Here is a 72,089-nt window from a genome sequence, read left to right on the forward strand (position 1 = left end):
TGAACTGCAAATGAAAGCTGCGCATGGAGCAGAATGTGAAATGCTGGGGTGTTTGTGCTCAGACTGAGGCCTCCAAGGAGCCACCAGCAACGGTAAACCTGCACTCCTCACTCTGCACTACTCAGAGTCATCAAACAGCACAGCGGGAGCCTCAGCAGCACAAATCACAGCTACAGGTGTCTACTTCCAGCACAAAGCAAAGTGTCCTCAGCAATCCCTTCAACATCAATGCGACGAGCGGGAACCTGAGGGGTCTATTGATGCATCTTCAGAGCACTAGCAGGACTGTTGCAAAGTGCAGCACTAAACTGCTTGTTCGGTTTTCTGATGGCTGTGAAAAAAAACTGAACAGCAGCTAAACAATCCATTAAACATTAAAAGATGTTAGTACATATGGAAAACCATCTGCTCCTCTTCATTTCTGTCCTCCATTCCTCCACAGCTGAGCCGTTGGTAGTCCGCTTCAACATCTACCGCCACCTCAGGTGGTGACCCCTGTTCTCAGGCCTCAGCTTCAAGTTTCCCCACATTAAAAAATTATTTGATTTGAACTGTGGAGGAGCTGCAAAGATTAGAAGCTCAGGTGGGAGAATCTATTGACAGGACCTTAATTAGTTGTGCTGGTCAGAAATGACCTGGAACAGGAAATGTTTTGTTTAATTTATAGTAAAACAGCAAAAAACAAAAACAAACCAGTTTGTATGGCTTTATAAAGTGCAAGTAAAACAAATCTAGCATCAACAATTAGTTTCCCCCACAGGCACATCACAGTAAAACATGACCACCTACCTGTGCGTTCATTACAGACGGCATCTAAATAACATGATATGCTGAAAATCAGAATTCAGGAGCCAAGCTGCCGAGCAAAGGAACACAAGTCAATATCTGTAATATTTCAAAACCACAGCGAATGGGTAAAAAAAAAAAAAAAGGGGGGGGGGGCCTCAACACAAACCAAATAAAAATAAGTAAGGCCATGGTCCAGTGACAACTTTTATTGAAAACTCTAAACACAGTACAGCATGTATAAAGTACCCTGTGCAGATAGATACCAGTGTATGCCTAGTATTTCTTCTTGAAAAATGCACATGTCCAAACTTTAGCGTTTCCAGTACATCAGGTTTCCAAACTATTTTACAAACAAACCAAATGCAGAAACATTTAATATGAGTGAAATGAGTCTTATGGACAGGCTTAAGAACAAAAACATAAAAGAAATGGATGTTTTATAAAAAAAAAAAAAAAAAAAAAAACTTAAAACTTTCTTTAGAGTACGATCTTAAAATGGATGAACGGTGATATTTTTCGTTTTGCCCGACAACATTTTGCTCCCTAAAATACGCAAAAGTCTTCAATGGATTTCTAGTTTGATGCCTGAGTAAAAATGTATGTCAGTATTGCACATTGGCAGGGCGCTAATGGTTTCCTCATTTTAAAAAAACAAACAAAAAAGTAAAACAAACTGCATGATTACCAGGATCTATATTTATCAAGCATCCAAAAAAAGGGCGGAGATTTGTCATGCCACACCCAAAAGGTTTGAAATGAACGTGTGGGGTTGGTTTCAGTTTTTTTTTTTTTTTCCCTTCCTTTTTGGTCCTGCTTTTAGCTGTAGAAACAAGAGCGCCTTTTCTCCGCGAGGAGTTTCCTGAAGGTGGTGAGCGATGGGATCAGGATCGTTTAAAATCACTGTTGTAGCCAAGGCACATTCATATTTAGTCTGTACGACCGTCTCACTGAAAAAAACATTTCAGCGGCTGAGTGCCAAGTTGAACTGAAGTGATTATAAAAAGATTTTTTTCTTCTTTATTTGCCTTAAAATATACTTTTCCTGCACGATTAAAGCTGCATCACCAAACGATGCAACTGTGAGTCCAAAGGTGTTTTTTTTTTCTTCTTCTTTTGAACTTTATAGCGCCACAGATCTAAAAAGAGAACCAGTCTGCGCTGAAAGACGGATGCGGGAGGCGTACCTCCCCGTCCTCCAGCTGGACTCTGAGTGAGATGCTTGTTAAGTACAGGCCCAGACGCTTTCTAAAAATCCCTTTAAAAAAAAAACAAAAAAAAAAACAACGAACCTTTTAACACGTGGACATCCTCAAACACAACAAAATGAATGAAAAGAGAATCCAGACCATCTTGTGCACATGAAAACTATTAAAGAAATGGAAGAATATTTATAGTGATGATAGTGGGGGAGAGGCCGTCATCGTCGTCCCAGCTGCGCCTCCTGTGAAAAACACCTCGTAACCCTTGGACCTCTTTTTTCTATACAAGCCTTTATGTTCATCGGTTTGGCTAGAAGGTTCTATATCAACAAATATATAACAAAACTTGCAGGCAAAAATAGTTAAGTTTCAATAGAAACACCCTTTTTTTTTTTCCTGAAAATACAGCAGTATCTGAAATAATCCTCTCAATAATGTTTATACTGTCCCAGTTTTCTGGATTATACATCAGGAAGCTCTTTTGCCTACAAACAGAAAAAAAAAAAAAAAAAAAAAACTATCTACAAACTTTGTAAACAGACCTGTTTTTTTCCCAAAAACATAAATAACTCAATATTAACAGCCGATAAAGCAGAAATAGGTTCTGAATGAGAAGGGCCAGAGAAATAAATATACAACACCCTTCAGACAAAAAAAAAAAAAAAAGAGAAGCTAAAAGTCCTTTCATAATCTTACAAGACGGTCTTCGCGGCCGGAGGAGGACCTCGCCTTCTCGATTCAAATAACAGCAATAATATTAGAGCAATAAAAACAGGTCACTTTCAATCTGAGTTCATGATCGCCGCTTGCAACCCAGACAAAAAAAAATAAAAATAAAAAAAATAAAGAGGTTACCGAGGAGGGTGGGACGAAGACCGAGTCCTTGTGTTGCAGCAGGGTATTAACAGGAACCAACAGAGAAAAGTTAAATCAAAGAATCCACATCAAGCCGTACATTCCTCTGAATGTTTGCTGTTCTTTCAGTCCCGCCCGAGCCGAGCTCACACAAGACTCCACGCTCCGTTCAGACCGCCGTCTCTCTCCTCTCAAAGCGCCGCGGCCGCTCGTCTGAGCGGAGCGCCCTCTGGTGGTGGCTAAGAAAAACAGGTGCAGCCGTGTGGAGCCGGGTCAGATCAAAGGGACGTCTCCAGGCTGTGCAGGGGGCTCCCCGGGGCCGACAGGGTTCCTGATTTGGGGCCCTCCGGGAAGAGGTGGTTGCTGCTCTCTACAGCGTTATTGTTCTGGTTGGGGGAGGGGGAGACGGGCGTGCTGGGGGCCGCGGTGGGGGCAGGCGAGGGCGAAGGCGAAGGCGGAGTGGGTGTGGCGTTGCGCGGGCTGGCAGAGTTGCGCTTGGTGGGAGCGTCGTCCTCCGCGTCGGTGTCGTCGATGAGGGGGATGTGGGGCTCCGAGTCCTCTATCCGGAACTCGGGGTGGGTCATGAAGTTGTGGATCGACGACCGCGACTCGGGCTTCTCCAGGCCCTCATAGAGGGAGATGGAGCTGCGGAATGCCTTCACAACTCGGATCTGGAGGGAGGGACGGGGAAGAAGCAGAGCTTTAGTCGCGCTGCGCAATGACACGTTAGTCCAGCTCACGCCTGGATCAACACTAGGGATTCGAGCAAACTTGTAAAAGGGTTTAATATCTCAGTGACACGGCAAGTTTTAAGGGCTTCAAAACGAAAAATCTGTGAAGGGGGAGCTTCTCAGACACGTGCATGTGAGATTTTAATGTCGTTATACAAAAGACTGATTGTTCTCACTCAGGTTAGTGAAAGAACTCCTGACTGTTAGAGCTCTTAAGATTTAGTGACAGTCTCAGTGTTACTAGTGTTTCTCTAAGGCCAGCTTTCCATTGCACGGTACGACTGAAACCTTATTCCGTTTCTTTTACAGCCACGCGCCACAGAACCAGTCGGTGATCTGAAACGCATCATTTTCACCTTGTTGGGCCAATCAGAAACATCTAAACTCCTGTCTTTTCCTCAAGTCAGTGAATGGACCATTCTGCGGTGCTGATTCGTGCCAGCAACCCTCTTCAGTGTAGAAGTTCTTACTGAAAGAAAACTCAAGGTTCGCCATCATCGGCATGAGAGAAGTTTCTATGGAGGAACGAGTCTGCTGGTCAACCCGGCTGCTGCTGCTGAAAGCCAGCGACACCTCAGCAGATTAACAGAAAGCCTGAAGCTATTGCAGTCCCTTGTTTTGAGCTTTTTTTTTTTCCACCTGTTGGGGAAAATGATACAGCTCAGAGTCAAGGTAAGGCTCTGTATACTCTAAGGAATACACACGGCACAGTTAGCAACACCAACGGCGAGCTAACCGATAAAATGAAGATGCTTTAAAATATCGGCCTCTCAGTCGTGTCGCATTTGTTTTAAAATGCCAGTAAAATGCTGTTCAGGTGCAGAATTGTGCCAAATTCTTACTCAGTCGAGCTAGAAGCAGTCGATTCTTTTTATACATGTCTGGAAAAAGAATGATCTATTAATAGGGTAAAAATCTGGTATGCAAAAAAAAAAAAAAAAAAAAAAAAACTGTTTCTTGGGAGCTAAAATGAGACTCTAAAAAGAGTGAAGGAGGGAAACTGCGTTCAGTTGGATTTTGTCGGTAAAAATGAGAAGCCAGAATCCGTTCAAATCAGCCAGAGGAAAATAAATCTCTGAACTGTTCAACAAACTGAAGGTTTTGTAGCAACATGTGACGGAGAGCTGGGTCTCTTTAGTACTCTTGTACCTTTTGTGATTGGCACCAATAAGGATCGGCCATCTACAGCGCTTTACAAAAGTATTCACACCCAGTAAACTTTTCCACTTCTGCTCCCATTCCAGAATCTGTTGCGCGTTTCATTTTATGCGACACACCAACACAGAGTTCCGCTTAATTGGAGGAAAATGAACATAGGGCTGGACGATACAGGAAAAAAAAAATCATATCGATAACATAGAAATCTTATAATAATCAAAACATATTTTAAGTGTGGCCCTGGCCGTTTTGTGTTGTTGCTTAATCACCTAATTTTAGATACAGAACACACAAACACTGAATTCAAACTCAACCTTTTTTTTTTTTTTTAAACCTAGTTTTATCAAAACTGCAAGTTTTTAACAAAGAAAAAAGACCGCATGCTCTCTGAACTCTTTGACGGGGGCGGAGCTTGGTTCCCTGGTCTGTGTTTGTGATTGGTTGATAGGATGTAGTGACTGCAGTATTAACCTACATGATGGGCTAGAATGCAAAAGGAAGGAAAACTGTCCTATTGCACTTTTTGACCTTTTTTTTTTTTATCATCGAAACACGTCCATCAATCGATATATATCGTTACGAGTTATTGTCCAGCCCTAAATGAACACATTGTTTACTAGTAAAAACAATCTTCCCTGCTCCTGCTTTAGGAAAGCCTCCCCACAGCATCATGCTGCCACCACCACGTGTAACTAGAGGAATGCGGTTTTGGTGACTTCTGGTGACAACTGATTGGCCCGTATCTAATTTTAGGGGTATTCATGTAAAAAGGAGCTGAGGACACATGTATGCAAACATATTCGTTATACCATATATAGCTTCATTCAGCTTCAACGTTATATGTATTTTGCGTTGGTCTAGCGCATAAAATCCCAGAATAAAACATTGACGTTCGTGGTCGTAACAGGAAAGACGGAAAAGTTCAGCAGCAACACTTTTGGCAGGCTCTGCAGGTAGGACAGGGAAAACGGTGGCAACAGTCAAGTACCGTGCAGTGGAAAAATAGGTGTCGGGTCTGTTGATTAAACTGCAGTAACAAACTTGTGTCTGAAGAAAATAAATATGCTAAGTGCACAACAAAATGCAGAGACTGCTATAGTAGCGGATAAAACTAACCGTGATCCTCTACTTATTTTCAGAGAAACGTAACCTGATGCTCACTTAAGATACGTTTAAAACACATTTTACAGAAATCTATTGCTAGGAGGTTGCGTTTGGTTTGACCAAGAAGGGAGAGGACTGTTCATCACTGTCGGACATGCTTATTAAAGAGCAAAGAGTGGGACAGGGTCAGAGCTAAAGGACAGCGAGAGAGAGGCCAAGGGCAGAGAGAAAGACAGAAAAGAAACAAACAGAAAAAAAAAAAAACAAGTGGTGGTCAGTTGTAGCTTATGTTTGTGGAGGAAAAAACAAAGAAGCTGCAGCAGCCAAGCATGTCTACAAGCTCGTGTACAAGTCAAGAAAACAGCACAAGTAGGAGAAAACTCACAAACGAGACCAGAGACTTTGAACCCATGCAGAGCACGGTGCTACCTTTTGTTCAATGGTAGTAAACCTTTGAGTATAGCCCATGACACATTTCACAGTATCTAAGGAAGAATATGTGGGAAGTCAGTGGGGTTCACACATCATTTTGGCCAAACTTTGCCATATTGGACACATTTATTCTATCAGCAAGTAACAGAAATGAAGGCACGAGAGAAGATCTGTGGGGAGGAGTGTGTCGATCTGATGGAGCTCAGCCTATAAAACCAGGGAAAAACAGCCGTTAATATGGTGTCATGGTTTACATTCATTTATTCCCTAAGGCTGCTTTCACCACATTTGTAGGGACATTTAAAATGCACGGGTGGTGAGAAGGTCTTCCTGGTTGGATCTGAAAGAGGAAAAGCTTCTAAGAGTCAGTGAGGGCGAAATCCTTCGGAAAAGGCACCAAACAACAATGATCCCGTTTGGACATGAGGAACTAAAAAGGCAAAAAAAGGCCGAGAACCTCTCCGAGCACGGCGCCACAGTGAAGTAGTTCTCCAATCTTTGCTTTACGGGCAAACTTTAATGCTTCAGACCAAACAAACTGCAATCTTAAGCAAAGATAATCCGAGGAAACAAAAAGGTGACTGAAACCACGGTCTCATTTATCGAAGTGAAATCTAAAGCCACCAGGAGGACCTCTGTGGAAAAAAAAAGGGTTCAGACACGTCGGGCCTAAAACTAAGTGGGATTTCAGCAAAGAGCCTCTTACCGACAGTCCACCATGATGGCGGCAGTGGGCCGAGGCCGCTCTGGGACCTGGACAGCAATGCTGGAACAATGGACACTGCTGTCTAAGCAGAAAACCCCGGGGTAGGATGTCAGGTCAGCAGTTCGTGACACTTTAACGTCGAATGAGCGTGACTGGACCTAAATGCGATTTTAAATGCTGCGTCGTGACCTTAAACAGGCCCTTCTCGCTCAGAAAGCCTCCAGTGTGGCTGAATTGAGGCAAATTCTGCAACTAACTGAGCAACATTCCTTCCCCCAGATGTAAAAAGGCTGATCGGCAGGTGTTACCGCCAAGGGTGACACGAAGCTATTAGCTTCAAGGGGAGATGTTTCCAGATGTTGCCAGCTCCCCTACCCCCTCACTTAGAAAAATGCATTTTCTAAATGATGTTTCATTTATTATCTACTCTGGTTATCCAAGTCTAACACAACAACCAGTTTGATGATCTGAAACATTTCAGTTAAAAGAAAAAAAGACCAAAAAAACTGTAGAAATCTGGAAACAACGACCAACTTTGTCCTTGGCAGCTGTGCTTTGATCTGACCGCAGGGCGCTCGCGAAGATTCAATCTGACCCCAATCTTTTCCACGGCGTTGCCGCAGTTGGAAAGAAAAGGGATTATTAGTATTAAAACCACTGACTGGCGAGGAAATCCACTGAACGTGGACGTGATTTTCCACGGCGCGTCCACGTCATGGGTACTCTCGGCTTGTTTAAGCTCGTGATCATGGGCATATACTCAAAACATTTACCCGACCAGGGACTAGAGAGCGGCGACACAGACCCAGAGGCACAGAGCGGACTGAGGCAGCTGCAGACAAACCTGCTGAAATCTGGATATAAAACAAAAAAAAAAAACTAACCCCCCCCTATAAATAAATAGCTAAATAAAAGGGCAACGGTGAACACTTTCCATTCCTCAGACCCAAGCAGAAGCAGAACAGAAAACAGGATGACACAGATAAAAACACCTTGACGCTTGAAGCGACCTGCTTACAGGGGACATTTATATACAGCAGAGTTATCAAAGCAGTATGGAAGATGTGGTTTGGTGTCTTTTTTTTTTTTTTTGTTGTTGTTGGAATAAACATGGGGGAGGGGTTGGGGACATTAGGGGAAGTATGAGAAAAAGAGAGGAAGAGAAAGATGTTAGAAGAAATAAAAAAAAAAGAAGAAAAAAAAGTCTCATGCACGAAAGGAGAACACGCACTCACACCCCACAGTGGCAGAAGCGGAGTTGGCAGCAGTGGCGGGAGTGGTAGTAGAAAAGGCTACATGTGTAGGGCTAGAAACATTGGTTACATCGTGCTGTTGCTGGCTGGAGTTGGAGGCCTGCCGCCTTAGAGCCCCCTGAAAGGAGGTTCCACTCTGGAACGCACTCACAACATCCATCTGCAAAGAATCAGACAGCGTGACAGGAGAAAGCCCAGAGGGGGGAATAAAACAACACAGCCAGAGGAGAGAGAAAACAGAAGAAATAAAATAAAAGAAAAGGCAGCAGTAACCAGAGAATGTGTCATTTTTTTTTAAATTGGACTGGGAGGGAAGTGACCAGGTTGGAAGGCACTGATCAGAGGAAACTTTTAATCCAAAAAGCTGACCTGAATTTCCCTCTTTTTTTATTTTTCCTGCAGAACCCATCCATCCTTCCAGCTATAGCCACTCCAGTGTTCACTGCTCCGCTGTGCTTTCCATCAAAACTAACCAGCGCCTCCACACTAGTCGAGTTTACAGCAGATGGACTTAGTTTCAGTCCAAAATAGGCAGAACAAATTCGCTTAAGCTCAGAAAGAGGAGAAAATGAAAGGAAGGACTTTGACTTTCGGGGCATGAGCCATTCTTTAAGAATGCAGAGACCCGGGACGCGATTTTCAGCTGGAAGAGCAATAGAGAGTTAAAGGGATTATGGCTTTTGATTCCCTGGGCGCCGGGTGTGGTGCTTGACGCGCGGCGCTATTCGGCGGCCCATTACCTGAGTCTGGATCCGATTGAGGCCTCGGAACCAGAGAATCTGGCCTCGGCGGAGCTCGCGCTCAGCGTGGTCGATCTCATCCACGTCCTCCAGCTCCTCCAGTTCTTCATCTGGGATCTCCTCCTTCTGGGTGCCGTGGCCCGCCGTTTTCAGGAATTTTAAGCGACTGGTGGGAATTGAGGAGATGACCTGGAGAAAGCAGGCAGATGCATGAGGACAGAGACCGATACTGCTGTAATAGATGTGACGCCTTCCTTACAAGCGTAAAACCTAATCGAACAGGTTATCAAGCTCTAAAGCCTGTGAATGTGATGAATCCTAAGTAATTAAGCTTGTTGCTTTAGGCTATGTTAGTTTGTCATCTGAGAGAAAAACACTGCTGCTAACACTGCAGAGAGTCAAACATCACAAGTAGATTTAGGAAAAAACACTTTCCAAGGAAAAGCAGGAGTCTGCGTTAGGGCTGGACGATATAGAAAAAAAAGCATATCGATAAAATAGAAATCATATTGATCGATATTGCTAATTATCAACAAATTCAAATCATATATTTTAAGTGCAGCCTTGGCCATTTTATGATACATCAAATCTTTATTCAACAAACTTTTTACTAAAACTGCAAGTTTTTAAAAAAAGTAAAAAGAACGCGAGCTCTCTGAACCGTTTAAAGGGGGCGGAGCTTGGTTCCCGAATCTGTTTGTGATTGGTTGGGAGGATGTAATGACTAATATTAACCTACATGGCTAAAATGCAACAGGAAGGAAAACTGTTTATTTACCCTTTTTTTCTATCATTGATATATGTCTATCAATTGATATATATCGTTATTGAATTATCGCCGAGCCCTAGTCTGCGTAGATTAACCTAATTAAAGTCAAACATCTGTAGCGTTGAAACAGCATCTCTAGCTGCTTGGGCACCCACTGCTCAGACTGGCTCTTTTGCATATTGAATTTTTACATAAAAAAAGAAAAGATAAACATGTGCCTTGAAAAAGTATTCACATCCCTTGAATTTATGCGACAGGGCAGCACAAAGACGTAAATACGAAATGTCATCGTTAAGACCTCTTTTTTTCAGTTTGTTACAAGTAAAATAAAAATGTGCATTTGTTTTCAGCCTCCTTAACTCAGTTTCTCTAAATAAGATCCAGTAAAACCAACTAGCTCTGGATATCACCTAGTTGGTAAAAAGTTCACTTGCACAGAGAGAATACAGCAAAGGTCCAGCGCAGTAAATTAGAAGGTCTTATGAGGCTCGTTTGTCAGATTAAAAGTAACTTTTGAAAATAACCATTGAAGATGTATAAAGACATTAGTATGTGTCATTAATCTGTAATTTTTTTCTACTTGTTGAATTAACTAAAAAAAAAAAAAATCCTCTGAGGGGAAGCTAAATACAATTTACCATCACAAAAAAAAACAAATTAGAAAATATTAGGCTTGTGGTTGTGAAATGACAAAATGAGAAAAAGATTAAAGGGTGAAAATGCTGCTAAATTAACCAAAGACTAGATAATCAAAAATATTTTTTTTTATAGAGGTCCTGCTCCCAAAATGTTTCTGAACCAGTAAACACACAAGAATCTTTGTCCTACTGTATAATGTAAGTCAACTTGAGTGTCTCTCTTCTCTCTCTTCCGTCATGCAGCAGTTTCAACACAAGGGGGCAGTGTAATAGCACATAATAAAAAGTAAAGCTCAGCTATTGGCCTACCTGTCCCCAGAGCAAGGAGCCAAAGCCCAGGAAAGTGCACCACAGCCACTGGTCAATGGTCAGAGCCACACAGCTGAATGGTTTCCCTCCAAACTGAACTATAACTATCTAGAAGAACAGAAATGAGACATTCGTTTGCATAAGTCGGGTTCTTTTATGACACAAATCGTAGCCACAGAAGTCTGCGGCCTGACTTACCTGGATGATAAAGGTGCCAAAGACTATACTACAGAAGATGAGGTTGTTGAAAACTCCCTCGAAGACGTTGCGCTCTCCGTGGATTTTGCGGGCGTTGATTTCGTTGAAAAGCTGCATCAGAACAAACGTATTGAAGACGATGGTGTAGTGTTCGGAGGGAGGGGCGTGGAGGGGAGCGTTTCTGCCGCTGTCGATGTCAAGCAGCTTCTCTCCTGCAGCAGAAGATGGCCGTTCGAGGGGTTTTAGAAGGAAAAAAAAAAATCAGGACCAATGAAAGCTCACCGCTTCAGATCGTAAAGGGCCGTCTCACCGGCGAAAAGCAGCGTGAAGATGATGGTTAGCTGGTACACGGCATGGCCGAGGATGTTCTTCATCATGGTGCGGGAGATGAGAGGCTTGTTGCGGCCGTACGGCTTCCTCAGCAGCAAGGATTCTGTCGGGGGCTCGGTGGCCAGAGCTAATGACGCAAACGTGTCCATGATCAGGTTTACCCACAACATCTGGACTGCTTTCAGCGGCGAGTCCTGGTCGGAGAGGCCAAACAATGTCAAAAGCACAATCGGAACCGTTTTGGGTTTGAGAGGCAACAACGACGCTTTACCTGTGTGATGCAGGCTCCTGTGAATGCTACAATGACGGCCACGACGTTCACGGTCAGCTGAAACTGGAGGAACTTGGAGATGCTGTCGTAGACGTTTCGCCCCCACATGACGGCTTTGACGATGCTGGAAAAGTTGTCGTCGGTCAGAATGATGTCCGACGCTTCCTTCGCTACGTCTGTCCCGGCGATCCCCTGGAAAGCAAAAAAAAAAAAAGAAGAAGGAAACGATTACTTTTTTTCTAATTTCGTGAAACCCTGCCTCGTGCGGAACTTTTTTTAACCGTAGTGAACGCTCACCATGGCGAAACCAACGTCGGCTTTCTTCAAGGCGGGACCGTCGTTCGTGCCGTCTCCCGTCACCGCGACGACCTGCCTCTGCTCGGCTACTGTGCTGTCGATGATTCCTAAAATAGGCAGACGAGTCAGAAATTAACCCCGTTTTCAATCAACAAGCATAACAACATAAAAGGACGTGGTTTCAAACATGGCTACCTTTAACTAAGGTGTGTTTATCTGTGGGAGACGACCGAGCCAGAACTCGTAGTTTGGGCCAGATTTTGTCAATTCGCTCTTGTTCGATCTGAGGAGACATGGGAGGAGAAAAAAAAAACGAAGCTCTAACACAATGCCAGCAGTGTCACGGTGAACTTTCTGATGTTAGAGTAATTCACTGTGGCCCACCTCTCCTCTTTCGTTGCGTATCCGGCGGTTGAACTCTTTGCCCTCCAGGCAGAGGAAGTCGTCTCCAGGCAGCAGGATTCCACACTTGGAGGCGATGGCGCGGGCCGTGTTGATGTTGTCCCCGGTCACCATCCGCACCGTGATGCCGGCACGCTGGCACTTCCTGATGGCGTCCGGCACCTGAAGAGACGTCAGAATTAGACGTCAGGACAAACAGACACTGGACCTGTGCATCGGTCAAAGGAATATTTTCTGAATGCTTCACAGCCGACATTAAGGCCCGTCTCTAACCACACTAATCTGTTTCCAGCAGGTAGACTAGAGTGCTGCACACCTGACAGGCAGAAAAAATACCATTTAGAGACATTACAAAGTTGTCTTTCCGGCGTGGGGAAGCAGCCTTTGATGGTAACCATTGAGCCCAAGTCACTCACTTCCTTTTCTTAGAGAGCCAGCAGAGGAAACCCCAGCAAGCTGCCAGCATTCTCCCTACCCAGTCTTTGTCAGATGGTCAAGTTACGAAGGATCCCCCCCACCTCCCCAATCCTATCATCATCTTTCCAAGACTGTATTTAGCTCGGGGAGCTGGGATTGGGAAATATGCAACCATCTAAGCAGCGTCTGCAAGTGACTATTTAGCATCGACATTCGTGTCCCTTTGAGCCTGGCCTCCAGTATAAAAAAGGTAAAAAAGGAGGCACACAGTGCCGTGTGCATTTTCATACTCCTTGAACGCCATCAGATTTTTATTTACTCACTTGGGAAATAACTGTGTGGAAGTGGAAGAAAAACTATACACTTTTCAGAACTTGTTTTAAAGACGAAATAGCTCAAGTTCAGTTAGATTGGACGGAGAGCGTCTTTCAGGTCCTGCAACAGAATCTAAATTGAATTGGACTCTGGACTTTGACTAGACCGTTCTAAGAATTTGCTTTGCTATCACGGATTCTATTGTGGCGCTGGCTGTATGTCTCTAGCTGTCCCAACAAGAAATTCCCCCCACCTACGCTGCTGCTCTCTGCAGCTCCTCCAGAGTAACCATGGGCCTCTTGGGCATCTCTCCCATTAATGCTTGCTTTGCCTGGCTTGTCAGTTTAGGATAGTCAAGTCTTGGTAGGCTTGTAGTGAGCGTTCAACTTGCCCACAACTTCATGCCTGACCTGTCTGGTCTGTTTCTCTGTGTCACTTTATGATAACGAAATACACATTTGTGGCTGTAATACGACTAAATGTCAAGTTCAAAGGTGTTAAAATAATTTAAAAAAAAACTTCTTCAGTTTCAGTCACGACCATTTCTGTCCCTTTTGTCAACATTTGTGTGACAAATACTTTCTGAAAACGTGTCTCGCTCATGTTATCTAGATATTAGCTGATCCATCATAATCTGACAGGTAATGAGACTCTTTGGCGATACAGAAGTGCAGATGACTGCTTGATCTTAAGAAATCGTGCAGTTTAAACACTTTTCAAGATGGACTAAACATTTGCTGCACAATTTAGGTCAGCCATCTCTTTTAAGAGGCAATTCTCACTAGAATAAACATTAGCTAAATGTATGGCATGCAGTTCATTGGCACTGGAGTGGTACATGAAAGCTCTGCGTTTAACGGTTACCTCTGGTCTCACGGGGTCCTCGATGCCCACCACGCAGATGCAGGTCAGTCCAGAGAGGATATCGTTTTCGTTATCCCAGTCGGGCTCGCCGTCGGAGGCAGAAAAGTCTCTGTAGGCGAGGCAGATGGTCCTCAGGCCTTCTGATGCCATGGGCTCGATGACTTTCTTCACCATGTCGTCTCGGTCCCGCGGGCGGAAGAGCTTTGGCTCGCCACTGGCCGTCAGGATTTTGCAGCACCTGAAAAAGGAGAAGAAGAAAAAAAAAAACATTGGGAAAATGAAACCAGAACTGTAAATAGCATGCAAAACGAAAAGGCAGATGAGAAGAGAGTTCAAATGTAAAACAAATATATAATTCAGATTAGATCAGTTTGTGAAAGCAGAAACCACCTCATTCGTGCAGTGTGCTGATGTAATTAGATGCAACACTAAGCCGTCTGTGGGTTAAAAAGAAGCCTGCTTGATTAAGAAGCTTACGGCGCTGTTACCGGCTCATTTTCTCAGCACTTGTTTTAAGTCTCCACCTAAGGGGCTTGGGTGGGATACGCTTGAACTTCTTAGCCGCTTAAGCTATTACGCATAATTTAGGGCAAAAGTCTGGCCAACAGGAGCGAGGCCTGAAAAGGTGCCACCGAAACAGCTTTCACGTCAACAGAGAAACGCAGAGAGACGAACTTAAAAACGCGACGAGAGGCGAGACGGGACCCAAAAAGCGACGGGGCTTACTTTTTCAGGAGGATTTCTGAGGCTCCTTTGCTGAACATCCGAAAGCTGCCGTCCGCCATCTTCAACACGGTGCTCATGGATTTGCGGACCGAGTTGAAGGTGTAGACCTTGTAGAGCTTCTCTTCGGGGATTTCGTTGCGGATGGCGTGGTAGTCCCGTTTCAGATCGTTAGAGAAGCCGAGCAAGGCGCACTCCGTTTTGTTGCCCACCTGCCGAGGCAGACCCCCTTCTTTTTCTGGAGGCTGAGGAAAAACGCAACAAAGTAGACATCTAAATCCAGCTTCTCAAAGCAAATTTTACAAGTAGAAGACTTTTTTTTTTTTTTTTTTTTTTTTTTTTTTTACAGGCCTACCATGATATTAGTAGTGTAGGCGCAGTTAACCGCTATGCCCAGAATCAGCACGTCTAAAGCGGGGGAGGGGATGTTTTCCGGCTCAGGGACCTTCTTGTGGTGCTTTTCGGCGATGTAGGCCTGGACCACAGTCATGCGGTTCATGGTGAGAGTTCCGGTCTTGTCAGAGCAAATGGCTGTAGCGTTACCCATCGTCTCGCAGGCATCCAAATGTCTCACAAGGTTGTTATCCTTCATCATTTTCTGCAGGACAATTTTTTTTAGGAAAAAAAAAAACAAAAAAAAAAAAAAAAAAACATCGTTGACCAGGGCGGAACCTGAGAATTTAAACTCCTCTGTCCGGAAACAAAAGGAGCTCATGGCACGGCTTAGACTTTACCTTCACGGAGTACGCCAGGGAGATGGTGACGGCCAGCGGCAGGCCTTCGGGAACGGCCACCACCAGAACGGTCACGCCAATGATGAAGAACTTCACGAAGAACTGGATATAAATGGGCGTGCAGTCCTTGACCCAAGGCAGGTTCTGGACCCAGAATGTGTCCACGACGAATAGCACCACCAGGATGATGACGGTGATGGCCGACATGAGCAGCCCTGGGGAGCAGGAGAGGAGAAATCACGTCAAGTAGGGCTGGGCGATATGGATTAAAAATTAAATCTCCGATTTTATCATACCAAATCCAATTAATCGATTTTTTTCTCCTTTTATGTTTCATAAAAAGAAAGAAATTATTTTAAAACCTTGCTTTTATGTCAAGCATTTCGTCTGGGAGTTGACCTGAATTCAAAGTGCAACTAAAAACAAGCTGTGAAACATGCTTGTAAAACAAGATGGCAGCCGTGCCTTTATAAACAATGAAAATATAACAAAACATTTGCTGCTAGTTGTATTACACATTGAGCTTAGAACAGGCTTCACTGCACTTGTGAACTTCAAACTAAGTTAAAAAAAAGTAAATAAGTAAATGAAGTACCTCGTTTTATGGTAAAAAAAAAAACAAGTTTCCACCTAACAATATTTTGACAATACATTTGCCTAAACATATATTCAGCATCACATGCTGTTCTCTTCATGGAAACCCAATGAGTGTATTGGAAATTTTTCAAAAAAAATCTTAAAGAATTGTAAATTCGAGTTAATCGATTAAATCGATTTATCGCCCAGCCCTGACGTCAAGATATACAGTCGCAGCTAAAACTGGCCAACACTTTCAAAAATACCAACCTTAAAGCCGGCATTTAGCATACTTTCATTAAACCTACACTTCTGTGCAATTTATTTTCCATTCATCTGATTTAATATTCTAAGAAATTAAATGACCCGTTTTCATTAGCTATAAGCGAAACGTCATCATTAAAAGAAAGGAATGATCACGGTTATTATATACATAATTAAAAACATCGGTCCGTGTGTGTTCAATCCACATAATCTGTTCCACTTGGTGAATTGAGTTACTGAAATAAACTTTTTAATAATATTCTAATTTATTAAATATGACTTTGTGGCGTTTCAGCTCAAGCGCAACAAGTGCAGCTAATGAAGCACTTGATTGGTCGCACTAGCTGTGCCTGAGACCCGTCTGTCTTAAATTGCGTGCTTCGATTTCTATTACTGTGATTTAAAGTATTTTTGTGCAACAGTGCATTTGAAACAATTTTGAATTATGCAAAAAAAACTTTTTTGTGCTGGGGGTGCAGTACATTTAGGTGCAACTGTCGAAAGTATTTTTCCTCACCTGCTTTTCCGATCTGCACGGCCAGTTTGGTTAGTTTGCCTTGGAGAACAGACTTTTCCTTCTTTGGCAGGTTGGCTTTTTTCTTCTCCTCTGCATCAGTAGCTTCATCGCTGTTGAGAGGCTGCATTTCCATAGCAGCGCCATCCTGTGCTTTTGCTGCAGCAAAGGGCACAAAAGAAAACCCATAAAAACACATCTACAATAAAAGCACTTATAATACAACACTGTCCACAACATTGTTAAGGTTTTCCAAGACTCATGAGAAAAATTGTACATTTTATATCCTTTTTTTGTCTTCTCTGACCAAAGCCTGTTAGAAAATTGGACAGGCCTGCACAATTCCAGCCTGAAACACTTTTAAACCATCTTGAAGTTTACTAGAAAGCCTCAACAACTGGAAGCAACAAAACGTGGACTGAGACTATATTTTGTCTCCTCAAACCTAAATCACTGCATAATTAAGATAAAAAAAAAAAAGAAAGAAAGAAAAACTATTTGTTTCATAAAAGGCAGGCGGCCATCATGGCAGTCACTTTTTTTTTTTTATTTAGAAGCTGCTACAATCAAATGCAGCAGAGTCAAAATGGAGGGATGAAAAAAATATGTTATTTTTCAATCTTAACCCCCGATTTAGAAGTGTTGTACAGCTGATCTAGTTGATTTACGACCCATAAAGAGCCTGTATGTAAACGGCTAAAGGCTGTTTTTAAGGTACGATGCTAGAGAAAGGTAAGCTGGCGCCGTATGTGACTGTATGCACTACGAACGCAGCGGTGTTGCAGCTGCTGTGCACCGTTGCCTTCCTTTGCACTTACACGGTCGCTGTAATCTCAGTCTAAAGGATTACTGTTGATTCCTGGCAGGCAGAGGGAATCTGTGCACCAGGGACCAGTGCCAGGGTTGTGGTCACAGACTGAAGCCACGCTGATCATAAAGTCCCAGCAGGGCTAGCAGCCTACGGAGCTATTGGAATTAGCAGTGGCCAGCCTAGATATCACTGCCTTGAATCTGCAACTGCACCGGGGGAGCTCTTACCGTCTGGCTCCGAGGAGTTTAGTTTTGGACAAAAAAAAAAAAAAACACCAATCAAATCATAGGGAGCTGAGAGACAATCGGAGAGAGAGAGAGAGAGAGACGCGGGTGGGAAAGCAGATGTTCTGGCCTCAAAATTGTTGCATGGCTTTAATCTCTTCATCACTAATCGCTATAACTGGATTCAATAGCACCTGCTGCTCAAAGCACAATGTGCCAGGGAAGGACGAGAGGAGGGAGAAGGGAGGGCCAGACAGAACACCGGACGGCCCAGAACAGCCCGTACTAAGTTTACCCTGACACAGTGTCCCACTAAAAAAAAAGTATGCAGTTTTATTTACTGCATAAGAAAAAAGATTAGAGGCAAATTTTCCAGAGCTTTGCTAATATGAAGCTAAGGGTCAGCGTTGGTGGGTATGAAACATACCTTTTTTCCGATTTTCCACTGATCCGTCCTGTTTCTTGTCTATCGGAAAACAAACAAAACAAAGATCATAAAATAACAAAAACACAGACAGCTGCACACAAAATACCGTGCGGAAAGGTTCTAAAAAAAAAAAAAGAAAAAGCCCGGTTCAACTCTTATGCCGTTTAAAATCCGAACATTTAAACGTACCACAGAGGTAGATGTATAATTCCCTCTAAATCAGGGGTTCTAACATTTTATTGTATCCTGAAAGACACATTAGGGGTGCAAGCGCACCGCTTGTCTAAGGCTTAATGGTGACTGACCAAAGCAGATGAAACTGCTCCTGCATAGTTACATTTACTGGGCTGTTGCATTGTGGGTAGAAAAAAAGACATCCTTGGATTTTGATCAGTTTGGTCTGATCTGTTAAAGTGATGACCTGTAGCTTAATTGATCCATCTAGATATACTACCACTAACATAACAATAAGCAAACACATCACACTTATTGCAACCAGGTCAGGCTGACAGCACTCTTCAGTATGGAAGTCGTTACAGAGTGACCAACACTCAAAGTTTTCCATTTTCCATATCTGGGAGGATTTTAACCTCTTAAAACCCAATCATTTTAGTCTAAACATCGGCTTTTTGATGCCTGAAAATGATCAGTTTCTTTTTGAGCATATAATTTTCTTTCTCCTGACAGATCTGTAACTGACGTCGACAATGGATCAAGTCTACATGTTTGAAGAGAAACTGATCTTTTTCAGCCTTTTTTTCAGCTGTCTAAAAGCCAATGTTTGAGCTAAAGTTCTCAGGTCTTAAGAAGTTAAAATATAGTCAGAGGAAACTCAAAAGACATAAGATGCTATTTAAAAGTAAAGCATTTCCTACAACATGGAGAGACAGGTCCATGGTTCATTCAGGGTACAGGAGAGAGCAACGCGTTTAGCAGATCACAGAAAGGCCAAATCCAGTACAGCCTTTTTATATCTTTGGGCTTTCAACCTTTGAAATGTGCTTGGCGGCACATTAGAAATCCCAGATTTAAGGTAAGGATCCTCATTCTTTACAACATACACAAAAAGGCTGCTGTGTTTGTGTTTCAATGATTTTCTCTTTGTTTTCAAAGAATAGTAAAACCCTGTTACACAGCGACTGCTCTCCCTTTGCAAAAATAAAAAAAACAGATTAGCAATAAAAATCTGATGCAAGGTGCTTTGCAACCTTGCCCACCTCCGTTTGTATGCTGGGTTTGTAGGTTATACAACTAAGAGAAATATATTAAATAAAAAAGGCTGCTAACTTTTTCGCTGTTTTTTCTTCTCCTCCTTTTCCTTCTTCTTCTCCTCTTCATCTTCGTCGTCATCTTCGTTACCCCCAAGTAGAGTGAAGATAATTCCAGTTTGAGAGTTGACACCCACAGCAGTGACCACCATTTTCCCTGAGCCTTCCATGACATGGGTGCCTTTAAACAGAAAAAACAAAACAAAAAAAACGCATCAGTTAAAGCATCAATGGTAAAAACACCATCAGCATTTCTTTGTATTTGCCTCTGGCTGATTTTGCTCATGATTAAAAAACATTTTTTAGCCTAATGCTTTAAAATTTGTTTTTCCCCTTGTTAATTAAAGTGCAAAGGTTAAGCTGAAGTTTTTTGTTCAGGCAGTGCTTTAGCCAGCCGGTTAAGCAACACATTAAGCTGCAAATGCAAAAAGTAAATAAATCCAGGTTTTAAAGCGGGGCCAATAAACACAAATAACGCAAAAAGAAACTGTTGCTAATGCAGATACCCTCCAAACCTTTAAACCCATTTTCATTTGCGGTGCTTTAAAAAGAGAAAGGCTGCACCTGTGTAGCAGCTCTACGTTCCTCTAAAGATTTTGTTTTTTATGCATTGTATAAAACGAGCATATATGGTGCAGGTTAGAGGGAAGATAAAGAGAAGCAAACCTGCAAGATAATTTAGCAGCATGTTCTTTTGTGAGAACATTCTCATGCAGAAGGTGCCAAACTGCGTTTCGTCTGGCACTTTCTGCATGAGTGTTTCAACAGAGAAAACAGAGATAAACTATTTCCTACAAGAAAACACTTTAATTAGAAAAACAGAGCATAAAAAGGGGACAAACGTTTACATTTGTGACGTTAGTCACGGACAGCTTGAGAGGAACAGCAGTTCAGGTCTTTTCACTGGAACGTACACCGCCTGTCACAAAGATTCTCACACACTAATATTTTACTTAGACAATCACTGCTGCAGATGTTAAAGTGTCGTATAATAAAAAAACAAAACAACTATTTCATTCAATAGCTTTGCTCATTATCTGTCAGGTCAGATACATTTTCTTAGGAGGGATTCCTTTAACAAGAACTGGAGCCCATTCCTACCAAATCAGTGCAAAGTAAACAATAAAAAAAATAATAAAATGTATATACATTATTTCAATCCCCAATAAATCAACATTTTGATTGGGGTCATTTATTTACCACGCCTAAATACTGTGTGGAAGCAAACCAACTGAAGCATATTAAAAAATGTATATTGATCCAGTAAGAAACAATCTGTGGTGTGATTTATAAAAAAACAGCAAATGATTCAAAAAGTTTGCGCAAAGTTTGCAATAATTAAAGTGAAAGAAAAGTTTTCAGAATTTCTTTACGAATGAAATTCAGAAGAGCACTTCATGCATATGCATCAGTCCCCTTTAATTGCATATTCCATTTTTAAAATCCACTGAAAAGCATTAAAGTTGTTGTTCTATTGTGAGCAGCTGAAGAGATGCAAAAACCTTTGCAAGACCACACTGTTAAATTTAGACCCAGCATTACCTGATAACAGCATAGGATCTTTTTCTAGTGTTTTCTTCACGTGGTCCGACTCCCCTGTGAGGGAGCTCTCATCGATTTTAAGGTCATTGCCTTGTATAAGGACTCCATCTGCAGGTAAGAGGTCACCTGGAACACACAAGGGACCATTTTTGAATCTTGTTTTATTTTTTAACCTTTCTTCAAAAATAAAACCCTCTGCCCGAACCCTCTTACCATATTTTACTTGTGCCACGTCGCCTACCACGATCTCCGCCACGGGAATTTGGATAACTTGCCCCCCTCGGACAACGGTGAATTTCTGCTCCTGCTCAATGCGATTCTGGAGGCCCCTAAACTGCTTGTCTTTACTCCAGTCATTGAACGCCGTCACCAGCACGACACAGATGACCGACAGAAGAATGGCGGCGCCCTCTATCCAGCCTGCCTCCGACTCTGTCTCGTCCTCCACGCCACCGGCAGCTTTTCCACAATCTGCAGAGCAACACAGCGATCAAATCTGGGTTCAGATGAGAGAAAAACGGCCCCACGGTTACTATTCCAGAGCTGTGAGAAGCTCACACCCTTTCCCTATGGATGTTTTTTCTGCTTTTTTTGACACTTATGCATGTTTCAGATCAAAGCAATTTTATGCAAGATAGGCAACTTGAATAAAGAAAGACTCCAGTTTTCAGATGACTTATTACAAGGTAGCAAAGTATCCAGACTAACCCGGCCTTATGGGAAAAAGCAGAACCCAGAGCAAAATCTAAAGCACAGCAGGCCTCGCTTAGCTAGGTTAAGGCCATTGTTCGTTTTTCAACAAAAAGAAGCAGACGGGGCAAAAAAACGGCATCCGTGAGAGAGTCCCAGAGTGAAAACCGATGCTGACCAATACGAGCACCAAGGCCCACCCTCACACGGGCCCAAAAAAAAAACGGCAAAATCATTTTGTCAGACCGACAAGACAGAAAATCGGGACTTTTTGGAAGCTTTTCATCCGCTCACATGTGACGTAAAACTAACAGCATTTCAGAAAGAAGAACGTCATACCTACAGCCAAACAGGATGATTGTTGGGTTATGGTCTGCGGCTGCGCTTTTCTGCTTCAGGACCTGCTGAACCTGTAAACTGTGTTCTCTGCCAGACAGGCACAATGCTCTCAAGCACAACAGCAAGTCCACCTTTGAATGGCTGAAAAAATATAAACATTTAAAAAAAAAAAAAAGAAAAAAATAGGAGGTTTTGGCCTTTCTAAAACCGATTCCCAACTTGCATCCAACTGAGTCTGCGACAGCCTTAAGAACGGGCCGCTCGTGTTACAAGACCTCTCCAGTCCCTCCACAGTGACCATTGTCACTGATGGAGGCACAACTGTTTACGTTTAAAGGGGCAATTACTTTTCCACATCAGGCCGGGTTGCTTTAGGCAACTTTTCTCCCTAAACAAATTAAGTCATCGTTCCAAGAACGCATTTAGTACCGACTGTGTCCGATGATGAAGTTTGCTTGATTGAAAATAGTTGAGTGTGACGAAAAAAGCAAAAACAGGAAACCACTGCGCTATATAACCAAGGTTAAATAAATAAATAAATAAATAAATACTCAGAGGAGAACACCTAGGTTCATAATGTTCAGGGGGAGGGGAACAAAATACAGCCAAAATCATCACATAATAAAATGAATGTTTAAAACATGCATTGACATTTTACTTACGTTCTCTTTCGGCATCTGGCGGTCTATAAAAAGAAAGGCCTAGTGAAACTATGGCTGCCACTTCAAGGATAATTAACGTGACATCCTGTAGTGCCTCCCACACTAATTGTAAGAAAGTTTTGGGTTTTTTGGGTGGGATTAAATTTTGTCCAAACACAGTTTTTCGCTTCTCAATGTCGGCCGGCTGTCCGCTAAGACCTGAAAGACAAGGGGGAAAAAAAAAATAAAAAATTTAACATCATGTAAATATTTTTCTTGGGATTGAACAAAAACAAACCAGAAATCTTCAAGCATAGATAATCTGATGATGGATGAATTCTACAGTAGTTACTTGGCAGCCAGTGAGTCACCAAAGTAAAAGCCGCGCGCATTCAGGCCGTTTGACGCAGCCTCCGAGGAGACGGTGCCCTCCGACAGCGGCGCGCGTTCAGCGGACATGTCAAACATTTTCACCTCTTTCAGGCCTTCAAACACAACGCCGGAGCTGAGGTCAGAGCCCACAGCCGGCCTTTTCCGATGAAATGACCAGCTGACTCAAAGCTGAACCAGATTTAGACTCTGGTGCCCATGAGCGCTGCGCTCCCTCTGACACATTGTCTGCTTGGCAAAAGAGCCATTCAGCCATGTGCGCGGGGAGCGCTCTGCAGAAACTCATTCAAATGCCTCCACACTCAGAGCACAATTATATAGTCAGAAGAGACTCCACACGTTTGATGATGCAGAACGGTTTTTTAGCCCTATTCGTGCCGGCGGTGCGTGGGCGACTGACTGTACGGACTAGATGGGGGGGGGGGGGGGGGGGGGGGGGGGGGGGGGTCGTGCATGCGCGTGCCGGTGAGGAGGTGGAGCAAAATCAGGATCATGAGGAGTGACTGAAAGTGCAACTGACAGGCTGATGTGGGTGGGCTGAGGCTGAGGCGCTTGTCAAAAATACATTATCCAATGCCGGAACTGCAAAAGCAGCTCAGGGTCCTTATGTAAACCGAGAGGAGCCTAAAAAAAAATGGAGCGGATTACAACTTTTAAAAAAAAAAAAAAACAGGGACCGTGTTGTGTTGTGTCGTATGCAGGTATGTAAAAAATGTTACTAGACCACGTGCCGCCGAGATCGGCCATCATTTAACAGGACTGGCTGCATACTTCTACTGTAACTCATCAGCAGACAGATAAACGGGTATTAAATGTGGCAAGGCCTGTATTTAAATGCATTTATGTAGCGCTCTGCAAAGGTTTCAGCCAAGTATGAAAAAGGCTGCATTTAGAAATGTTAATTTTTATTAATTTACAAGATGCAACTAAAGAAAAACCAAATCACATCAATATATGGTGTTACAGGCCTTTGCCATAAAACCAGGGATTCTGCAGGGTTGAAGTCAGTGTCCTTAAAAGAATGGACGCCGTCTTGAAGACAGCAGGTCGTCAAACCGGATCCCGATTTGATTTCGATCTCTCTTCTGTTGGTTCACTGCATTTTGTTTATCAATCCAGCTCCATTTATAGAGCAGTTCACACACCCAGAGTGACCAAAGTGCTGTATAGGCTGATAGAAGAAATAAACGCATGAAATAATGAATGAAATGCATCTACACTAAAACTAAAAGAATAAGAGCAATTAAACGATAAAAAGATGAGAAGAATAAAAGACTAATCAAACCAGCCTGGTATTCCTGCTCAACAGGAATAAAAGCTATATTTATGGCTTTTTAGAAGGCGCCTAACCTTGTAAAACATTTAACATCTGCCGTTAAAATCTAGAAAAACTGTCCTAAAAAATCATTCAGGCAGTACCATAACTGAAACAATTGCTGGAATACGTTGAGGAACTAGATCCTTTTTTAAGTTCCGTTCAGCTATTCGGCGCACCGCGTTGCGGCCGGGTGGTTATCTGTGCGCACCGTCTGCTAATGATAGCCTCTGCTGCTGATACATGGAGGCCAAGAGCAGCTATCGGTTCTAAAAGGGAGACGGGGAGTGGAAAAAAAATACGCAGAGGAAAATACAGAAAGTGTCCAAAGCTATGAAAGGCTTTAAACTTGATGTACGCACACACATTTGCATGCACCTCTCTGCTGTCCCAGAGATGTTCTGTTGGATTTGGGTCAGAGGAGCATGGAGATGGTATCGGTTTGTTCGGCCTCCAGGAACCGCCCTCGTATTCTCGTTATTGGAGGCCGGTCATCAACGTGCGCCGGCAGGAACCCAGAATCCACAGCACCAGCGAAGCGAAGGGTCCAACAGCAAACCCATCATGCTGAATAACGTTCCAGGCAGAGATCCGTCCAAGTCTGTTCTCTTCTCTGCTCTCATCAGAGAAGAGAACGAGGTACCAGCGCCAAACCTGCTGACTCAGGTGTTCGCTGGGAAATGCCAGACAAGCTCCACGGTGTCAGGTAGTGAGTACCGGGCCTACTGGAGGACACCGGGCCCTCAGACCAGCCTCCAGGTGTCTGTTTCTAATGGATTGGTCAGACGCGTTCACGCCAGCGGCCCACAGGAGGTCACATCGTACTCGTCCGGTTCCTTCTTGCACAAATGGAGCAGATAGCGGTCCGGCTTAAGGACTACTGGAAAGCAGTAAAAAAGGAAACTAAAAAGAAAAAGGTTTGGTCTCCTGTTTTTGAGGTTTTTTCATTGTTGCCTCTTTGGTGTCCCAGTTGACACTGATTAACCCTCTACACACAACTGACCTGGCCAGGTCTATATTCAAGATGTTTGACTGGATATTATACTGATTAATTGTTTTTAACAGCGTATATCCAACATCAAAGTTTGCAGCATGACCAACTGGCTAATCTCTTTTCAGTCACCCAGCAGCAAGGAGGCACAAGCGTGGGGTCCTCATCCAGCAACGCGTGCCCCGCTGGAGGCAACGCCAGGCTGCGTTTCACTTTCAGATCGGAAGCGACATTAGCACGCCTCTGCCTCTTCCCTCTTTTTTTTTTTTTATATCCCACTTTTTAAATCCGCTCACTTCAATCACGTCTCTTAAAACTAAAAACGAATCCCGCATTGCTGGTTGCATGGTTCGTTTGAAATTATAAGCAATTACTAACACTTTTCTAAAGGAGGTTAGAGGAGCGATGACTCACCAGCAGGGAGAGAGAGAAAAAAAAAAAACTGAAAAAAAAAAGAAGCACGCAGCCAAGTTTTCTCCCTCTCAGCTGCCTGTTGCAGCTCCCTGGCTGTCTCTCACCATCTTCTTTAATTCCGTTTGCCTCTAATGAAAACGTGCTGACAGCCAATACCCAGTTTAATTTTACACCCCGTTTTCCCTTTGTATTAGAGCAATAAATACAAGTGACAGCGTGAGCAAGGTGTTATCGCTCCACCGGTTACACAAGCGGCGACGACAGAACAGCGTCCGGCCTTGGAGCCTCGTTTTTAGTCCTCGAACGGCCGATCGTGAGCCGCTTAAAGTCAGACACGGCCTCTCTGCTGATCCAACAGAGGAAGGTGATTTTAGTCCAGAGTGAGGCGTTGGGAGGAATTATTCCACAGGAAAAAGTCTCATTTCTCCATCCATCCATCCATCCATTTTCTGTGCCTGGTGTCAGCAGTCCATCAGACCAGTAATATGATCCAGCTGGTTTTGGTCTGTGGGAGGACCAGAAACCTGCAAAATGTGCAGCTCTACACGAAAAAAAAATCAGCATGTAATTAAGTACACCCTTTAGGACTTGTCATTTAGCGTTTATCTGCTTCTAGAAGATTTAAATCCATCCGATCGATCCCAGGTTTAGGCTCTTATGACCTAGTGCAGATAATCGTGGAAACTGTTACTTTGTGTTAAAAGTACTCCCTGTTAACTCTTCTTCTACTGGCATTCCTGCTGTGTAACAATATTACTTTTTAAAGTTCTGTGTTGTGAGGTAAAAATAATCAAATAATAAAAGAAAACCCACTCTAATGATGCCCGAGCACACTCCTTTTACTAACGGGCGATCCCTTTAAACTGCTTTTCTGACAATTTCTTCAAAAGGCCAAGACCCAGATCTCGTCTCACGCCAACACTGTCGATGCATTTTAAAAACTCAAGCAAACTTAACAGCAGCTTTCACCGAAAACTAGAAGGAAATTGGAAGCAGCGAAAGCTAGAACATGAACCAAAACATGGAGACGCGGCTTTTTAACAATAAACAAGGGAAAACTAGAAGAAGCAGCGCTCGCTGGGTAACAGAGAGCCTCTGATCAATGGAGATGTAAATTCCTCCTTAACGTTTTCTGGACTGACTCTCCAGCTCTAGTGTCTGCAGCACGGAGTACAGAGGGACGCTGCCTGAACAAAAACCCGTAAGGAAAAAGTTCAAGGCAGACACCTCGGATAAAAACAGACTTTAACGGTGGAGGCTTTGGGCAACGCACTGGAAGAAAAAAAAATGATTGCCCAACTGGATTGCTGCTAATCAGACACAGAGGAAACCTGATGCAGAACGTACATGTATTTATGTTAAAGATTCACTGGTGTAGGGAAAAAATATGGATGTGGCCCAAACCTAATAGATGCCAACATGTCATTTATTATCAACAATCGTGCAAATCTTCAAACTCCAAAATCTGTGCGAGACTAATAATCCCGACTGAAAGGTCACTGCACAGTAATTCTCTAAAATTCAGAATCCTAAAGGCTGCACAGCAGGTGGCACAAATGCACACCTATTAAAAAAAAAAAAAACTGTTTTTAAAATTGCACCCTCATGAATTATAGTTTTGTTTTTTGTTTTTTTAGATATAAATCAGCCTCTTAGTTTTGCAGGGTCTGAACTTGGGGATTACTTTGCTGTGACTTCATACCTGAGAGAGCTGGAAAACTGTAACATGTTTTCCACTTGTGGAAACTCTGTCTCACCGAGGGTTGATGGACTTCCCAAATTTATGAACAGCAACATTGTGTCACCAAGGTCATTGCTGATGTCATTCTTTGTGTTGCTACAATCCTGTACTCCTCTTTAAAAAAAAAAAAAAAAAAAAAAAAAAAAAAAAAAAAAAAAAAAAAAAGGAACTACAGCAAACTGATTTTCATGATCAAATCCATTAGATTGGCTGAAACGTTCCTTCTTGAATCCTGTGAACACAACAAGAGTGGACTTGTTTTTCCCCATTACAGTTGTTTAAACACTTTCAGGTTCAGATGCGGCTTCTGGATTTTAGCTCTTCGCTCAGTCAAAAGTCACATTTTTAAATTCAGACCTGATGGCTGAACTACAGCTGTGCAAACCGCCATTTAACAGACCTTCACACTGACTGGGTGGGTGGGGGTGGGTTTCTGGAGCAACAGATACAAGGAACCCGCTTTTATCATACGTTGACAAGACCAGCCCGACCACCGTAAGCGAGGATCAAGAATCTTTCTAGAGGGTTAATGTGAAGCGGAGGAAAAGGGACAGCCAGGTATAATCAACCGATAATAAAAGTGTGATTATGGATTTATTTACAGATAACCAAACATGCTCTTTCTGCCCCTCAGGTCAGACACGGTTCCTTCAGACCGACGGCTTCCACAACGTACCAGTTCCACTCGTTGAGCTCCACACAACAGCTGACTTTAAAACATTAGTTCCCCATTGAAATGTATTGGTATTTAAAGCCCCGCTCATGGAACAATGGAGCACAGAGGCCAAGCTGAAACCCGAGCGGTACAACCAGCGCCTTTAGCACCTAGAGGAAGTCGAGTGGTGAGGTCCTGTCAGGCCAGCAGGCAGGACAACGCGTACCGACGTTTTTAGCCGGCCCTGCGACGCTTGCGATTTTACAGCCCACGTTGACATCTTAAAAACCATTAACATCGCTGATCAACTGGCTGAAGGGAGACGACCTCGCTTGTCTGGGTCTCACATGGAGGACGCGTTCAGCTGTTGGACAACTTTCTCGGCAGGAGAAACCGTGACAGGCAGCGGCTCTGAAACATGAAGCAGCATTTCTCGGGGTCCTCATTATCGTAGCGCTCCTAAAGCTATGACCAACGTGTCCTGAGTGGGAGGGGGGGAGCAGGTTGGCAAGCCGCAGCGCGACCAATTAACCGGCTACTGTCCGCATGCTACGCTTTTATTACCGTTTAAAGAGTTTAACGGCAAAAAAGGGGTAGAAATGTGCGATAAAAACGTCCCCCCTCCCCCATCTGTTCTGCATCTTGCTGCAAATAGTAATATAACAAATCGCTTAACCTCGCCGTAGCAGAGGAAGGACTAACTTCATCTTTTCTGTTTTGAATGAAAACAGATCATGTTTTGTTGAAATGTAGTCATAACCGTGGTATTACTGCAGTGAGAGTCTCGTACCAGCGGACAGAGGTAAAATACAATTGTTGTCCCACAGTAGGGAAATTCAGGCAAAAAAAAACGAGGAGACAGAAGATGCCAGGTTAGCACACAAGATTAAATGATATGAAGAATAAGCAAAATTTAAAGTTAAGAGAATGGTTTCCTTAGAGCACCGCTATGTGAAATACCCATTTAGTGCAATCACAGTTAAATTAGCACCATTTCATGAGACATCTCGCTTTTTTGAGGGGGAAGGAATAACGTTAAGTCCCGCTTAAAAATCTTGGTCTTTGGAAGAAAATAAATAAATATAAATGTAGATAAAAAAAACTCAAGTTCCATAGATCTACACAGCCTGAGCAGCTCAATCATACACTGGATTTAAAAAAGAAAAAACAGCCTGGAAATGTGAAGGATTAGCAAAAGATTGGCTCAGGAGCTTTGGGAACTGACTGACCAACTAATTAGAAATCCCTTTTCAATTGTCAAGCCTTTATAATCTTGCATGATGCCTTAATTTCCCCACACCCGCGATGAATAAACGGACTGGAACTAGTCAGAACTCTGCAGCTGCAACACAACCTGTGGTCAGAAGAAACATGATTTAAAGAGTATCAAATGTCCAGACGGAATAGTAGCCTTAACCCAGGATTAGATTTAGACAGTGGCTAAAATACTCAAATTATATATATAAAAGTAAATAAATAAATTAGAAATATGAGTCAATCTAAAAAATGAAACCTATTTGTGGTGCTCTAAATAAGCCAATTCAACAATTTGTTGACTTTCGAAACAAGATTTCTAGTAGACTTCTCTTAATGATGATTTTATTTACTTGAACAGTTTAACTGAAAATTATGAAAGGGTGTAAAAAGAGGGCAAGTTAATATTTTTAGCCTTTAATTCTGTTCATTTTACAGAATTAGAGTGTTTCTTTTGTGCGACGTGTGCCTAAGATTGTTTTATGTCAGATTCTATCTACAGCACTGTGGTTCAATCATTTGCCATTTTTTAAATGTGCTTTATAAATAAACTGGACTGGATCACAGCTGAGGAAAAGCCCAGATTTAGTCTGGGAAAATGTCAAGATTACATGAGACGGATGTGTGCAGCTTACAGATCCTGCTTTTGTCACATGGTCAACAGGTTTATTGCAGCTGGAGATTGACTGAGAAGTCGACACTGAATGTGGGGGTTCAAGCTGACCCACCAATGCGACGTCACCACTACGAACTGTAAGGGCCGAGGAAAAAACGGGGAAGGACTGACGCGTTTGGTCCGCGGGCGCGCACAAAAAACAGAGACTTTACATGATTCTTGGGTCTGAATGAGTCTGGACGACGTGCATCAGGACCGTCGATTCCCTCATCACAGGAATACTGGAAGCACACAGGAGCCACCGTCTCAGCTGACTGACTGTTCCACTAACGGGGGTTTATTAAGCCACAAAAAGCCATTGATGAAGAAGCTGGCTCTTCAGAGTTTTGTATCCAAACACAAACGAAGTGAAAGTTGAGCAAAGCTAATCATTAAACCGGACGACTTCAGAACCATCCTACCTGGGGCAAGGAGAAACGGGAGGGAACCGTAGGACAGTGGTTCAGGTCATCTACTCAGATGACATTCTGCATTTAATAAAAATAAATAAATAAATAAATAAATAAAGGTTAGAATCAGGAGGAAAATGAAAGAGAACCTCAGCAGAGCCACAAGGCTTACTGCCGTTATGTGACGATGCACTGATGTCGTCATTTCATGGAAAAGCAGCCCCACTTAAGTATTAAGCTCACATAATGTACCATAATTAAAATTCCCTTTATGTAATAAAGTGGCTTAATTCACCTTTCATCTTTCTTTTTTGGGGGTCTTCATTAGCCGTAAGCTTTAACAAATAAAACTTTAGAGAGAAAGAAAATGCCCATACTTAATAAATCTGAGTTAAAAAAATGCATGTATAATTAGAGAAATGAATTTTTAATAACATTGTAATTAACCAAGCTCCACCTGTATGCTCTGTGAGCAGATGACGACCACCGCATTGACAAAACAAGCTGTGGGACTTATGTTAGCAATATGCCGGCGCTATACGTTCAGCAACACGACACAGCTGCATGTTTAGACAACTCACACCCTCTCAGCCACTAAATTCCTGGTCCCCCCCTCCTCCCCGCCCCTCCGCACGCCTCCCAGACTCCTCGGCTGATCGGAACGGCGAAACGTAAACAGGGCGCACCGCTTCCACCATCAATAAATGAAAGGTCAAGATTCGCAAAGTAAGCTAATGAGCGTAGCGGCGGTGAGGAATGTTTTCCGCCGCAGTGAAGCACTGTATTTATCACATTACGCCGTCGTTGATGAAGGCCAGGAAGAGGGTTTTTTTTTTCTTTTCTCTTTTTTTCCTTGCTTTGAGGCGCTGCTTACGGCCGACCGTTGCTGTGACAGTGAATATGTGGTGCCGTTTTAATCTGGGATCAAACTGAAAATCCCCTCCCATACGAGTTCAGTCAAGGTCATGCTGACGATTAAGCAGGGCCGTCTACAGAGAGACAAATTCAGACAGAGGTGGGGAGGGAGGGGGGCAAACGCATCCCAGTGGGATTCTTCTAAAGGCTCAATGTTTTTTTTTTTTTAAAAAGTATCAACTGTTGTACGGTATGGTGAAATAACCGGTACGGTGTGGTGAATAAACTAAACGTAGCGACGACGCCCCCTTTCGGGACACTTGCAGGCGCCCGTGTCGCTCTAGCGGTGCTGAAACACAGAAGAGCTCATACTGTACCGTCTGAAGGCGACGTTTTTAAACGGTTGCAGAGTCCGTGGGCGTCTCCGTAACATTCGCCGAGTTTGCCTATCGCCTCGGCACCCCGCAGCTCCATCAAGGAGCGCAGTTCCTTGAGCGTGCAGCCAAACTCCCCATCGTGGTTGGCCTCCACCAGGGAGTTCTTCACCCCACTGTACGAGTTGTTCGCCATCGCCTTGCCCTCCGCTGCCAACCCCGAGTCTCCCGCAAAGCGCCGCTGCTCTGACCCGACAGTGGGGCTTAAAGGGGGAAAGTGTTGTGCTTTAGGAAGAAAAGAAAGCCAAAAAAAACTTCAGTCCTCAGGAGTGCAGAGACACCGACGGTTCCCATAAACAGCTGACGGGGCCCCTTCACAGGCAGCTGGTGTCACATGTCAGATGGTAGTGTGGGGCTATTACAAAAAAAGCCATTATATCCCTTGGAGAGCGGCGGTCCTAATCGCTCATGGTGACTGGAGAACGTCCGCCGAGCCGGAGATCGCCTTGCATGCGGATCTGGAAGAGAAGAGTAGAGACTCTTAAGTGGACAATAACGTGGAAAAATGTCATTTACACGCAGGAGGTTGGTGATATATTTGCAGACTACGATGGAAATAAAATAAATGTACACCCGTCGGACAGTCTGAAGCTCTCCTGCATCTTTGAAAACATTTAAAAACACGTTGGATATTTAGAGAGCAATATAAAAGGAGATGATTTTTCAGTAAAAGAAAACAGTGAATCTCTTTGTCGTTTTCACAAACAGAATCAGACTGGATTTTGCAGGACGTAATCCGTAATGATTCAGTCCAGGTCAACGCGTGCCTTGAATTTGAGATCTAGATTTATCAAATACACTCAGAAATCCTCATTGACACATGGAGTTTAATAAAATGTACTCACTTTCCCACTGATCTAAACGTATTAAATAACAAATACTCATTCTGGGTTGAAATAACTTGGCGTGAGACACTTCTCCCAGATCTAACACCGCCACAGGTCCCGAGCGCTTCAATTAAACAGTAACTGCTTCTCTTCTTTCAACATTTGACATGTAAAAAGCTCCGATTAGGAAGAGTCTATATTAGTCTACAGAACAACATTTAAATGAGTTATTAAGGTGACATGGGTCATTCACGCACATGTGTGTGTAAGGTTACAGCGCAGCTTCCTGTTTTAATCCTCGTTTCACCAAATCCAGTTAGTGGGTCTCTTTCTTCAGGTGAACCGGTTTTTGCCTCCGACTGAGGATTGGTTAAAATTTACCAGGATGTTGTGTTTGCTGATAATGACCGATATCCCCACAAGATAAATTGAATTTGTTCTTCGTCATCAAATCCTTTCAGAACCTAGAGTAAAAACTGAAGGAAAGGAGATGCGTTTAGAAATGCAAACAAATAAAAAAATAAAAAGAGCGGGGCGACTGCCTTCTACACAGACACGGGATCGCCATGGTGGCGATGACTGGGACTCTACAACATGTCAACAACGCGTTCGATACTATGGTAATAACTTTGTTTTGAAGAGCCTGGAATATTAATTAGAGATACAGGAACTGCAACGGGCTTCCTCAGATTGAGGTTATACTTTTTTTTTTTTTTTTTTTCCTCGTTGCACGGAGGGAGATCCGTCCTGCAGCAAAACACCACTTCCAGCTCTGAAACAACACTTAACCACTGTTAAAGCAATATAAAAACACAAGCACGTAGCAAGTAAATAAAAAGGTACGAAGGATGTAAATGTCACATTTACGTGGCATATTTAAATCTGCATGAAATAATGTGGCGTTCTACACACATTATGGAGGAAGAGCCTAAAACTTGGTGCGCAAATGGGAGTATTGAGCAATACACTCTACCTGAACGATGTAGAAAGACGACTGGCTAAGCTGCAGCTTTGATCCAGTTCATTCAAAGAGCTTCTTTCATGAACTCATGATCACACCATGAATCAAAAGAAAAATGGCAACATTTAAGAGAAAAAAAAAATAAAAAGTTAGGGTTTAACAGCATGAATGTTTCATTAGACGGCACAGACGCTGATGACCCTTTTTGTATTCATCAGTCTCACCTATTACCCACAGAGAGGAGCCTGTTCACGTTAAGGAGTCTCTAATGCTAAAGCGCATTACAGAGTTTTGGAGGATTGTGTGGAAGCGCCGATACGTTTCATGCGTGCCTCCCCCAGGCAATGCTGTCAGGAGACCCAGTAATAATTTCCACTGTTTTGCTGAGCATGCCCAGCTGTTTGTCTGTGAACCCGAAAGATAGGAAAACAAGTTAATGTTTTCCTATCTTCAAACAGATTCATGTTTGGACCACCTTTAATATTCGGCTTCTGAATTCTTATAATAACGTTCTCGCGGAGCCCGTCGGGAATTTGGTGGAGAATGTGTTTTTTTGTTTTTCAGTAGGATATGCCCTGCAGCTCATGTTTAAGGGGCTCCTCTTTAACCGCCTTCGTTTATCTTTGGAGAATGTTTAAGATCAGGAAGCCTTGTCGAAATGGAACGCAGAAAATAACAGCGTATGCTTCTGTGTCAGTCAACAAATCGGTGCTGCGAAGGTCTTTGCAAATCTAAACCGTGGCAGCGTAAACTGCATTCAGACAGTTCTCTTGAGCTGAGAAGAATAAAAAATAAATCCTTCTCAGATATGCAACACAGCGATCAAGCTTCTTGGCAACTTATATACGTGTCCCTATTTCACTATAAGAGCCTTATACAGGCCAACTTGTGTTTCCTATTGTTTCCAAAGGTCAAACGGGAAGCTCATTTGAAGAAATGCAAATATTTTTAAAAGAACATCCTCTTTTTTTTCCTTTTTTTTTTTTAATCAATTTCCAAACTATTTAAAAGACTTACACGTTTGATGTGTGAAACAAAAAAGGATATTAAACATTCTGCTTAAACCTTTGCATCTGCTAAAGGAGGGTAAAGCTCAACTGTGAGTGGAAATTCTGCATTTAGGAAACACAGTAGAAATGCTTCAGCTAAAGCTCATTTAGTATAAAATAAAAAGGGAAATTTCTACTTTTTTATGGAAACACAGTTCAAACGTCAGGCTAAAAAGACAGCAGAGCATCTGGCCTATTATTATAGAGGTCAAGGTGTCTGATGGTCACTTCGCACACAGACTCTTTGGAACCGGGGCATCTGGGAAGACACCGTCCACACGGCACGATGCACAGGTTGTGGAGCGGCAGTCGCTGCCTTCCAGATGGCTTCTTGGTTTTAGACAAGGCCTTGCCTGTTTTGTGAAGACAATGGCGAGCCACACTGGACTGAATCCTAAACCGGCCTGCCTGTCTGTCTGTCTGTGTAGACCTGCTGCCTGTTCAGAACCTCCTACGGCACTCCGGAAGGGAAAATAAACGCGGCAACGGAGGCCCCAAACTGTCAAGCCCCTCAAAACCTTTTAGTAAGCAAGAATCCACAAACCGTCTGCTAGTAGAAAAACTGCAGAAACATCTCAGTTCTGGAAACGGCACAAACGTAATGACAGCCCACATTTTTGGCAACTGGCAGGACGAGTTCATAACATTTTCAATTCAACCAGTTTGTAGCCCTAATATGCTTTTATACTTTTAATAAACATGTTCTAGACACTGATGCGTTTCCCTTCTCACGTCAAGAGTAGACAGTTTTCAGCTTTAAGTCTGAACAGATCAAGGATTTTTCTCTCAACTGCACTCTCACCTCTTTATACAGAAGTATCTGTATGTGACCTGATTAAGGGGTTAATTTAAAAACTAAGAAAAGTGAGGAAAAAAGTATTTGTCTTTTCAACAACAAATACAGTTTCTACTAAAACCTATTACAAACGGAACGGCCAAAGTTTTGCAGACGTCGGTGTTTAACCCTTTTAAAAACACCAAAGGTAATGTTGAAGTGTTTCTACCCTTTAGGTCACATGCAACATAAAGCCTCTCAAAGTGTTTTGTCATTTTTAGTTATGACAAAAGTATATTTACCTTCAGTTTTCGCTGTGGTTTCTTAAAATGCTGAGAGACCGTTCTCTCGGCCTCCTCTTTAAATTTAGTAAGAAACCCAACACAGAAGTTAAAGCAACAGACACTGAATGAGGAGGAACTTCGCGGAGCTCAGCGTCAGCGCAAAGACACTAAAGATTTTAACAGAAAACCGTCGGTCGTGCTCCACGCGCTTACTGCATGGATGGCAACGAGTCGGAAAAGTGAACCTGTGAAACAGCCGTTTGAGCTCACATGTTTTGTTGTGCGACTGACAAGAGACATCTCATAACACTGAACATAGATGCATCACTTCTAAAAATACCTGGGATAAATGTTACACTACAGAATAGTAGAGACATCGTATAATGTTAAATAATGAAGTGTGTTGGAAAATGTGGGTTAAATATAATCCATAACTGACGTTGCAAATTTTAGTAATATTGTCTGATATTTTCCTTGTAACTAGCTGGCCTAGAAAGGAGATTTTTTTTTTAAGTTGGGAATGATCAATGTAATATTTTTTTTTGAATCAGGTTAGTAGGTTGTCCTACAAGGGTCTCAAAACCTTCAGACTGCTAAGCTTAAGCAGATAAATGCATCTCAGCAAAACCAAAGTCTAGATCACCTAGAACAGAAGTCAAGCCCGTCAGACCCGATACAGGGAACATCCTTTCCTTTGAGGAAACCCTGGACCGTAAAGCTATTGTACAATTTACATATTCCACCAACCTCTGCTCTAATCTACAATATGTTTTCCCTACCACTCGCATATCATACCACTTACCAGCATGAAATCCGACATCAATTTTACATTACAAATGAGGTTTTTTTTTCCACCTCACCCTTCTACCAAACAGGATATTCCCTTCACAAGAGGTTTATCACCCCTGAGACCACATAAATAAACAGCCAGAGACAATAACAAGACAACCGTTTTATGTTAGAGGCTCGTCACTTCAATAAGTAAATTCAGAATCAGAAAACCCTGAAGCCTCCCTGCAGTGCGATTGCCTTCTTCAGACTACCTGCAGCAGGAGGCAGCTCCATGAATGCCTACATGGACAGATCCTACTCTAAAACAGACGCCTTTCTCCACTGCTGCTTAGTCCACCACAATGAGGTCGATTCATTCACCATAACCACATAGATAAGAACTGTTTTCACACAGTGCAGGCAAGCGTTGGTCAATATATACAGTAATCAGAGAGACTTTGGCAAAGACGCCCGCTGGACATTTCTAGAAAAGGTCTAAAGAGAAAGGAAAGTATTTCATTTCTTATCTGAAAACATTGGGAGCGCTTTTTCAACACTGTACTTCTAGGTGGTAAGAGCGCTGGAATTTAATCAAGGCTGGACAGAAAAATATTAAGTCAACCACTTGATCCAGGAAGGAATCGATGAAGGCAGACAGACATCAAGCTTTCTCTGGACATAAACGCGTTTCTGATCAGTTGTTGTTGACTTCCTGCAGTTATGAGCATGTTTGAGCAAAGGGAACTTTTGTCCATCTTTTTCCTGAGAAGTATTATGAATTGCAGGGCAGGATTTGCAATTTCTGTTTCCTTTAAACTGAATTTGAGGAGCAATTTAAAACTTGGTCGTATTCATTAGAAAGATGGTCCAATCAGACGGTCAGAGATCACTTAGTCAGTTTTCCTTTGATCCTTTTTGACCAGCAGGGCTAATACTTTTTCTTCATTAAATGCATCTAAAATCAAGAACGCCAACTATTTTTAGTTTAATTAAGTTGTTAGGGACTGTGATGCATGAAGGGCCATAATCTTCTAATTCCTTCATTTTCCTTTGAATTCAAACCTGCTACCACCATCAAAGCACACTTCTTCTTCCTCCTTTATGTGTTCGTCTTTAAGAAAACTGGGAATTAGAAAAGCCTCAGTGCTTTTCTTTTTATTGCCCAGAATAACAATTTGTAGTTTGACGTTATTCCAAGAAAAATGTACTAGAAATACTAATTTCGGTCTTTTCTTAAGTCTAAATCTAAGTTTAGATTTCTTAAACCATCCAACCTCATCTGTGTTAATTTTACCTTTTAAGTTGAAGGTAAAATTAATAAGTATATATAGAAAACTCCAAGTTCCTTAATATAGGTACTAAAATAACATGGTGTTTGTTGACATGCATTACGGACTGAAAAAAGTCAGTTTTGATGAATTCAATCAACAGGGAAGGAAACAGGGTTTTCAAGTGTCTGACCTGCTGATCACAATACAAGACAATTGGATAAACATTTCAATGAGATGAGGGGTTTGAGTGATAAAAAAAAAAAAAAAAAAAACATCCCTTTGGCATGAGTACATGGACAGCAACACAAGTTGGGGACCACACAGCATCAGCATTGCTTAGAGACTGAAACGTAGCTTTTACTGCAACCGACGTGACGTCCTGCTAACTTGGCTGGACTGCGGAGAATTCCTTTAAAATTCAGAATTGCTCTGGCAGCGAGAGACGGCTCCCTTTCATATGGCGTTCACACAACCCCCGTCTAAAAACAGAATATAAATAAACTCATGCCGATAGGGGCGTTATGAAACGCAGTACTCCTGCCCTCCCAAGTGTTGTGCGTGGAGAGAACCACGCACGTCTACAAGAACATTAAAGAACGCGAGGGACATGCCAATTCAGCAGCGGACTATAATTCTCTGCCATGTGGCCTCAAATTATTTGGATCATTGATGGTTCATCTCCGAGGCTCGGATTGTTAACATGCGTGCCCGCATCGGCTCAGTAGGACTATGATGCAATATGTCCGGTTGGGCAAATAGCATTAGCCGTGAAAGGGAAGACTCATATGAAACTCAATTGGACCGAGCATGAAAAGCCCGTCTCCAAGTGCAAATCTAATGAAAGTACAATGCGGCCTTTTATACAACGTTCTTGGTCAAAAGGTTCAGCGAAACGTATTGATGTAAAAGCAATTAGCTGCTTTGGAACAAATGTGCTTCTTTAACTAAAACCCAACAGATTGTTAAAAAAAAATTATAATAATCTCATTGTAACATCAAATGACAAATGTACGCTAGCGTCCGACACCTAGCCACAAGGTTCGAGCAACTGAACAGGGTGATGGGTCCAAAACGACAAAAGAAGCAACCCCTGCTTTGACTCTACGTTGGGACTTATTAATGCAAGTTTGGTCTAAAATCTTTCCGAATGAAAATCGGGCCCATTTAGAACGCCACAGCTCCTCTCGCAAAGCTACAGTGAGGTGGGGGACGGGGGAAAAAAGTGTTTAAATGTTTCAGATTAAACAAACTTCAATGCTGGACAAAGCAGCAACAAGCGACACCAAGAGTTTGTTATAACTGGCAGTCTTTACAACATCCACACTGAGGAATCTGGGTCCCGCTCACTGTTGTAGAACGGTTTTAATTCAGCCGCGCTGGATGGTTTCCGAGCATGAAAGCCTCCAGCGTGTTCCAGGTCATACAGGAGCTGGACTGGATTGTAGCCCGGGCTTTGACTAGGACACTCCAGAACTTTTTTTTTTTTTGAGGGATTCGGGGTTGGCCTGGCTCTTCGTCCTGTAGGTTAACCAAAGTGGGAACATTCTCCTTTCCTGTAGAGATCTTTCAGCCCTCAGAGGTTCTGTTTAATGTATTTATTATGGTCTGGTAATACTCAGGCCTGGGTTTGGCTTGTAAAAATTGAGCCCAGCTTTAAAAAAAAAAAAAGAAAAAGTAGTTTAATCACAGTTAATTCATAAAGACATCTGTAAGGGGGACAAACGTTTCAGAGGCACGTTATTATTAAAAGCTGGTTTGCTTGGTCCGTTTCCAGCCAACGCCATTTGGAAATATTTAAAGCAGTCTTTTGTTCCATCTTGCTAGTGGACCAACTATTAAAGCTGCAGGTAAATGTAAAACATTTTGCCGCTGGGTCGGCACGGACCGGTTACCAGTATCAGGTTCTACTATAGTTTTACTCAGCAGGTGTTTCAAAACTGCTAAAAATGTTCCAAAATTGCGTCTCTGGGGCTTAAAGTCCCAACGGTGAGGTGGCAGGAAAACTGCCACAGTGACTTAGGTTTTCTCCAGCAGTTAGGAACAACGAGCGATGACAGCGCGGCGCCTGCCCCCACCGTTGCTGCACGCTGCCGCTCAGCTGGCTGAAAGAACGCTTCTACACTTGGGGCCATTCAGCAGCAAGAATATTTTCTCGTTTTCCATTTTGGATAAAAGGCTTCAACGTCAGGTCGCACGGTTTGTGTATACTAAACCTTACCATCATAAATTCATTCCGTTTATGCAGTACAATCTAGTGTGGCCTGGTGGTCTTTATCCATAACAGATCATTTCATCAGCAGGTTGAAATGGTTTCTAGACCGACTCATTACCTCTTACTTTGGTTCGGCCGTTTACCACACAGAGGGGGTGGAATACTTGTCCAGGTAAATTACTCTCTTTTTTTAAGTGTTCCACCCTTCAGCGCATGTATCTAGGAATATATTTTGAATATTAGAAAACTCCTTCGTACATAGATAGACATTGATAAATTTATAGTGTTTTTTTTGTGAGGTGTAAAAAAATGTTAGCACATTTTATTCACAACTTCCATTAAACGTTTGAAAACTCACACCTTCAGGTAAAAAAAAAAAAAAGAAAAAAAAGCGTTCTTCCTGGTTTCATTGACCACCGAATGATTTCTCAGGCGTCTGCCAGTGAACCAGAAGTAGAGCAGCCCACGGTAAGGTTCGTTTCTTCCCTACTTGAACCGCCTGATTTTACATCATCACGCTTTACGAGCGCCAACAATGCCGAGACGAAGAAGTGCCAACATTTGCTGCGCTGCTGCGGTTCAGGGCTGCCGGGCGGGGGTCACGTGTCACAACAGCAGAAAATCACTGTGATTGGATCTCCAAGCCAACAGCTGGCGCGGCGTGGTTGAACGGCAGCGGCTACAGTTAACACCCTCGCCACGCTGCAGCAGCGACGCAGTGAGACGATCGCTCCCGAGGAGCAGAGACTTGTGGCTATTTGACGTCGTTATGGCGCGTCGGACGCTCGCTGAAACCTCCACCCAGAGGCTGCGCATGAGGAAGCCAATAGATAGGACGGCCGTGGTCTTCCTATCCACCCTAAGGAAACCCTCTGGCAGTTTGAAGGCCTCCACGTGCCAACAACTCGATGGAAGTCGAGGACAGCGATTCTAGGGATCCCTCTGCAGAGGAGCTGCCTAATGCGAGATGTGGTATTTTTAGCAACGCCCAGACCCCCCCTTCCTCGCGCAGCTGAACTGGGTCACGCCATGTAAATGTGGAGGGCACAAGCAGAGACACCCGGCCCTCCTTGCAGCTAATAGTGCTACATCGCCCTGAAGACTGGAGGCTCCACACAGCCCTGGAACGCTGTCAGGCCGCCGGTCGATGAGGAAGCGCAGTCAGAGGCGTCAGCGGCAACACATGCGGCGCTGCCCAGCACCTCTCTTCTCTGAGAAACATGCAATTGCTCCCTAAAAACGGGTTAAAAATCTCCCCTTTTAAACTAGTTGACCTGAATTAAGACGTGGTGTGAGCAAAATATTTCCTGATCTGGCAGTTATCCCGTTTAAATATCATCAGTATGCTCAAGAAGAGAATAAAATTTTAAAATAAATAATGAAGATGAGGCATAATTACATGGACTTATCACATAAAAGGTACAAACAACATCTCGTCAGAGTTTTTGCACTGAAAAAGGGAACTAAAATTAAGTAAAAATTTCTTGAAATGAGTGTATTTTTCCTTGATTAGAACAGGTAGATAAGACTATTTGCCAATAGAATGAGATTTTTGCACTTAACAGGAACAATTCATCTCTAAAATAACATAATTAGACATCCTGCACTTAAAATAGGAACAATTCATCTCCATCATCTTATTTCAAGTGCAAAAATCTTATTCCATTGGCAAATAGTCTTATTTACCTGCTCTAATCAAGGAAAAATACACTAATTTCAAGAAATTCTTACTTATTTTTAGTTCTGTTTTTGCAGTGTGCCCTGTTTAAACCTCAGACACCCGGTTGTAGCGAGAGTCCGGTTTATTGTAAAAGCAGAGGAGCCAGTTGAAAAATAATTTACACGTGGATGGAAATCCCATACGACTGCCGCCACGCTCAGGTGGAGCCGTCAACGCACGGTCACCCCCAGTGCACGCTGCAAGATGCTGAAAACAGTCTTCACAAACCCTAAAATGTCATCAGGGGACCTACAGCGGGCTTCTGCTACTGTAAAATCAGAGAGCGACTGACCATGTGAGGTGTGAACAGAGCAAACCTTTGCTCTCTACAAAGAAATACAAGAAGAAAACACCCAAAAAAAAGAAGAAGCATGCAGCCCAGACTAACGTTTGCCAGAGAGAGGGTAGACGACAAAAATAAGCTCTAATAATATTCTTGCACCAGATGAGTCTAAAATCTAACCCTACAGAACAATCCAGGAAAGCCTAACTGTGAAGCACGGCGCTGGAAGTGTCATGGTTTGGGGGGGGTTGCTTTACTCCAGCGGGGCAACGCTAACTCCAACAATCTAATGGGGGCCGGACCCTGCTAAGTGCTGGGTGGAGGACAAGCATCACTTCGGTAGAGCCAACAGGGCCACCGTAGCACCCTGGTTCTGCCATGCAGCCGTCATGTTTGTAGGATGCGGCCTTTGATTGGCTGTCATGTGACGTCCAGAGGCAGCTCCTCTCTCTTTGCGAAGTCGCTGGCAGTCCCAAGGTCGCAGAACTGGAGGCGTTTCAAACGTTCCAACTAATCTGCCTTTGTTGCTTTGATCATCTCAGTCCAGCAACGTCACTTTTTTTTTTTTCCTTCGCTCGTCTGAAACGTCAGCTTCGGACCGATTTCTTGAAACCCAACAACACTAGTAAGGAGGGGGGGGGGGACAACAGCGAGCAGCCCTGAGCCCTGCGGCACGACAGACTGCATGCGAGCGCGTCACAAATGCTAAATGCCCATTCAGGCGGACAACACCCCCGACTCCACACAGAGGATTTAAAAGAGCCACCTGCACTCAGTATATCACCTAGTGAAACTAATCCAACGCTGCGATGGCTGCGATGGCCGCTCCGCCTGACAGCTCACACAGGAAGGGCTTTCTAAACACTTTGGCATTATCCGACACACTACTAGAAATATTTGAGAAAAACTCATAAACTTAACCTTTTAGAGACTTTTTTTTTTTTTGTTAAATAATTTGAAAAGGGCTCGAATTCTGTTACATCCTGACCTTCTCCACTTTTTTTCCCCTCCCAAAATAGATTTTTTAAATAGATATGCAGTAAAAAAAAAAAAAAAAAAAAAAAAAAACACACAAAAAAAACCCCAAAAACAATGATTTAAAACCAAAACGTCTTCGAATGAATCAGGAGCTTCATTAATCATTCCGATTTGTCAGTGTAAGCCTTTGCATACCAAAAACCGTAAAAAAAAAAAAAAGCCCCTGCAGACGAGCCTCTGCAGCCCACAGCCGTACGTTAAGATCGGTCTGAATGAATGAGCAGCAGAGGGAAACTTGAAAGACGTGTAACATAATACAACTGCTTGGAATAACCTTGGCCCTGCCGTCTCCAGCGATAGATAAGCAAAAGGAGCACATGAGATCATAAATACATTCCATGTCATGGCACAACAACACGCTATGTTTAGTTTCCATGGGCTGGTTTGCATGACTCAGTGTCCCCTTATTCCTAAAAAAAACGACCACGTTTTTTGAAGCCGGGACCCGTTACCTAGCACTTCGGAGTTACTTTTATTTTCTGTTGATGGTTTTTCACGTCGTGTTTTGACTCCGGCATGAGACGTGACGGTAAGACACGACCTCATCAACCACCTGAACGCTGCTGGAAGAGTGAGAGCCGTCTGGCAGAAAGGAAACCCTAAAACTGAAATTAATGCAAAAGAGAATAAATAAAAATAATCTGTTCTGTAAATCATCTAAACATCTTTACAGAGAAGAATTCTTTTTTTTAGATTGGCATAAATCTAAGTTCTAGTCAATTTGACCATTTGCACCTATGTCGTTGTTTTGTGTCAGACCTCGTTTTCTTTTTGCATACACTTTGTGTCCATTTATGCTTTCCAGTGGGATATTTTGTGACAGCTTTGATAACCAAAGACTTGAGCTACGCCGCTATGTTCCACTCGTCTGCTGTAAGGAATGTGGTCTGATTATAATATCGACCAGCAGAGGTTGGCATCAAGTTATTTTGGGTTTTTGATCGCAGGTCAGAATTTGCCATATTATAATAAGTTGAAAATATATTGAATGATTAATAAAACACTGAACCACAAAACAAAATAAACGGATATGTAACGTTTACTACTACAAACGCACTTATTTGTGGGTACAAAACCAAAGAACGGGACAAAATGGGAGATAAAGACTGATCCAGACTAGTAAAATCATCTTCTTTGGTTACCTGTACCCTGCCATTAACTTTTAAACTACCTTATTTTTCGGATTATAAGGCGCACTGAATATTCTTCTCAAATGTGTAATATCACTCCGTACACAGCTGTCTATCTGGCTCTGTCGAGAAAACAGAGTACTACAGCGGCCTGTTTCTAACATAACAAAACAAACGTAACTTTTAGATTGTATTAACTTACTAGGTTTATCGCTGCTAGCACGTACTCCGGGCCTAAAGGCTCCCACATACTTGAGCGTACTGTGCGCATACGGTGAGCTGCGCTGACTCCACTCCATGTTTTACCCTTCATGGTCCAGCGTACTGTTGCCTAACATTTCCTGTGGCAAATTCCTCCAATTCCCACACGTTCTGCCAATGGGACGAAGCGGTGGAACAGATGCTAAAATGTGTGAGTAGCTAGCTGAGCTCCTAGAGCCATTTCTTTCCCAGCAGGCTCCCATCGCACACCTGTCAGCGAGAACAGAGAGGGACCGTGATGCCGCGCGTCACAGTTTGACGGAAAGACTTCTTGCCACTGAGAAATCGTAAAAAATTGAGCTGTGCACGTACCTGTGTGCGTGGAGTCCGCCTTTAGTGCACGCGGACCTCTGCGGAGTGAACTACACCCGAGAATATGTGGGGGCCTTTACATGAATGCGCTTGTAGTGCTGACATTACAGTCAGGCAGTCTTGTAGACAGCTCAGGGGGGTGCGACCAGGTAGTGACACAGTGTACCGTAATGCTCCAAACATCCATTGATCGGAGCGGCTTCGTTGCTAACTAAAGTCGTACTTACACTAACAGATTTTTAAGCGCATTGTACCCCATAAAATCAGCCAGTAAGCATAAAGGTAATCGTATATAAAGGTGCACCGTTAATTTTTGAGAAGATTTAAGGATTTTTAATGGCGCCTCATAGTCCGAAAAATTCGGTATTTCAGTTTCAAAACGACTCCAATTTTCAGTCCAAGCATTCCTACGATACAAAGCCTTTTTAATCAGATAAGAAAAAAAAATGTTCGGCAACTGGATGCTTCCCTGACCGTATGCTGCATGTGCACTGACTGTCAGCTGGCTGAAAGAAGGCCCCCCACACCTACAGAAAAAAGGCGGTTTTTGCTGTTCAAAAGGTAAATCCGGTTGTAAAAAAACAGACAGTAGGACAGTAAGTCTAATTAACGCAGGGCCATTTTGACACTCCAGATGCCAGCCTATGAACAGGGTCAGGCTTGTGCTACCTGAGCAGATGGCTGAACTAACTAATCAGTAAAAAGCAGCTTCCATAGTTGTGCAAACTGTTAAAACAACAAAAAAGGTGTATCATTTTGCCCAATAAGCACTTCTAATCTACATTTATGGGGTTTATAGTCTATCTTTGCTTTAGTGGTGCCTAAATGTTTTCTTACACGGGCCGGAATAATAAAGTGGAACGTATTGACGGGCCACAAAAACATTACCTTTAAATAAAAAAAAATAAAAAATAAAAAATAAAAATCTCATTGGGTGCTTTTGCTTTGCTTTTACATGCTCAACAAAATAACCTATTCTATATTAATCAAATAAACAAACTGGTCTGATGTTTGTGGAAAACGGATCTGTAATTCATGTTAGATCTGAAACGCACCAGCTTTTGCTTTAAAAAAAAAAAAAAGAAAGGCATATGCATTTCTGGAATTTCTGGGTCAACTGTCGTAGGGTATTCTTAACAAAAAGAAAAAGATGTTGGTCACTCTCTGCTAAAATGCTTGCTGCGACTTATCAACTGCCTGTGGTGACTTGCAGTCAGGGGCCGCACAAGATCATTCAGAGGGCCACAAATGGCCCCCGCTCCACACATTGGACACCCATGCTTCAGACTGTATCAAAATCAGAACTAAACATACTGCTACAGATGACATTAAACCTACAGTGATCTAGGTTAGATTCCATTAACATAGTGTGAATAATCATTTTTGTTTTAAAAAAAAGCACTTAGATCATTCTACACATTCGTTTCAATTTCTGTTTTTAATCCACTGCAACTGCTGCACTTTTCCCCTCAAGGTTATCCCTTCGACATTCCCCACCAGCCTAAAGTCCAGACAAAACATTATGACCGCCATCGTACTCCAAACCGATCGTTTGGTAAGTCCCCTAACTCACGTTTCTGTGGCGAGTAATTTCCAAAACAAAAAGGTTCACATTAGAAGTAATCGAGTCTCCAAGCTTGATACCGGCACACGCGTACGTGCAGAAACCGAGCCACACAACTAAATGGGTCAAAGGATCCTTCTCTGTGCGTTGCGAACCGAGGAAAAAAACGACAAGTGGGCCCACTGCCGTCGTTTTAAAATCGGCCGAGGCGAGCAGAGTTCTCCCTTTGTGAGCCACAATGAAAGAAATTGTACCGCAAGTAAGAACAACAACAACAAAAAAGGGATACGTTTGGCACTGTTGAGTGATAGAGACAGTGTGAGGTCAAAGGGCTCAGAGGATCCTGTATGAAGATTTGAGTAAATCATTACACAAACTTTAAATAACTGCAAAGAAGGAAAGCAGGACACCCGATGAAACAGCACTCACTTGGTGAACTTGAAAGCTATTCTTGGAAAACAGTTGTGTCTAAATCAGACCCCCCCCTCCTCTTGACAATATAACCTCCAACAATACACGCTGGCTTGGCTTCCATTAAAAATTATGCAATGAGTCCACTGATAACCACTGCACTCTAGGACGACTGGTCATTTAATAACCAAAGCTCAAGTTAGAACCCAATTTCAGGCTAAAATCTCACAATAAAAAAAAAACATTAATAAAAATAAAATAAAAAAAGATTAATGAATACATGTATTCCACAAAAGCCTTGCTCCGCCGTGGAAACGCATGGGGGGGACACCGCTGGCGCTGTGCAGCAAAGCCCGGGTGCTTTTTAATTGGATGAGGAGTGATCCCTTCAACCGCACACCAAAAAGGTGCCCGGTGGCGGGAGTCCGTTTCAATTCCGACAGATAAAAACCTCCACGGTACCTCCTCCGCTTCCATCGAGTTGCAAGAAGTTGTCGCGGCGGCTGCCTCGTAGCGCGAGCGAGCGAGCGCGTGTGCCGTTTCCAAGGGGGCCGACCGCCGCTAAATAACGGTCGATTCCGGTGAGCCGAAGAAAAGAACGGGGGGGAAAAAAACGGATAAAACCGGACGGCTCTGACAACGAGGGTGTGGGTTAAGACGGTGTTGCCGGTAAAAAATAAATAAATAAATAAACGACCGTTAATTGTGCCTGTGTGAGAACAGGTTTAGCGCGGCCGCAGTGGGGTGACAGACAGCTGCAAGGACTTGCCCTGCACGAGGAATCCACGCCAACACCGTCCCGTCCCCCTCCAACCCCCGATTCCCAGCGAACGGCGAAACGGTCCCCATTTAGCATAAACACTCTCCCGGCGTCGCCGTTATATAAATTGACGTTGCACCGAGAAACCCGGCGTTGAATCGCTCCAAACCTCCGTCCATCGCGGAAGACGTTCCGCTTCAGCTAAAAAAAAAAAAAAAAACAGCTATACGGTTAACGAACCGTTAAAGCAAGCGAGCCTGAGCGTGGCGAGTTCGCTCTCCAGCACACGTTCAAAAAAAAAAAAACACACCGTTCCTGGCTGACGTTCACCGCGTTAGCCCGCTAGCTCCCATGCTTTAGCCTATACTGGTTGTAAAGAGGGAAATGCACACATACTCCCAAAAAAAAATGTGCTTCTTATTGATTGACAAGCCAAAAAAAAAAAAACTTATACCAGAGCCGAGTAGGTGTCACGTAAAATTAAGCACAAGCAAATGGAAGATGGCAGCATCCCCGATTACTACTAGCCACCTGGGGTTGGCAAATGTAACGCCCAATGTCACTATCAAACCGAGTTATAACGATAGCTAACGGTGTTAGCTTCGGTACAGTAAGCAGTTACCCTTTCAGACGCTGGCCCTCGCTGATCACTGCACGCCCAAAATGAAGATTTTTACAGCTCCCGGTTTTAAATGCAGCCTCCGGACAGCTGGAAGCCTCTCTTATCACGTGATCGTTCTGTCACCCTAGTGAAGAAATAGACCCGAAAAATATACTTACTCCCGTTCTCTGGAGAGCAATCCCTGTCCGTTTCTCTCTTCACTCCCCCTCAGTCTCACCAAAGACTAGACTCTCTGCCCTGATCTGAGGTAAGGCCCCGCCCACTGCGTTGTCACAGCCACGACCAAACCCTCGTGCCGCCCGAACGGGTCAAGATGGCTCCCCTCCGACACGCGCTCATCACCAGGCAGGAAACCGCTGGTGCAGTATTTGAAATGGGATCACGTTACTAAATGCGGAACACAGGAATGTATATTTTTTATTCTATAAAAACTATGAAAAATATCCAATAACTGGAGCACAGGTTTTTTTTTTACCCAATGAACACAGATAATATTAAAAATAATTAGTAAGCCAAAATAATAAACAGAAAAAGTAATAATAATAATAATGTCTTAGGTAAAAACACTTGACTTTACAGAAAGCTTCTTATGGGTCATGCAGGTAAATATACCAAAGATGATTTGGGTTTGATCTCAAAGGTTTATTTGTGAAATTATATGTTATCTTATTATTGTCTCTTTGTTTGACGTTTTTTATTGCCATTTATTTGATAGCAAGAATAACAACCCACCTCAGATGAGAAATCACAAAATATATATAATTAAAACAAAAAACAGGAAGGGTAGTACACCATTCAACTTTTTAAATTTCTGAACTGCTGCCTACATCAGTTTCACCTTTACATCCAAGAACCCTTCATCAAGTTTCATAAAGTTGGTTATTTAGGCTACTTGGATATTGCCATAATCCTGTGAGGGAAGATGACCAAATATTAATACTTTAATTTCGAAACTTTTTTGTGTTCTGCCTGCTTTCTGTTTTATGGGTAACACTTTTTAGAACTACACAAAAAAGCTCACATTTCTCAAAAGCAGATTTAAACGAAGACGGAAGTACACGGCGGAGAACCGCCTTGCTCTGCACACTTCTCTTCTGTCACAACACCGCCGGGGACATGTGATGCGCGTCAAAAGGAGGATGGGTACGGACCGCTGGTGTGGATTCCCATTGGCCAAGCCAGCATATCAGTCGCCTATGGAAACGGTTACGTCATGATCCCCTCGTATTCCCTCTTCGCTCCCGTGTCGCTTTATAATAACAGGATTATTGAACAGTTCCCTTCATCATTTAAGGCAGCCAGTGAAAAGCGCACACAGAAAGATCACTGTGTTGCCTCTGCAGTCCTGCTGTCTGCAACAAGGCTCTTCCTTCAACGCTAATTCAAACCTGACGTCACTGTTTCCATGATGTAGCGCGGTCCCCCCCCCCCTTCTCCTGATTCAATGCCCGTTTTATTCGCGATTCCCCAGCGCTGATGATAAGTAGCATTTTCGGCCAACTCACCCCTGACTGGGTCACTACAACACAAAAAAAAAGAGCAGCGCTGACTAACAATGGGAGCAGGAGTCAGTCTCTTTACCTACCCGTTTAATACAAACTGAACAACGACTATATTCTGCCATGAGGAACAATTGCAGTTCCACCCAATTAGATTATTGAAAAACGTATTTATTTAGTTAAAAAAATCGATTTAATATACTTTAAGTATTTATTTCTGATAAGTGTAATGATCATGGATTACAGCTAATGAAACCCCCCAATTCACGTTCTCGGAAAAAAATCAATATTGCATAAAATCAATACAAAAAAATTATGTTAGAACAAGAAGAAATGTTCGTGCACTGTGCAGTGTATGCAATCCACTTGATAAAGGCTCCTTCTGCATGAATCACTGGATCCCTGCAGCCTGCTGTGGAGGTGATTAGCCTGTGGATCCACTGACGTGTGGGGGAAGCCCACTTACTTTAGGAACAGCCTTCAACTTGACTTTAACGTTGGCTCTCTAGTGTCCTTCATCTGCTGGTTGTAAATATTCTACCGATTCTCTATGGGGTTTAGGTAAGGCCATTCATGCACTATGATGCCATGGTCAATAAAGCAGACTTTCGGTAGTGTGGACAGGTGCTTACATTGTACTTCAAAGGACCAGCAACAGGAGATAATACTTGGTGCCTGTCCACTCTTCTTCCAGATTCTGGTCACAAGAAAGTACTTTAGACCACTGTCGCTCAGCGGTCTACAGCAAATGTTAAGTTGCCTCAACAATGTCGCTGGTTCTCCATTGCATCCGTACAAGGAATGCTCCAGTTGTTGCCCATCGCGCGGATACATTGGTGTGGAGGGTCTTGAAGCACTTACTGCAACCTCTTAAAGTGAACATAATCACACATAATCCACTTATTTTAGCCCTTAAAAACATTTGGTTGTGCACTTGAAGTCTCTGTGAGTGCAGAAAATGTTAATGTAGTCTGACCAGGGGCTGCGCAGATGCCTTTATGTTCTGTTTGGGTCACATTTGTCAAGCCGTTCAGACTTCTCTGTTCTTTATTATGTTTATTGAACAATAACCTCAAAGTGTTTGCTACGGAACTGCTAAACAAGGTTCCATCCGAATACCTCTTTTAAGTAAGGGCACTTTAGCCAAAGCGGAAAGTGTTGTCTGAATAGTGCAGTCAGTGAGGAAGGAAGTAGGAAAAGGAGCCTGTATGTCTCGCCGCTAATTTGGCACAGGAACCTTGCGATGTCCCTTGCTGGCGCTAAGGAGCTATATAAAGGAATCCCACAATACTTTGCGTGACATGATGTATATGTAGAAATGAACAAAAATATCCGGCGAGAAGAGAGCGCACACTTTGTCATGAATTTTCGGAAGGCTGTAGGCCCAGATTTGACTCACATCATTGATGTGTGTTTCCGTCACGTAATGACATCAGAGTTAAAGGCTGTCTGAAATCGGCACAGCAGTCCGAAGCTCCTTTCCTACCCACAATAGTGTTCTCACTGTTGACCCCATGAAAGGTCAAGGAATAGGAGCTAGGAGCTATTATTAGAGGTATATGGATGGAGCCACAGACTTTGTTTACCACTTTCGCAAATCCACCATTTTTGTATTTTCCGCTGGGATTTTAAAGAGCTAGCTCAAGGATGCCAAAGCTACAAGTGGATAAGTCAAAAATGCTCATTTCTAGGATGAATTAACACACACAATTCATTACACTGTCCCTCAGCTTACTACAAAAATGGCCAAGTGGAATGGAGTGGAATGCTCTGAGACCTAAAGGGGGGCAGGGTGTGAAGGGCCTTTTTTAGATTTAAAGAGACCACACCAAAACGGGTTGGTCTCAGATGCGCCTGAGAACAGGGGCAAAAAAAGGGGAATGTGAGCTAAAATACGAGGAGTTCAGACCAAAGCATTGCAGTTCCACTTTATATAGACCACAACTAAATGATTTAAATATGAAAAGAACTGAAAAGCATGATATGTCCCCTTTATTGCTTGAGTCATTCATGTTTATGTATCTTTTTCTACCACACTTTTTCCTTCCACCTGACTTTTCCCTAATGTACCAGAAAAAACAGCTTTTTTAGCAAAGGCCTTACCCTTACCCAAAAGGGAATCTATGACTGTATGGTGGATAACTGCCAAGTCTGACGTCTTACCCATTATGTGAAGGCCATGAAATGGCAATGTTGGATAAAAAAAACAAAAAACTTCTTGTGGAGTTTCCATTAACAATGTAATCTAAAAATCATACAAGTAAACAGAAGTAAATGCATGGAAAATATTACTGTTTGTAGTGACATCTATGTTTAAATGTCACTAAATGAATTAAATCCCCAAAATAAATGAAATTTCCGCCGATATTCTAATTTGTTTAGTTAGCCCTCTGATATGCTTTATACCTTTACAATTGTAGGTACATTTAAAGTATTTCAAACAACAAAAATTCAGTTGAATAAAGCGTTATTAAATAAAGCTTTTATTAAAGTTCAAAATGTGCAAAAGAGACATCCTTTCAGTCAACACTCAGCAAACAGATAAAGTTTGAGAAATCATCTTGAGGTAAATGACTCAATCTTAGTTTTTTCTTGGCTTGGTTTAAGAGATAACATTACAAAATAATAAACTTTAGTTAAGGTCAAACCGCAGCGTAATACACTCGCTGTCTTGACATAATGGGATTTATCATTAACACAATAACCCTGTGTATCTTCAGATTTGTAAACATTTGAAAGGTCAACAGGTTTGTGCCTGTGTGCAACCTGACCCTGGAAAATTTTCAGTCCGCAATTTCCATGTCCGATAGATGTCAAAGGGGAACAGAAGCAGAATAGGGAAAAAAGATTTTTTTTTTGTTTTTTCCGACTATGGAGCCTTGCACAATAAATGTGTGATTTGACTTCTGTGGTTGGTGAAAAGCAAAATGAGGAACTATCACTTAAGCTCGACAGATAAGCAAAAAAAAAAAAAAAATGCAATCATCTCTTGAACTGAAATGTTGCAGCGAGACACGCCTGAGTGCTTTGGGCCCCCTGCGTGCCTTTTGAACTATCAATTTCCTATTCTAAAACTTCGACAAAGTCCAACTCTGGTGCTGATGTTTCACTTTTCACAGCCAGCAGTGACGTGGGGCTCAGCTGATCCAGGAGGCTTTATTTGCAAGGCTTTTAAAGTGGTGGCATAAAAGGCAAAGTACAAATCTGTTTTCACATCTGCTTTCTTCTTTTTTCCCCACAATTCACCATCAGTGGTTTAGGTGGCTTCCTGAGTGCCTGTCTGAACAGCTTGTTTGTCGGCTAACCCTGAGCAAACATCTCAGACCAAAATACTGAAGGTGCCCGATTTTTTTCTGTCTTTCTGCCTATAATTCCATCAGTTCCTGCATTATCCCTCCCTCTTAATCTCTTGTTCAAATATTGCAGTGCTCACGGAAACAACTGACAGCAAGGAGACAAACACAGACTTGAAGCAGGGTGTTTTTACTTGAGACCAGCTGCTTTTCAGCCACAAGAAAGTTGCTTATACGCCGAGGTTTTCCCGCAAGCAGGAACATAATCGCTTAAAAATCCCAGATTAACAAAATTAACTTGTGATCTTTCTGACTGAGCTAAACTAGCAGCAGCGTGTTTCCAGTACTTGCGAAATCTAAGACAATAAGCTGCTGACAACTTTGGGCCCGATCTTCTAATCTCACAATTGACCACAAAGTCAACAAGTCCACGAGTGGCATTTAATTTGAGCGCAAAAAAAAGCATGCAGAAAGCAAAGATTCAACAGTAAGTGATTGCTGGGAGGCCATTCAAATTGAAATGTAAACAGAGCTCCTAATGCAGAACTTGTTGATTTCCTCTCCTTACTGTCAGGGACTTAAGTTTACATTTTCAAAACAGAGACGCTTAGCTGGCTTTGAATCACTTTTGCCTGCTTGTTCATTTTAGCCCCAAGGTTGTCAATGTGTGGTACAAGTACCACTGGTGGCTCTTGGATTGCGTTCATTGGGGCTAAACAATTTACAAGGTGTACAAAGCTAATAAACTTTGACGCAGACGTAACCAGCCACAGCCGAAAGGCTTTTCACCTGAAACTGAGCTTTGCTTGAAATTGAAAAACTACTCCAAACTCCAAACAAGACGTGTAGTGGAAAATATTTCTGTAATGCTATCAGAAACTGGAGACCCGATAATTCAGTCGATAATAAATGTTTAATAGGTTTAATCGAATGAACTGGTGTTGTTTGAACAGGAACTGATGGGCGCAAACTCTGAAACCACTGTGGGAAAGAGAGCTGCTTTAGTGGCCGAGAACAACTCTGTGTGAATGGGAGGGCACTGAATAAAAGCCACTAACCTTCTCAGAACCCGGGAGGTTGCACTGGTTCTGATAGTTAGATCCAAAGGCGCTGTCTGGGTGATCTGAATCACTGACTGAGTGATCCACTCCACGTAGTTAGTTTGCAGGGCAGTGACAGAAGGGGAATCTGATGTCAGGATTTGGGTCACACACAGATAGGCAGTCGACAGGCAGAGGTTTCTAGTAGGGCTTAGGCAAGGGCGATTCCGGGATCCAGGATTCGATTTGTTGACGAGAGGCACACTCCAGGCAGAGGCAGCCAAACAGGGGCAGAGGCAGGCACACTTGGTCGAGAGACGGTTCAGGGTTTCCAAGGTCCAGATACAGAAGCCAACGGGAGAATCCGACAGGGGCAAGACAGGCAGGAGAAACCGCAGGAATGAGACAGGTCGATAATAAGCAGGCAATCGAAGAACGTTACATGGTTTACTCACATGATGGCTTTCAAGAATCTGGCAGTTACACGCTCGGAGAGTCTGGGATATATAGTGCACTTCCCAGGTGAAGTGGGTCCACTTAATTGGAGCCGCCGCAGGTGTAACTGCTCAGACCTTGATTACCAGAGGAGATGCCATCAAGACTGCAGACAGGGATTTCAACAAATCCTAGGGTAAACTCCAGCAGGCGTCATTGAACCAAGACCAAGGGGTTGTGGCTGTTATTTACCCGTGAAGTCAAGCTGGAACACCAGTGGAATGTGCCACACTTGCCAGCAATGGCTGCCATCATTCAAGATGTCGCATCAGTGTGGAGGAATTCTAGCCGGCTCCTCTTTGTAGAAGTGCTTTAATTTAGCTACATTTGAGAGTTTGCTAGCATGAATAGACTGTCTAAGGTAATACCTAATCAATATTTGAAAATGAAAGTATTTTTTTTCTTAAGATTTACCACATTCCGATAAAACCTTATTTTCCGCTGAGATTAAAATTTAAGTGAAGTAAACATATTTACTGGGCAGAGTCGAAACCGCAAAGAACCCAAAAAATGCCAGTAATTTGGTAGAAAAAGATCTCAAACACTTTGAGAGCCACATTGTTTGTAAATTGGTCGCGACTGATCATTTCCCCTTACAGCTGTTGTCTTGACTCAGTTTCTCTGTGGAAATTTGCCAGATGCTCTGCAGCATCTCGTGAACCACAGTAAATGTCAAGTGTCATGAGCCCGGTACATGCAAATGTGTTGTTCATTCAGTCTGAGTAAGCATTCATCATGAGGCACGTCAAAACTTTACCATAGAGAGGGGGGTGGCTTCAGGGTTATACACAAGCATGCTAAAAACAAATAATTTGACATTTTTTAATAAAGAGCACATGGTTTCTTCGATGATGGTGGAGAACACAAATGTTTAGAGCATTTTTGCATGCAACATTGCTTTTGTAGTGAGTATGTGTTTTGTTTTTTAGCTCCTAACATAGGACTTTAATTGCCGGGGTAGAGCTCTACACACCATGAGACAAGATAGCTTGACAAATAATTGCAGGTTCAGCTAGAGAGTGTCTCGCAACTGACACAGCATGAATGTGTCTGATATTCTAACCAAAAAGAACTTTGCTGCAACATCCTTCTGACATTTTTGGCTTTGAATTGATAAAGACATTTGCACAAAGCACAACGGAAGAAGCCAAAGAGTACGGAAAAAACGAAGCCTCAAAAAATCAGTTATTTCAAAACCGTTTTGACTATAAATGCCACTGTGCTGGGAATGCCAATGGAGCATTTGGAGATCATGTGCCTCCTGAGTCGAGGCAAGTGGAAAATCTGAACAAGAAGATGCCTCATTATTTGGCTTACATAAGCTGGTCCCTATCAGTGAAGACGAGCTGCATGAATGTTTCTTCCTTTGGTCAGGCAATCTTTCTTCACCACTTTGTTTCTTGAACGGACATCAGATTTTCCACTGGCTCAGCACATTGGAACAGTGTTTGACGTGGAGGCTGAGAGAGGGGGGAGCTTCCTCCTTTGAAAGGGAAAAGTAATAATAGCGCCACATACTTTGAGATTTGAGAATTAAAAGTTCTTCAGTCATACAGTAGCTTGGAAAAAGGATTCTTGCCACGTAAACTTGAGTTGTCTAAAAACGTCATTGAATATCATTTGGATTTTCTGTAGATCAACACAAAGTAGTCCATTATTGTTGAGTGGAAGGGAAATATACAGTTTGAAAAATTTCTACAAAAATCTGAAAGCTGTGGCACAACTTTTGTAAATACCTTGAAGAACCACCTTAGGTGGTAAATATAGCTGCAATTCAAGCATGGTTCTTGGCATCCAGTAAATAATTACTTGATGTGTAAAGCATGGCTTTACACATGAAATAATTAGTTTATTTATTCAAATTTGGTCTTGGCTTTGGGCTATTCTATATATTCTATATTTATAACACTTAAATATACTGTATGTTGATATAAATATCTTTACTGTCGCACTGGGTGTAGTTTTTAGCAGCTTCCATGTGGTTTTCTTCCAGGCTTGACTTGTATTTTAACTTCACCAATCTTCCTCTCAACCATGAGTAGCGTCCTTGTCCCTGCTAAAGAAACGCATCTCCACAACATATTGCTGCCGCTTCGTTTTTTCTTTTCTTTCTTTTAACAATGGAGATGAGGTGTTCAAGGTGATATGCAGTGTTAGTTTACTGCTACATATGCTGTTTGCATTTAGGCAAAAAAGGAACTTTTGACCTCATCTGACCTTAGTTCACATCCTCTACTTTGCTTGTGGCAAACTACAAATAGGACTTTTTGTGACTTTCTTTGAACACTTACTTTGCTATGGGTACTGTTCCAAAAAGGGCTATAAGTTATTAAGGAATACGTTTTTCAACAGATTTTCCATTTGCCCTGTTGATCTTTGCAGTTCCTCCAGAGTTCCTATAAACTAAACAAGACTATGCTTTGAGCAAAACCAGGGGTCACCATCTCTGTCCCTGACAGGCATTGTCATGTAAGATATTTAGATGCATTCTTGCCAAAACAGACAATGAAATGGTTACAATTCCTCATAAAGTTCTGCAGAGGCTTGGTGATGAGCCATTCAACAGATTTGAGTGTATTGGAACAGGGGTCTGTCTAAAGGTTGAGGGACAGTGGCTGCGTTTGGAGACCACTGATCTAAACCGTTCCATTGTAGCTCTGGCTGTGTGTTCCAGGTTGTTGTCCTGCTGGAAAACGAATCTCCAACCCATTTCAAGGTCTTTTTTAGCATCTAACAGCCATTTTCCCAAGATTATCCTGAATTTAGCTCCATCAATCTTGCCATAAGCTCTGACCATTTTCCCCCATCGATGATGCAGAACAACATCCCCACTGCATGATACTAGCAAAATCTGAGCCATGTCTCTTTGCATCTCCTCCAGAGCTAGCAGCCTCTTGGCTACTTGTGAGTAATGCTCCTTCTGCCTTCCTTGTCAGCTTAGTTCAAGGGTCAACAGCCTTCACAACTAAGAGAGCCCTTTTTGCCCTTTGTCCAGTTAAATAGATAATGTTTAGAGCGACAAAAGCTACACGGCCCTTTGAAAAAGGATACATTTAATCAAATAGTTTTTTTTTCCTCAAAATTTATATTAACATTTTAATAGAACAGCCATTTTATTTGAATATTTAGGCTTTAAAATAAAGAAAAACTAACCTTGAATAAAGGACATTAATACCTTTTCTTCAATGGAACCTTCTATATTTCTGAAAAATTACATCAAAACCACTTTAACAAAATAAAGTATTGATGACATTCTGTGGTATAAATACTATTCAGTTGTTGCAGGAAAATATATAGAAAAACAGCCTTTTTTCTAGATAAATGTTTTCAACTTTACATTTAAAAACATTGCCAATTTCTTATGATTTATTTTTGGCCAAAAAGTATTAATAGTCACTGTGGAAAATCTAGAGAGGCATAGGTTGCAGGCCCATGGATTAGATGGACAACCACGTCTTGGTATGGTTGCAGTTGTTCCCTCATCTTTTCATTTTCTCAGGGTAGATTCAAAAATTTGGAGATTATTTAAGAACCAAATCATTCATTAAGTTTGTCCAAATCATTATCCCTGACTTGTGAGAATGTGCACAGGCATCCCTGACTTGTGTTTTATTTGTTCCCTGACTTCTGAAGGCAACTGGCTGCACTTAATGTAATTTAGGGATGTAAAAGAGGCTGAACACACACTTTAAGTAATCTGTATGAAATATTAAACCATTTGTAATTTTGCTTTCCCTTCACAATTTTGTGCTACTTTGTGTAGATCTAGCCCATGAAATATTGATCTAACATTAAAGTTTGTGGTTCCAAGATGACAAAACGTGAATCAATTTCAAGAGGTGTGAATACCTTTGCGAGGTACTGTACCTTGAGTGTCTTCGTTTGTATGGGATAACATCATTTTGCTGACATGAGCCTTAAAGGATTTTATCCTGAAGTGTTCAGACACTTTCAACCATGGCAGTGGGTATATCAGTCAGACAAAGTTTATATTAAGGATGGGTCATGAGCATTTTAATAATAAACCCTCTTTGTCCAACATGTCATTAGTGTTCCACAATCACTGTAATCACATTTTTGCCTTTGGTCCAAGCATTGGTTTATGTCTGCTGAAGAAGACCCCAATTATATGATTACCATTCACACCATGCTGACTGGCAAAACAACCGGAGACACAGACACATGAATTATACGTATGATGCACGTAGGAGATCTGACGAAAATCCCTCCGAAACAGTTTCACAAAGGCTCTTTGTATGAATGAAATCTCAGAGAGAGGCGGTGGATACCGGAGACGTGTTGGGTGAGGAAGGGTCCCTCCTGATTGAACTGCTCACCCCTTGCTTTGTGCATGTTTGTGTTTCCTACCAGCCTTGGAATTTACTGCCCGGCACTTGCAGGGGCAGCCATGGAAAGGTGAATGGCCTTCAAGGATAAAGACCTGAGTTGTTGGGAAAGTAGTGCTGGGAGGAAACTGAGACGGAGGAGGGGGAAGCAGGAAAAGAAAGATGAAGTGCAAACACAAGGAGTTATTAAAAAAAAAAAAAAAAAAAAAGGCATAGAGTCAGCAAATACGCGTGACCGGGAAATAGAGACAGTAAAACAAAAACTGTGTGCACGCGGTGCGTGTGCAGGCGAGGAGACAGTGGTCTTACTCTGCCCTGAGCCAGCAGCAGTGAGATTAGCTGGCCAAGTTTCCACTTGCAAACAATAATTCACCACAAGTGCCCATTGAGGTCAGACTTTGCAAGGACGGAGACCCACCCAGCGCAATATACGGTTGTGTGAGTTGAAGAGCCTCTATATGGTTATAGGATTCCATCGCCACATAAATGTATGTGTGCGAAAACCAACCATAGAAGGGTGCTTTGAGGGGTTCTCCCTCTATCCTCCGGCAGATCTTTTCCCCTCCCTTGTTTCCATCAATATCTCCTGTATTTACATTCTCCCTGGCCGCTGGTGAGGCCGGGAAGAGGCTCGGGAACAGTGAAAATCTGACATGTCATAAAATGAAGGCCGTATAAATAGTTTCGATTCAGTTCAGCCACCTGAGCTTCTACATTTAGAAGCAGCACAGCGTGCGTCAATCCCTGGCATTAGAAACCAGCTACAATGAAAATGGAATACAGGGAAGATAAAGAAACAGCTGCTGTGGTTAAATCCCAAAACCAAGTCGCCAGAAGTTGTGGACATAACATAAATAGTTAATACTTCAGGGTTTTGATAAAGCCACAGCATTAATAGAAACGTCTGATCTGTTAGGGGTGAGTTGGCTTCCTGTCAGAGATTACTTTTGGGTAATTTAGAAGCAACAGGCAGTAATTAAGAGTCGCTTTCACCGTGCTTAGTTGTCGAGTTAGGCGTATAGCCCGTCAGCCCCATTAATCTGCCTGTTCCTTCCCCCCAAAGTCTGAGCAGTGCCACCAGGGACCAGGCGAAACAATTAATGGCAGCTTAATTACAGTGCCACATCAGACTTTTTGCTTAACCCACAGAATGTGCAGAGAGGGGAGAATTAAAAGTACTTGCATCCTTAAAGCCAGCACACAGCTTTTGGAGCAGCTGAAAGAGAGTGGCATGGACTGGGCACATATGGGGCACTGAGGAGGAGATCCAGTGGGAACTTGGTGCCCTTTACACCCCATTTCTTCTTTCACATGGGGGCTTTCCCCTGGGAAAGGAAAGGGTTTGGTGAGGCAGGGTTACAGAGTAGGACCTAAGGCCAGTGATGCTAAGAAACCCCAGTTCGTCTGTGAGCAACACACATGAAATGTGAGATGATGCGAGGTGTCAAAAGATAAAAATGATGGTTTTACTGGAGAGATAAACATCAAAAACATTTTTATGGGAGCAAGCTTATAATAAAAATTGTAGAAAACATAAGGAGGCAAAAGCAATTTGTGGATATGTATTAAAGAAGGTAATTTTCTGAGCAGAAAAGGCCAAAATCTTAACAGGACCTTAATTAAAAAAAAAAAAAAAATTGTGAGTTGATATGAATCATTTTGGAAGAATTATTAATCTGTTCTCTGTTACATGTGCATGTAATACATGTAATGTATATAATTTCAGGCATATTTTCTGCCTGAAATGCACCTGGAGAGAAGAATTCAAGGCTCTATCAATAGTCCACACTGATTATTATCACTAATCTCTTTTATTTCTTTAGGAACTACGATTTGGAGCTAAGATTCCCTTTATTTCATATGAGGTGAGATTTAATAGTGAGCCAAGATGATCCCAGACTGATTGCTTAAGGCCAGGGGAATAAAGTTTGATGTTCTTACAGGAACCCATGTTGCAAGGAATTCATATAACAGAATCAGAATAACAAGATTTAAGGTAAAAATAATAATTCTGGTTCAATCAACAACAAGAAAAAAAAATGACAGGTTGCTCCAGTAGATATGACAACGGGTGTGAAATAATACCCCTGCTTTATTTCCACTGTGATGAACCCTGTGATTATTACCATCAAAGCTCCATTGACATTACCACTAACATACCCCTTACCCATATTTAGGGAGACTAACAGAGGTAGGTCCAGCCTGATCCAGTTGGAGCAGATGGGTATGTCAGATATGCCCGCTCGGGCTTATGGAGATGCTTAGTGGTAAATGTAATGACCTGTGTGGGTTCTTATGTAAATGTGTGCATGCATGTGTGTGTTTGCCTACCAGCATATCATTCACCATGGTCGCAATTACCCTGGACCTGCCTGGCCAAAAGCTCACGATGCTGCAACAGAAAGGCATTGTAATGCCCAAGTCAATTATGACTTTTGTTTCCAAATTCCAGATTCAGATCACAGGAATACGGGAACTTCAAGTCTTTAGTGAAAAACAAGTTTAACTGTTAGATTTGTTGGACAAACCAGAGCTAACAAGATAATAGGATAGAGAAAGTGCATTTAACGGCTTTCTGACAACAATATATAAAGAAATTTGATTCAGCCATCTCTTGGAGCATTATTAGCTATGTGGCTAATAACAGTATGTGGGCTAATAACAGTATGTGTGAAGGTTGATGGCTCCAGCTATGTGGTTTGGCCAAGGTTGCTCTAAGTCAACAAAAGAAAAACTGAGCAAAAAATACAAAAATCCACAGCCCCTGATGTTGCTGACCTTGTTCACTGCAAATCAGGAAGTGCTTTAGGTTTTGTCAAGTTTAAAGAAAACTGTGTGTACAGGAGTTAAATAAGCCCACTAGTCACAGTTTTCATAACAGTTTTGGAAATTATCTTCACAATTGTAAGTTTTCTGTTTGAGCTAGAAACACATCTCTTTTTTTGTATGATTGATTGCAGCTATACCTGGAAGATTGCTCCATGGGATTATTTTGTTTTGTAATGGCACATGCTAGTTTTCTTCAGCATCCAAACACCTATCTCAGGATGCCATTCATGGATTTCAGTTCAATGTTCAACACTGTGCTCCCAGACATGCTGGCTCTGAAGCTCCACAACATGGGATTATCCAGACCTCTCCTGGATCAGTGATAGGGAAACGCACATCTTCCTCACCGATCCGTTAACACCGGCACGCCACAGGGTTGTGTCCTCAGCCCTGTTCTCTTCACCCTTTTTACTCAGGACTGTTCAGCTGTCCACCCAACAAACACAGTGGTGAAGTTTGCGGATGACACCGCTGTGGTGGTTCTCATCTCCAATATTGATGAGACCCACTACAGAGATGTGGTCAGCAATCTCACACAGTGGTGCTCCAGGAACAATTTGCTTCTGAACACGAGCAAGACCAAGGAGGTAATAATAGATTACAGGAGGTCCAGGAAGACTGAACACGCTCCTCTCTGCATACTGCACGAGGTGGTGGAGCGCGTGGACAGCATTAGATTCCTGGGCATTCACATCTCCTCTGACCTCTCCTGGACTGTGAACACGTCCCACCTGGTGAAGAAGGCCCAACAATGGCTCTTCTTCCTCAGGAAACTGAAATGGACTGGACTTACCACTAAACCGCAAAAAAAAAAACATTTACAGAGCTACAGTAGAAAGTATTCTATGTCTAAGCATAACTGTGTGGTATGGGAGCTGCACAGTGCAGGAGAGGAAGGACTTAGCATGGGTGGTGAGTACAGCGCAGGGGATTCTGGGATGCCATCTACAGGATTTGGTATTTTCTGGACACGAGTCCAGAAATTGGACTAACGCATCTCCATTGATCCCAACCAACTGGGCAATGAACTTTTTCTCCTCTCCCCTCAGGTAAACGCTTCAGAAGCATCAAGTCCACAACTAAAAAACTCAGGAACAGCTTCTTTCCAAGGGCTGTGAGGGCTAGCACCCCTTGCTGAGAGGTTTGTGATCCATCATATGTTACACACACACTTTTCTGTAAATTAAGCCTCAAGATCACTGCACAAAAATTACCTCATTACTTGAGATTTATGATGGACGGACTGATCTATGTAACATGGCTCATATCACTTCCTAAGGGACTGATATCAGAGCTCTCGTACTCTCCGTACTTTTTTTAATCTTTTGCATGCTGTAATGTGTGGAGAAAAAAACCTGTAAATAATAAGTCTGTTGTGTTTGCGTGTCATGTTACTTTTTTTTTTTTTTTTTTTTTACTTCTGTACATCCTAAGCCGGTGTCTGCCTCAAAAGTAATCTTACCATGGTAACACAGTGTGACAATAAAGAATTATTGATCTTGATTTACAGAGCTTCTTCTATTCACTGCTTAATCTGTTATTCTGTGCTGTCTGATTATTATTTAGCCTCACTAAGACTAAGAAAGTAGAGCACATCACCCCAGTTCTAAAATCCTTACACTGGCTCCCTGTATCTCAGAGAATAGACTTTACAATACTCTTGTTAGTCTATAAATCACTGAATGGCTTAGTACATAAATACATCACAGACTTGTTATCAGTGTATCACCCCTCCAGACCACCCAGGTCTTCTGACTCCAGCCTACTCTGCATACACAGAACCAGAACCAAACATGGAGATGCAGCATTTAGTTCTTATGCTCCACCTATCTGTAACAAACTCCCAGAAAACTGAAAAAGTGCTGAAAGTCTGAGTTCTTTTAAATCAAGATTAAAACACATTTGTTTAGGATTGCCTTTGACTGTTCTAGTTAAACTGTTTTACTGAAACACCATTAGTTTAGGTTTGTAGTCCAGTTGTTTTTAATATTTGCTTTTAGTTTCCATTTTCCCATGTTTTATTTTGTTTAATTTCTTCTACATTTTATTCCAGTTTGCATTTATTCTGTTTTTATATTCTATATTTTATTCATAAAAAGCACTTTGAGTTGTCTTTTTACTGAAATGTACTATACAAATAAATTTGCCTTGCCTTGCCTCAGTTGACTGCAAACATTTCCATTAGTTGCTGATGTCAGTTGTATTTATAGTTAATCCTTTCAAGGCCTGTTTACCTTTTGTTACTTCAAGATTTTTGAATTCTTTATACACATAGAAAGTTAAATTTTAATTTCCAAAAAACAACAACAACAACAACACAATAAATAAATAAATAAATAAATAAATAAATAAATAAATAAATAAATAAATAAATAAATAAGCAAGCACCTCTGGCTCCTCTCAGTGGTCCAACTGCCATTTGCAGAAATACACCACTCCCGGTCAGAAATAACCAATCAGAGCCAGGAAGAATGTCCGACTCTGATTGGTTGTTAGCAGTGTCAATCACTATTGTTTTTGTGCCCTCACAGCTCCTCCCCTGCACAGCATTACTGTAATTCAAGCTCAAGTCTGACACAAATCACAATTTGTCTTTCAATTGTTTTCAAAGCAAATAAGTAATTTCAAAATGCATTTAAAAAAAACAAAAAAAATAAATAAAAAAAACAACAACTTTGGAGTGACACCCACTAAACAACAGGGTACTATCATATGGGTATTGACAGCATCTGTAAATGGCATCATCATGAAATTTCTCTTGGTAATCGCAATGGACAGATTTCTTCTTACCCATAAAAAAAAACAAAAAACACCTGGAACACAAGGAACAAACCTGAGGAAAAGATGACACGCTATGGCTACTACAGTGTACAATATGGCCACTACAGTTAGATTGATTAAAGAGTAAACAGCCAGAGCACAGAAGGGGAGTGCAACTGTTTCTTATGAGCATGAACTGGTTCATATAAGAAAATGTTTTGCTTTGCAGAAGTTTTAACTTAGATCACATAAGGTCAGTAATGGCTACATTTTCTCTGTGTCAAAGTCAGATAAACAATAGAGTTTGACTAAGGCTGATCACTGATTATATTGTAGTACATTAACCTAACCTGTTTTTGATAGTCCTCGTTTGCTGCTGTTGTGAATTACAGAGAGGCTGAGTTCATGAAAGAGTGCTTTTAAATCCTTCCACAGGTTGCCAGATTGTTAAGTCTTCAAGCTTCTGCACTTGGACAGCATTTCTCCTGACTTCATCAGCCTCACTTTATAAATCCCCATGTAAAACTTCACTTTCACTCAAGTTTGAACTCAAATTCAAGCTTGAGACTTCCCCCAATCGCTGCTTTTGTTTTGGGTGGACATAAATGCAGTGGTTAATACCCCCCTACTTCACACTATGTTCTATTTGACATATTTCTAGATTTCTGCCATGTGTGTAAATGTAACTAAAGGGTAGTTTAGTGTGTCATGTAAAGGGCATAGCAGGAGTTTAATACAGTTATGCCTCAAGAAAAAAAACTTCCATCACTAGGTTTGATACATAATTAGCTTGGAGAAAAGAGGGCATATTTGTTAAAGCTGTTCTGGTGCACTTGTTTTGACCTACAGAAGGGCATGGTCTTGTGCTTGGGTTTCGATTTGAGAACCTGTAACGCGTCTGAGTGCATTTTTGGAACCTTGCGTTATTAATGAGTCGCAGAATGACACCAATGCCATGATTTAGGGCTTGTTAGCAGCTCCTGAGCTCTGCTGGTAAACTCTCCATCATATTTCCATCTCTGTGTTCGTTAAATGTGCTGGCCCCGGTCTATCCATTAGCCTTGACTATGTAAAAATTCCACTCAGATCTTCAGTATGTGAGAAACCATAGAAACAGGCTGGCCTTTGTTTCTTGTACTCGGGAAAGTGTCCTGTGAGCTGAACTGAGTAATACTGCTGTGGCAGATGACTGGCCCACTCACACACATTCAGTGTTGGAGGGAAAAAATGGGTGAAGAATAACATTCATAAAAGGTGTGACATTTTGAAGGCCTGAAGATGATTTGTTTTTCCGTCCACTCCTCGTTTTTGACAAATTCCTTCCTCAGAAGGAAAATGGACCAGAAGCAATCATGCAAAAAGGAAAACTTCTGTGTTTTGCTATTTACACAGGGATTGCGGGTTCATACATCTCTGATCCAGACTTTATTAAAATTTATTACCAAAGTATGTAGCCAGTTCAAACAATTACAGCTAATTTGATAAGTTTGATAATCTGTTGGTTTTCTTTTATACCTTAAGCTAAATAAGGCGAGAATACATTATGCCTTTTACCATGATACATTACGTTGTCAGCAGCTAGCTTAACCTTGCTAGATTTCGCTGGATAGGGGATAATTTTTGTGACCTGAGCAAACTGATATTGAATTAAATGTACTTTCTTAAGTAATCAACTTTGACTCTGGCTCTGAATAATACATATTTATACCTTCAGGGCAGCACCAGGCTGCTGATCTATTTCTACTTAAAGTAAGCTCCAACTTGCACTAGCTATGGGTTAACAGTAAAGGCATGTGAGTAGTATTAAGCCTACATCAGCATAAATCATCATTTAAACTCCAAAACCATATTGGAAAAGTAAAAGCCAAAACTCCAAAAGCATGCATCAAATAGTCTAAGCAAACTGTGATAAATATGTTAGACAATTCTTTTTCAAATCAGGGGATAAATTGAATTTCCACCCATTAATTTTAAAATATCATTTGTTAATTTAAATGTATACAAAGCTTAACCATAAACTCACCCTGTAGAAAGCTCTGAATAGTTAGTTTATACTCGTAGATTTGATATCAGATACATTGTGTTCCTGAAACAGACCTCTTTTTTATTTAAACCAACGGTGTCAAACCAGCGACGGTACAGGAAGCCATCTGAAGGCCTGAGTTAGTTGAAATTTTTTTCCTTAAGTAATTGGCTCTGGGTCAATTTGCCTTTATTGAATTTATGCATCCATACCTGTAGGTTTCCATTGGGTTCCTTCCTTCTTCAATTTTGCAACAGTGTCAGATCATTTCATGCCCAGGTGACTGAACCATTGCATATCAATCTTTAACCATAGTCTTCTGGTCGACTTTGTGGTTGCAGGGGTAACATGTCTAGGAGGGACACTCCATGCTTTCCAAGAACAGCAGGAATCTACCTTAGACCGTGGTGTCCTACTTGTGGGACATGGAGAAAAAAAACTTCCAAAAGAATCCTAATCAGATGCACAAACTGCTGCAACACCTTTTAATTCAAAGTGGCTCGACTTCAAGCTCCGCTTCTTCCTATCTCTCAGACTCAGTTCCCATGGTGCATGAGCAGTTATTTTGGCTGCGTGTATGCAGGATCATTTTCCTTCACTCATGTTTCATATAATATTTCCTGCACCACAGGCAAAGAAACGTAAATTGACTGGTAAATCGAGCATTACTATTAGCTTAGCTCTTCGTCCACCACAACAGGCCAAAGTAAATCCTGAAGACAATCCCAATCCATCTATCCATCTCTGGCTCCATTATTCAGACACAATCAACCAATATTTCAAAACTTCTCTGCTTGACAAAGAGAGCACATTCCATCTTTTTCCAGTTATGAATCCTGGTCAATCCCCAAAAAAGAATCCTGGTGCCTCTTACGTCTGTAGGTACAAATAACCTTGAGAAACATGGCCTTCTTAAGGTCTCCAACAAACATAAAGACCAGGGAGTCCTACATTAACATGTGGACGTGGTTATATTTTTCTCTCTGTTTGAAACCCACTACATCTTGGGCTTGATTTAGGCCAACCTCTGCAAGTCAGCAAGGGTAAATATTCGATTCATTGTTCCTTGCGGTATATCGTCAACAGAACAGCACAGACTTAAACGGTAAGAGAACCAATTAGAGATTATATAGAAATATTCTAAATGTTAGATCTGCCAAGATATAAGGTTATCTTGTTAAAAACTGAATAATGAGCTTGAACTAGTTTATGTCAGGGGATGTGAAGTTTTAAGTGGCGCACCATGAGCATGAATTATTCAGTTTAAATCAATGTGAACTGAACACAGAAGTAGCTCATGTGAGATGCATTGTAGGTCAAAAACAGTTCAGTGGAAGTAATAAGACATACTGAGGATTTTGTCCAAATGTTTGCAGGCATACCAGCTCAAATAATATAGTTTTTTTAAATCTTCATGTAAACTTGAATCCCAAGTCAGGTTTCATCCAATAGGAAGTACTTTTTAAAATGACCAGGCATTATCAAGCCTTTTTTGAAGTGAACTACTACCATAACCCAGTTAATATGCTACCCTACTTTTCAGTTCTCATAGCCCAGTTAGAAAAAGGCCCAGAAGAGTCACACTCTCCATGAGAGCAGAATCCAAGTAAGTAATGGCAACTGTGAGCTAATGCTGGAGCTTTACCCGCACCCTAAAATAAAAAGGAAAGATTGCACAGAGCTGTCCAAAGAAACCAGAACTGGGATGAGATATGTTGCATTAATATTTCAGGCACTTATCTAACAAGGTTCTCCTTTGTAACTTACAGAATTCTGCTCAAGGACACCTTGGCAAGACATATGGTAATGAACACCAACAGCCGTTGGAGGAATAAAACATGCCAAGGAAAAAGATTATAGGACATCACTGCAAAGGAAGATATTGTGTCAGCTTGACTTCATATAAGTCCTCCAGGAATTGAAAAATCATAGCTCAGCTGACCTCAAATACCATCTTAAAGCCTTCGTTGACTGAAAACCTCTTTTTAAATACTATTTACTCCTGAAAAGTGTTTTGATGCTTTTCCCTTTTTGCCACACTTACCATAAATGTTTTCACTCAAACTTTAACATCAAACAAAGTTAACCCGAGTAAATATAAAATTTTGACTTCAAAGGATAATGTATGATAATGTATGTGATTTTCCAAACAAGTCTGACTGTAACAGTCATATTTTTGGAGGGTTGAGTTTAGTTTAAATCACCACTCCCGGCCTGATTACTGACTGACTTATTGAATCAAGGAAACACTTAGATGTAACCTGTCTGACAAACGGGAATAGGCTAAAAGATGTCAAAAGCAATAAATCATGTATTGATCTAAACAAATTCAGGCAGATGAGAAAAAGTCATTGAACTCCGTCAATATGGAAAGGCTACCAAGTCACTTCTTTAGGCCTTAAATAGAGAAAACATGGAAGATGGTGAACCTTCCCAGAAGTGACAGACCAAAATTGCTCCAAGCACTGACTCTAGATTAAAGCTATAGATGGTAATCTTGTTCAGAAACACTTTTTGTTATACAGGGTGAAATGGTGCTTCCATCTTGACAGTAGTCAATACGTTATGTATTCAGAAAATCAATGTAAAACAAAAAAAATCTCTGTGAAAGCTGTAGACCTGTAAAAACACTGACCAAACATTGCCCTTCGCACCGAAGAGCAGGGATTGCTAATAGCTTTTGTTCTGCTCTCACTCCCCTCTGTCCTGGGGGATCATCATCAATCATTCCGACGCGCTGACGTAACGCCAGTGTGTGTGCTCGATCCTTGTTAGTTTCCACTTTCTGGCTGTACATGCGTACTTCTAGTGTTTATATAGCTGGTTAGCTTAGCGGTTAGCTTAGCAGTTAGCTTTGGTGTTAGCCGTTCATTGTAGCGTCGCTGCTCTCCCTGCATACTTTGAACATGGGTGAGAGACGAAAGAAGCAAACCATGTATAAGTTTAAGAGAATAAGAGGAAGACGTCAGTTGAAAGAAATAAGACCAGAATGGATTTGGGAGATTTTTTTCCATGCGATCCCCCTTGAGGAGCAGAAGATCATTCAAAAAGGGACTTGGGAAAATGTATGGAAAAATTGTTGCAGATAAAGACAAAATACAGTTATCTGGACTGTGTGCGTCCGGTTACGTCTGGTGTAAAACGAACAGCATTTCAGAAAAAAAAAAAAAACATTAGTCAGACATGGTGGTGGTAGAATCCTGGTCTAAGATACTCTCTCTGCTTCTGGCCCTGGAAAACTTGCCACTAGTGATATAACCATGCATTATTCTCTCTACCAGAATATATTAAAGGAGGATGTCCGGTAGGATTCAGATTTTGAGATGGTTCGGGAAAAAAGGGAAACTTAAATCAGACTTTGATGCTGTGGAATCACTTTTATCAAGCTATTCATGTAAAAAAAAACAACAACAAAGTGGCTCAATTTAAATAACGAAGTAACAGAAGAGAGGCCGAAAATTCCTTCACAGCAATCTAAAAGACTCTTGATGGCAGTTGTCACCCCCAAGGGCAGAACAGCTTGTTATCAGGCTTAAGGCTGGATTATGCTAGTTTTCTACTTTTACATGTAGTTGTGTGTAGTACGCTTGGTGCAGGAGTGCACGGAGCATAAATGCTGCAGACGTTGTGTCTGCATGTCTCATTTCCAGGTGGAACTTACATGCGTCAAGCATAAACCAGCCTTCAGGGAAAAATACTTTTCTACATAGGACCAATCTGATTTAGATATACTTTTTCCCTTTAATCAAATGATTCATTGCCTGCGTACTCAGGTTTCATATCAGACTCTTTGCTATTAAAATCTTTTTAATGATGTGCCTTTTGAGTGTGGCAGAAAAAAAAACCCTGTGAGGTGGCACATAGTTTTTTTTCACGGGAATTAACTAATTAAGTCACAATGAAGATGTCCGGATTTTCCCGCTATTTCCGGGGACATTTTTTTTGCTGCTAACCCTGACAGTCCTTAACGTTCACTTCGGGGCTGAATAAGCAAATATTAGCCCAGGACCCTGACGCGTTTCAGGCTGTAACAAAACATGGGTTCCTTCCAGTTTATTTCCCAATGTCAAACATATGCTTCTTGCCTGTCAAATGCAGGGGAGCAGTGACTAAATACATTCCCCAGAGCAGCAGCAGCAGCGAGGATCTCCTTGCTATAAATGGTCAAAAAAGGACAGAGGAGAGTCGTGTTGGAGGCTGGATGGGAGCTGCAAGTCATCATTAGTGTTGTTATCTGGAACGCTGTGCTTGAAATGCTGCAAGCAGGCTTTGTGCCAGTTTTAGTAGATGCTAATTGCTATCCTTAAGGACAGGCTATTTGCTTAAGGTAGAGAATGTGCTGATGTGGAATGGAAATGTTTAACTGAAAGGAACACCAAGCTAGATAAACTAGATGTAACGTCTGCATAACATTGGAATATTTTTGAAATCTTATCCATCTCCTGCAGAATCACTGCTCAGCATTATTTGTTCCTTGTTTTTCTTTCCCCTGTCTGCTCTGTCTCATCAACCTGATCTTTCCTCTACCTCTGTGAGAATTTGTCCCCGTTATGTAGGTCACAGCCCAGGGAGACGGCAGAAGAGCTCCTACGTGGCGAAGGTTTCTGGGAAGGGACAACAGTGGCGGCTTTGGCGTTAGCCGCAGAGATAGGGGAGGACAGGATTGGTAGCATTGGTTCCAAAGTGATGGGGCATTGTACCTGCTAATTCATAATGGATGAGGGCCAGCAATAATAAATGAAGCCGGTGAGTAACCTGAGGATGCAGCGGGACATGGAAACTTGCTCCAGTTTTAGCCTCCTTTTCCTCCTCCTTCTCTTGTCTTCCAGTGATCCTTTCTCAGAAAACATGGAACATGATGCTTATCCAGACATGACCGCGTGACGTTACAACCAACGTAGGACTACTCCAACAGATCAATGTAGTCGCTACGGGGATACATTTGTGAGGAAGAGCAAAGGCCTCAAGTTTCCAGATTCCACGATCTAAACATCTTCAGCAAAATAAAAATACCCTCTCATTTTTCATTAATTTAAAGTTAAACAAGATGGCGATTTATTACAATTCACTAACAATGAGAAAAGGTTTACAAACTGGTATTAAGATTTAGAATTTGTCACAAAAAGCTATGGATTGTTGAAGGTAGAGATGGACAGAGAAATAAACTGGTGACAGGATTCAGACAATTTTCAACTTGACTGGCCAGTTGGACACTAAACAAATCGTATCTTTTCCGATTACCGACTAGTGAATGCACCACTTGTAAGCACTGAGGGCTAAACATTTCCTGCTCAGAATGTAGCTATGAGGGACTGCTTTGTGTAGGCTGGACCACATACAAGTGTTTTGAGTATAATATCCAATAACATTGGGGAAAGTCACAACAATTATTGCTAGCTGCCTTTTTGAAAAAGCTGCTAAACGGGACCGAATCCTCCCTAAACATTAGTGCAGGGTTGCTAAGTTGGCAACGCTGGTTGGAAGTAGAAAAGAGATGTAAGAAGCCATTTACAGGGAAACTATATGTCAAAACATGTCTTGCATTTAGTTCAGACTGCAGATAGCAGTAAGTGGGAGCACGGCTTTTTGCAGATTAGAGGAAGGATTGATTGCCAAGAAATATTAGCAAGCCGCTAAATGGAAAATGTTCTTTAACTCTTTTTTTTTAAACAAAAACGTATTTATATTGCCCCTGGTGGACAACTTTTGATAGTTTGCTATTTGTACCTTGTGACTGTTCAAAAGTCTTATGCTAAGGGGTCGGTAAAAGATCAAATGCAGTTTTTCCTCACTCTGACAATATTGTGAAAAGTTACAATGACGTTCCTGCAGGTCAGATTTGTTTATGAGCAAGAACAGGAAAGGAACTTTAAGGCATTGGGTGTTTGGCAACACCCCCTAGGGAATGC

The 72,089-nt window shown here is 42.1% G+C and overlaps 1 protein-coding gene and 1 long non-coding RNA gene across 8 annotated transcripts in view; both read right to left on the reverse strand.

Moving 5' to 3' along the window:
* Nucleotides 1–979: 979 nt before the first annotated feature.
* On the reverse strand, nucleotides 980–48,169 carry atp2b1a (ATPase plasma membrane Ca2+ transporting 1a). Of its 7 annotated transcripts, none has more exons than XM_021309511.2 (22): nucleotides 48,054–48,169; nucleotides 31,588–32,102; nucleotides 22,552–22,749; nucleotides 21,074–21,331; nucleotides 20,861–20,986; nucleotides 19,338–19,499; nucleotides 18,051–18,089; nucleotides 16,592–16,747; nucleotides 15,235–15,449; nucleotides 14,856–15,098; nucleotides 14,504–14,745; nucleotides 13,778–14,015; nucleotides 12,164–12,343; nucleotides 11,975–12,062; nucleotides 11,780–11,886; nucleotides 11,483–11,674; nucleotides 11,192–11,405; nucleotides 10,882–11,093; nucleotides 10,684–10,791; nucleotides 8,968–9,156; nucleotides 8,298–8,387; nucleotides 980–3,514 (listed from the first exon to the last, which is right to left on the reverse strand). In XM_021309511.2, the coding sequence occupies exons 2-22, from the start codon at nucleotides 31,778–31,780 to the stop codon at nucleotides 3,122–3,124; spliced, it is 3,843 nt and encodes a 1,280-aa protein (XP_021165186.2). In that variant the 5' UTR covers nucleotides 31,781–32,102; nucleotides 48,054–48,169; the 3' UTR covers nucleotides 980–3,121. The 7 variants fall into 7 exon arrangements, with proteins under 7 accessions (XP_021165186.2, XP_021165189.2, XP_036005188.1 ...); XM_021309514.2 differs by lacking the exon at nucleotides 48,054–48,169 and adding an exon at nucleotides 47,896–48,010; XM_036149297.1 differs by having other exon boundaries at nucleotides 3,338–3,514; nucleotides 8,210–8,387.
* Nucleotides 48,170–55,291: 7,122 nt separating this feature from the next.
* LOC105916123 overlaps nucleotides 55,292–72,089 on the reverse strand; it is a 121,673-nt gene continuing 104,875 nt past the window's right edge. Inside the window, exon 4 of the long non-coding RNA XR_004933145.1 lies at nucleotides 55,292–55,705. This is a non-coding gene — a long non-coding RNA (uncharacterized LOC105916123). The remainder of the gene's footprint in view (nucleotides 55,706–72,089) is intronic.

The sequence above is a fragment of the Fundulus heteroclitus genome, chromosome 17, assembly GCF_011125445.2.
Source record: "Fundulus heteroclitus isolate FHET01 chromosome 17, MU-UCD_Fhet_4.1, whole genome shotgun sequence".
In the NCBI taxonomy this organism is placed as follows: Eukaryota; Metazoa; Chordata; class Actinopteri; order Cyprinodontiformes; family Fundulidae; genus Fundulus; species Fundulus heteroclitus.

Coding starts and splice junctions, on each gene's coding strand:
- atp2b1a (XM_021309511.2), bottom strand. CDS start 31,780: ATGGCGAACAACTCGTACAGTGGGGTGAAGAACTCCCTGGTGGAGGCC. Junction 18,090..19,337: donor GAAGAAAAAACAGCGAAAAA/GTTAGCAGCCTT, acceptor GTTTTCCGATAG/ACAAGAAACAGGACGGATCA. Junction 12,344..13,777: donor AGGACCCCGTGAGACCAGAG/GTAACCGTTAAA, acceptor ACGTCTCTTCAG/GTGCCGGACGCCATCAGGAA.